Source organism: Schistocerca gregaria, chromosome 4 (assembly GCF_023897955.1).
Source record: "Schistocerca gregaria isolate iqSchGreg1 chromosome 4, iqSchGreg1.2, whole genome shotgun sequence".
NCBI classification, from domain to species: Eukaryota; Metazoa; Arthropoda; class Insecta; order Orthoptera; family Acrididae; genus Schistocerca; species Schistocerca gregaria.
In genome coordinates this window covers 578,186,215-578,258,303 of record NC_064923.1, presented here as the reverse complement: position 1 = coordinate 578,258,303, position 72,089 = coordinate 578,186,215, and the positions used below count along the sequence as shown (strand labels likewise).

The following is a 72,089-nucleotide window of genomic DNA, read 5'->3' as shown; positions in this document are numbered from 1 at the left end:
TTGGGTGAGATAAGTCACTTCTCCAATATCTTAATACAAATATCTCCCACACTCTCAGGTACAAATTTAGTTCTTGTGTCAATTCTCAATTCTATAAAACAAAATGATCAGACAGTTACAATTCAAAATCACACTATGTCTGCTTCTCGATGTCGAAGTCAGAACATGCAATAAAATTTCTGTGGATTGGCAGAATTCCGGCACTCGTTGAGTCTGAAAATTCTGAAAGTAGTCAGAGGCACAATCATACGGCGTGAGGAAGATGTCCTGCGTTCCATGACGTACTCTCTCTGCAACATGGGCAGCAGTGTCCAGGTTGTGTATCAATTTGGATAAAGGTCCAGAAATTAATCTCTAAAAATGAAGCATAAATATCGTGGTGCAATTTTTACTGATCACCCAGGATATGAAGTTCCCTACCAATTAGGACATATCAAATAATGTTCCGAGCCACAGACAAGGGACAAGTTAAAACAACCAATGATGTAATCTACATTTCTCATGTATTAAAATATATTTTTCTTTCAATGATCTTCATAGTTATATTTCAGAATACATTATCCTCCTGTATGAGATGAAATTCTATCATGATTAATGAAATTACATTCAAAATGGGAGCTTACAACAATTCCGCTAATTACAGTTGCACTCTGATCATGCTCTCCGCATTTGGTGCATCAAAAGCAAATAAGTACATAATACACGTAATGTCTAACATGGTATACACAGAGTTTTTATATCAGAATTCAGTGATTATCTCCATCGCAGTGGCAAGGAGTTTTTGATCCATATAGGTCACTAGCGCAGCTATGCCTAAACATTTGCACTGGGAGAGGAAAAGTAATAGAAAAAGTGTGACACTATAATGGGCAAGGTATTCATCTCCCAGATGTATAAACACGCCTACTATCTTTCGTTAATTTACCAGAACTCGTTCTATTGATGCTATTTTTTTCCGTCGGTGTAGTAAAGACTTCCTTCGAGACGAAGGAGGATCCCACAATCTGTAGCATCGTCTATAAAATCAACTGTGATCTTCATATACAGAGCCGAGACGAGTGTCTGAATCAGTGGTTCAGACGATGCTGCAACCGTGTAGGATGCGCCATAGGGAGATGTGTTCTTTGGATTTCGTTCCTTAGTTCGTGAGTCAAGTAATCACAGGAAGCGGCGACAAGGCAGCGGGGGAAATATGGAGGGGACTATGAGTTGTTTCAGGCTAGAGGGTCCTGTGAAAGTACAGAAAGGGCTTCAGCTTCAAAGGGTGCCGGACGAACAGAAGAAGAGGGTACAGACAGGAGCAATCAGTACTGAAGCCGTGAACTGTAGTAGCTATGTTGGAAAGGAACCAAAGCTCCAAGCGTTAATTGAAAGCACTGAATCTTAAATGTTTATAGGTGCGGAAAGCTCTCTAAAGGCGTAAACAAGTTTAGCTCAAATGTTTACAAGGTTCCTAACCTTGTTTAGAAAGGATGGATTAAATATAGTTTATGGTGGAGTTTTTATTGCTGTCAGAAACTTTTAAGTTTGTAGTGAAATTCAAGTAGAACGTTCCTCATAATAGTTGGCAACCAAGATAGTCCAGAAAGCAAACAGAAAGGCCATGGAACGTCAGGAACTGCTGCGGAAAATTACCTATATGCTTGTCAGAGCAATTGATGAAGTTCCATAGTCTATTCACAGAGTTTTTATATCAAGAGCTAGAGATATCAAAGCACATCCTAAAAGGGCAGAACAGATTTAATATGGATGACTGTTCTTCACGTAAAAAATTTCAGTTTTATGTTAACTGCTGAGGCCATTGCGACTTCTTGGTATGGGATCCGATAACGAATGTTGGACAATATTTTCTTTACATTTGTGGTACATAGCCTTGTTGGCATCAAAGAAGGAGGAGGGAGTAAGAAGAGGAAAATGGTACAGTGAGTTCAACAGCCCACTCCATCGCAATCTACCTTTACGCTGTTATACATATTAACACCTGGAATTGGCCTAATTTAAAGACGGAAGGAAAGTGATTGAGGCTTCCTCGTTATAAATAAAAACCGCCAGAGATGGCCAAGAACAACATTGCTTTAATAGCGGTGTTACAGCTGCAAAGTGGTACGCGCCCTGCAGGTGCGACAATTACAGAATTGCGTCGCTTTTCACCTGCGAAGAAGAATTCGTCATCATGGACGCTGATCTTGGCATACAGTGCTTAGGCATAGAGAAATTAACTACAGTGGCTGGATAATTTCTGCATAAGGATCCACCATAAAGCCTAAAAGAAGGGATACTGGAGAAGTATAAGGGGAGTAGGGGCTGTAGCAGGTGACATGATCCTGCTATGAGCACCTTCTGGATCAGTTACATCTGGCCATAGATTTGGTTCTGCACACTCCGAAGAGGCGTGAATAGGGACTGAGAGATAGAGCAGGTAGATTATTTGGAACAGCTAATGCCGACAATGCAATGCAGGCAAAAGATGCACAGATTCATGTAAAAGCAGTATCAGAGAGCAGCGGAACTGGGGCATACTATCCACTTGACAAACTCGGAACAAGGGTTGTTAAATAACAGTAGGGTATTGTGGGTGTTCATGGCAGAAGTGACAAGTTATTTATGGAACCGCGCGACCGCTACAGTCGCAGGTTCGAATCCTGCCTCGGTCATGGATGTGTCCTTAGGTTAGTTAGGTTTAAGTAGTTCTAAGTTCTAGGGGAATGATGACCTCAGATGTTAAGTCCGATAGTGCACAGAGCCATTTCACAAGTTATTTATAGCTGGTGACTGGTGCAATTAATCGAGATTTAAGCATATCGCAGGCCTGAATAAACATATTACATGTGGGTATTGCTGATAGTATGGTTGCAATGGTGATGCTCAAGTAGAACCAGTTGATTTATCCAAAGCCATAGAACATGAGATGCACGGATGGCTAACTCGTTCCTTGATACTGCTGTGTCAATTTCTCGTGGGTCTATTTCAGGCATGGGGGAAACTACCAGTTATGCTGGACTTTACTGTATTTTGAGAGGAAAATATTTTGGTACTGAGCTACCATCTGGCAACAGTGGCTGTCAGCGCCCATCGCACCTGAATCCATGTGCTAGTATGCTTGAGAGCAAGGAATACCTTTACCAGGTATGAGTGCCACATCTCCCGAAGACAAGAGAATGTAGGGTTCTTCGACACCTTACCGTACGAAGGAGATTCTTCTGGTTACACAATAAGAGAAGAGCCCTGCACTGGTTTCAGCACACAAGCTGCAGCGATGCCCAGAGAGGCAGATTGCTGTATGCCCTTCCATAGTGGTTCAAACTGTCACGATGTGTAATAGAGCTACTTGTACAGAGGACAGACACGGAAGGATGCCTGCTGTACAAACAGCAGCACCTTGTTTTCAGAAAGCAGGACCTTAACAAGTATGTTCAGTGTGTATGTCCAGTTGTAGATATCACCAATTGCTTAGCACGCTTAGAATTACTCGGACCGACGTTACGCCTTTCAGCAACAAAAACAGGGACCACTGCACTATATATAAGATACCGTACGCCTAACAACGACTTGTAAGCTACTCCGCAGATGACATAGGGAATAATAGCCAAAAAGGAACAATAAGGATGTGAGATAAAGAACAAAGTACTGAGACTAAAAAGGATGTAAGATGGGTGTATAGTTCGCCGATGATATTCAATCCTGAGTGAAAATGAAGAGGAATTAGAAGACGCGCTGAATGGGGTGAACAGTCTAATGGATATAGAAGAAGGAATCAGAGTAGATCGAAAGGAGTCTGAGCTAATAAGAAGGAAAATTTGGGGCCACGAAACAGAAGAAGTTGAGGAATTCTTCTACCAGGGAAGCCAAATAACCGACGACGGACGAAGCAAGGATGTAAACGGCAGATCAGCGTAGGCAAAGAGGGCACTCCTGGTCAACAGAAGAGTATTATCAAACATAGAGAAAATAAGTTCTTGAAATCTACATTAGGTCCAGAACATCGTGTAGCAGCGCATTATGGAAATGGGAAACCCGGAAAAGAAGAGAATGGAAGCATTTGTGATGTGGATCTACAAAAGGGTGTTGAAAAATAGGTGGGCTAATAAAATGAGGAACAAGGAGGTTCTGCAAAGATTGTGAGTGTAAAAGAAGATACATAAAACTGAGAAGAAGAAGGGGCAGGATAATAGAATATGCCTCACGACATCAGGGATACGATCCATAGTATCTGAAGGAGCTGTGGAGGGCAGAAACCGTACGATCAGAAAGAGACTGGAATACTTCCAACAAATAACTGAGAACGTAGATGACAAGTGTTACTCTGAGACGAGAGGAATTCTTGGCACGCCGTAACCAATCAATCAGAAGTCTGATTGCGTCAGTAAATGAAGGAACAAAAGTTACAGTCATTATGTTGGACTGCTTCTTCTGCTTCAACTGATTCTGTAGAAACAAGATGTCGGTGAGGTTTGGTCGTCAACTCTTAGTAGAGTTATTTCAACTGCCTTGAGAGCTTCCAGTCTTCATAGCAGTAAATTTTAATTAGATTTAAAGGAGATATTAAAATCCGTTTGAAGTAACCTGCTAGTTAGCAATATTCGTGACAAAATGCCTTTCATCTCAAATATTACTTCTTTGTTCCGTCTGACTAAGGTGGGCTGTCACTCGATACATATGTATGAGTATCCATTTCATGTTACACTGAACGCACTGCTCTGTTATATTGAGGACACAAGTGTTGTAGTGGTTGGGGTGTTTACTCTTAAGGTTAGTGGTAACACTCCAGCTTGTTCATCCTCACAGATCTCTTCATCTGTGCGTAACTACTGTAAGTTACATCCACTTGAATCTTACTAGTATATTCACGCTTTTGTCTTGTTACTTGGGCAGTCACCTCTGGAACTTTCCCGAACATATTTCAGAATATATTACACTTATTTCACTTGATCAAACACTTTGTCTGTCACTGATAGTGGATATAATAATTGCAGACGAGATTCAGTATCTCTAGTGGCTGCTCCTTTTATTGATTTCTCCTTACTTCTCATTTTTAGTACTGTGAGCTGACTGCTCATTTGAGAGCCTACTGGCTCGCTAGCGAAAGATAATGGTCCTTTTAAGAGGATTTGGGCACTACAAAATTGTTCCAGGTCCTTGGCAAAGTCACTGCGTCAGGTAAATGAGAGAGATATTCCGCTCCACTCTCTGCCGACAGGATTTGGGACGGTGGCCTTCTGTCGAAAAAAATTCTTTTCAGAGGCTTTTTCAGCAAGATAAGAGATCCCTAGCCAAGTGTCGCTTCACCGAGGTCCATCTGAACGTCCATTAGGAGGGTTCTACATAATGTTCAGCTTAAACTTCCAGAACCCAGCGCTCTAGCAGGTTCTTACTGTTATTTTTCCGCATGGCATGCGGTTCCTCAGCTGCGCTTACATGTCAGGCTTCAGATACGTCCTTTTGAATACTGTGCCATGCAGTGGTAGAGATTTTTCGTTCCTTCTCCCCCCCCCCCCCCCCTCCCCCACCCCTATTACCTCAGAGTGCTAGTGATCGAACATAGCAAAAAGCCACGGTTTTAAACATGTCTGTTTCTCAGCAACCGTATATTAGTTACAACACAGGAATTATACAGCCAGCTGGTTGCGAATAACTGTTTGGTACATTGATCTAGGTATCGACACCGCTAAGGATGTCTTCATCAGAATGAAATTTTGAGAAACGCAAAATTACATTGCGAGAAAGTAATGGTCAGAATTAAGAGCGGATATGCTCAAGTAAAAGAAAAATTAAATAAAACACGTTCTAACTTTTGGCACGTCTGCCTATCTAGGAACATCAGACTAAAGCAAGCCTTGCTGTAGCAGGAAAAGAACTCTTTACCTGAGTACTGGGGGCTGGAAGAGAGCTGAACTCTGAATAGCCGGCTATTACTGCCGCTGCCTTACGCATTGTGTGTGTTGTAAGATGAGCCATCATTGTAGTTTGCTATTTCACGAAGACTCCCTTCAGGAGTCAGTTACTCCATTTTAATATTTCGCAGCCAGGTATCTTCCTTTTAGTATTCACTTTAGCGCTCTCCGTGATGCTCGATCCTATTTTTCCGTATTCTTATTGTAATTTAATAATCAAGTGTACAGAAAGTTCTCGTATTCGTATATTACGTGCGTAATTTAGCATTTATCTTGCCTACTCCCCTGTGCTAAGATTACAGTTGACTATCAGAACCACCTCGGCCAAGTGTTTAATGTTTTTGTTTTATTTTTTATTGCAGTGGATGATTCTTGTACTTTACGATAGTAAAACTGATCGTTGTAGTGGCCACTTCCTTCTTTTATATAATAGGTGCTCCCTACTCTCATTAATATATGTATGTGCATTATCGTATTTCACTGGGCCAAACCCATAACATATATTCAGCAAGGTGTATCATTTGTGCGACATCATTGTTTCCTTTAATTTACTTGTATGTCCATTTGGGTTACTTACCTTCTCTGTAGGTCACCAGAGATCGGACCTTAACATGACAGAGGTGAACAAAACAACGCAAACGACATCGCACTGTGTCGTGTCAAGATTTTTCATATCAGCAGGTACCTTCTTTCATTGAAATTCTGCGATCAGGCTCATTGCTCTCTAGTTCGATTCCGTAGCTTTTTATTAGTAATCTGACCTAGCAGTTTAAATTTCCAAAATTTTTCTGTATCACCACAATCTTATGTTCGTTCTTAGCTATGTTGTGTATCGTCAACGTTTTTCTGCTGTATAAGGTTACACGCCTGAAAATTTCTTTCAGAAAAGATTTCGTAATACGTTAATTTGTATTAGAGATTTCTCTGTTTAAGTCTAAATTGTACGCACCTTTACTTCTACCATCGTCAGTTATTTTCCTGCCAAAGTAAGTCTCCGACAAAGTAACAAAGTGAATGGCCAACCTTAAGACTTGTATTTATTGATCTGATACTGTTATATCTCTTTTTTTCAGACTGCTGTACGCACGGATTGAGTAATATTTAGTGATAGGATTTAACCGTACCTCGCTCCCTTCTCCAGTCTTGCCTCTCTTCCCTGATCCTCTATCTCTGTAAAGTCACTCTGGTTTCTGTGAAACAATTCTGACACCCTTTCCATCCCTGCACGTTACCTTTACCACAGTTAGAATGTTGAAGGGCATTTTCCAGAACTACATGTTATTCACGTTCTTATTGTCATGAACTTTAATACAGACTTCCGGTAACGAGCTTAGACATTTCGACAGTTTCCTTGATAGTGTGTTGGTCCACATCTGCAATGCTTTACTGCAGCGATTTTACGTGAAATGAATTCGGCATGTACTTGGTATGTTCTGGAGGTGTGTGGCACGGTCTACGTGTGAGTGTGTGTGTATGTGTGTGTGTGTGTGTGTGTGTGTGTGTGAGACAGAGAGAGAGAGAGAGAGAGAGAGAGAGAGAGAGAGAGAGAGAGTGTTCGTGTGTGTGTGTGTGTGTGTGTGTGTATGGGTGGGTATGTGTGAGTGTGTGAGGCGGTGGGCGGCCCACACCTGTGGCCTGTGTCAGTGCAGCGCCCCCTCTGACCTCCCATCCCTCGCGCTGCTCATTCGGCCCACGCCACGCCTGTGATCTGCAGAGCGACAGTGACGTGACACGGCGCCCTGGAACACTTCCAGCTGGACTCCAGCCACAGCCTCCCGTCCCCGGCTGTCCCCTGATACGCACACATCGATCCAAGTGTCATGCATCGTGTTTTAGGGAGCATGCCCAAACTGTATGCAGCTGGTTCACCATACGGGCATCGCACACGCACAGACTCCCGTTGTTTACAGTTCCGCACACGCCACCTCTCTGGAAGGATTGAATGGGCAGTTGAGGTGTGCGAGCATGGAGGACACAGGCCACGGACGATTATTGTGCCGCAAGCATTTGTCTGTTGGGCTCGGTGAGTTGAGTGCAGATCCAAGCTCTCAGCGTGTGCTTTCTACTACACTAAAGGCCATTAAAATTGCTACACCACGAACATGAATGCTACAGAAGCGAAATTTAACCGACAAGAAGAAGATGCTGTGATATGCAAATGATTGGCTTTCAGAGCATTCACACAACGTTGGCGCCGGTGCTGACACGAGGTAAGTTTCCAACCGTTTTCTCATACACAAACAGCAGTTGACCGGCGTTGCCTGGTGAAACGATGTTGTGATGCCTCGTGAAAGGAGGAGAAAGTCTTACCATCACATTTCCAATTTTGATAAAGGTCGGACTGTAGCCAACCGCGATTGCGGTTTATCGTATCGCGACATTGCTGCTCGCGTTGGTTAGCAGAATACGGAATCGGTGGACTCAGGATGGTAATACGGAACACCGTGCTGGATCCCAACGGCCTCGTATCACTAGCAGTCGAGATAACAGGCTTCTTATCCTCGTGGCTGTAACGGATCGTGGAGCCACGTCTCGATCCCTAAGTCAACAGGTGGGGACGTTTGCAAGACAACAACCATCTGCACGAACAGTTCGACGACGTTTGCAGCAGCGTGGGCCATCACCTCGGAGACCATGGCTGCGGTTACCTTTGATTCTGCATCACAGACAGGAGCGCCTGCGATGGTGTACCCAACGACGAACCTGGGTGCACCAATGGCAAAACGTCATTTTTCGGATGTATCCAGGTTATGTTTACTGCATCATAATGGTCGCATCCTTGTTTGGCGACATCGCGGTGAACGCACATTGGAAGAGTGTATTCGTCGTTGCCATACTGGCGTATCACTTGGCGTGATAGTATGGGGTGCCATTGGCTCGGTCACCTCTTGTTCGCAGCACTCTGAACCGTGGACGTTACATTTGAGATGTGTTACGACCCGTGGCTCTAGCCTTCATTCGATCCCTGCGAAACCCTACATTTCAGCACGCAGGACCGCACGTTGTAGGTCCTGTACGGGACTTTCTGAAAGAAAATGCTTGACTGCTGCCCTGGCCAGCACATGCTCCAGATCTCTCACCAACTGAAAACGTCTGGCCATTGTGGCCGAGCAACTGGCTCGTCACAATACGTATGTCACTACTCTTGATGAACTGTGGTATCGTGTTGAAGCCAAGCACTGTTTGACTCAATGCCCAGGCGTATCAACACCGTTATTACGGCCAGAGGTGGTTGTTCTGGGTACTGATTTCTCAGAATCTATGCACCCAATTGCGTGAAAATGTAATCACATGTCAGTTCTAGTATAATATATTTGTTCAATGAATACCCGTTTAGCATCTGGATTGCTTCTTGGTGCAGAAAGTTTAATGGGAAATCGAAGATCTTCGTTTATTTCATACAGCCAGAAGAACATAATCTGCAGGGTATTTTGAGAAGTAAGTGGTGTTGCTTGGTAACTCATATAACTTTGCAACACAACTAAACGTCCTACAGTGGTTTCGTCCAATTATTTCCCCGTCATAATACAGATATGACAGATGCCCTACTTCAGAAGTACTGTCGTTAATCATTTCGAGTTGTAAAATGTTGATTTACTTTCTGCACATAGTAAGGAATTACAGCTTCCTTGCCCCAGAAATGAACACTTTGTATATACTTCATTTTTCTGTACGCACCCCAGGAGCTAAATAAGGAAACAAATTTGAAAAATACTATTTAAACGAATAGTGTAAGTTCATCTTATGTTTTCTCGTTTATTGATACATGGCTGGTCGCTGCTCGCTTGCTTCATTTTAGTATCTTGCAATGGAAGAAAGAAACTACAAAATGCACGGTAGCCGAGGAGACGAGGGAACGTATATGTTCATTCCGACGGAATGGAATTGCAAAAAGCTAGCTGAACATGTTTGTCAGTAATCGAATCATACGAAAGGTGTTTCTGCACTGAGCATGTCAGATTTGAAGAATAGTTCAGTTAAAAATAATACCACCTATTGTGATAATGGGGTTTTGCGATATAACAGAGGTTTTAATGTGATAGAGACCTGTTACGTAGTATATAACAGAGGAATAGTGCACGCATTATCAATAAAACACTGAATGACAAGAACTGGCATTTGTATTCCATGCATGCATTTAATTACAAATTTTACACTTTCTATTTTTTACATAGACTAAAGTAGCCGTGGTTTGTAAGTTTAGATGTGCTGAACACGAATATTAGGGTTAAAATTGTCTCCTAGCTCAAGACTACAAGTAAACAAGGTGTTTACGTTCCACAGGCACTCTTACGCGACATTATAAGAGCTACAGACAAGAGCATTTTGACACGTTTTCCTCTTCTGTAAATGAGTGAAGTAATCCCTTACAGTACAAATTAGTAATAGTAATTACACCATGATTCATGTACACACTATCCAGTCACGTCAGCATTGTCTAAGATTAGATTACATTAGATTAGATTCAGTTTTCGTTACATAGACCCAAAAATGAGATGATTTTCGTGGGTGTGAAACAAGCCAGAAAGTATAACATGTTAAACGTAAATCATCTGAATATAATACGCACTACTCTAATTATTTGTCAGGAGGTTGCCAAACGTTAATGTAAACTTCAATTGCTAATATTTACAGAATTAATACACTGTCAGAATGAAACATAGTTATGCACTTCTCATAAATTTATAACAAACTGAATAACTAATCTTGATTGTTGTGACAAACTGCTGTTAAAACTGAAATCTATCAGACATTTTTACTTAAGCTGGTCTAACAGTCCCTGTTAAGATATTTATCTAGAGAGGAGAAGGAGTTGCCTATCAATAGGTCATTCAAACTCTGTTTAAACAATGCTTTATCTGAAACGAAGTTTTTTATGGTTGCTGGCAATTTATTCAATATGTTTGTTCCTGAATATCTGGCCCCTTTCTGGACCAAGGTAAAATATTTGAGGTATATATATATATATATATATATATATATATATATATATATATATATATATATATATATAGATAGTTCTCTTTTCTGGCTTTGGTATTTTGTATTGGGCTATTGGTTGGAAACAGAGATATGTTCCTTGCAGCAAATTTCATTAAGGAATAAATATACTGAGTTGCAGTAGAAATCAGACCAGATTAAAGTTTCGATAGTCCAGGTCTGTGTGCCTTTGTGGTGCGTTAATTCACCTGTTACAAGTACGAGTTCCATTGGGATTAACTGTGAATTTATGTGAGTTGAAGTGTTGAAACTGAATAGTTGTGTTACTGTGCGTGACTATTCTTTCTGCAGTAAGAAACGTGATAAATTTTGTTACGTTGGTGCAGAAGATATAATTGGTTCGAGAAAAGGACCATTCACTAAAGGAGTGAGAGGAGCACTCGCCTTTTATTTCGAGTGTCGAACTGGAGAGCAAGATAGATTTTAGGCTTCACACTTGTGTTCCACCTCGTGTTTGTCGATACGAGATGTTTGGATGCACGGTAAAAAGGTATCTATTACGTCTGATGTGTATGCTATTTTGGTTGAACTTCCAAATCATGCACCGCATTGCCATTTTTGTATGGTACCTACCTAGAGACTATGTTTTGATATCAAGAGGAAGAGGAACATTCAGTACCCTGGCATTCCAGCAGTCGTTTGTCATGTGGCTCATGGCGAGGTATTGCCAGTTCCTTCTCCCTTACATGTACAACCATCAGGCAGTGATAGCAATGATCCTACAGTGAAATATAGGCCTACAGTAAAAAATGTGCAACCATGTGTCAGTGACACTGAGCCTACATATGCACAAACATCGTCATATGGAGAATCATGCAGAATCACGCAAGTGAACCATGTGGTTTCATGAAGGAGTTAAGTCTTCCAAAGTGTTCAGAAAAACTCATGGTCTCACGATTGCAGCAGTGATATCTCCTCGCTGACACAGTATATCTGTTTGTTTTTCGGGAGCTTCATGAAACACTTGAGTGTCACTTCAGTACTGAAGGGTACATTACATCTTTCAGTGACACTGACGATTTGTCTGAATACCTGAACTCTACATACAAACGGGTGTAGTGATGACTATTTGCAAATGGCTCAAAAACATGCCTGAAGGCAGTGGTCTTACACAGTAGTGATGAAAGGCCAGCCATCCCTGTCGCATATGCTGCTTTAGGTAAAGAAGCTTATACCATATTGAAATCCGTTGTAAACTGTGTTAAGTAAGCGAGAGTGGCTAATATATAGAGAACTCAAAATCACTGTGAGGCTGTTGGGTTCGCAAGAGGGTTACACTACGTATTGCTGCAGCTTGTGTGAATAGGACGGTCGCGCAAGAGGAAACCACTGCACACAGGGCGAATGGCCTCCGCGAGCAGGTGTGGTGCCTGGGTTTAAAATGTTGAAGAACCTCTAGTAAATCCAAACAAAATCGTTCTTCCATCATTGAACAAAGAGCTGAGACTCGTTAAGTCATCTGTTGAGACTGTGCACAGGAATGAAGCTGCATTTTAGTGTATCTCTGAGAGGTTTCCACAATTAAACACAGAGAAGATCACAAAGGGGTTATTTATCACTCCACTCATACGTAAACTTTTGAGGGACACACTGAGTCAACTATAACTCTTGATGATCTCCGTGCGTGTCATTGTTTTCGAAAAGTGCGTTGTTCTTGGGAAACAAGAGAGCTTAAAATTACAGGGAACTATTGGACGAACTCATTTGCAACAACATAACCTTGAAGAAGTACTATCTTTACTCACATGTCACAGAGCTGTGGTCCATTAGAACTGTGGTCCATTCACTGATGATCATGGCGAACAGTTCGACCAGGAAATATCTTTCATGGAGCAGCGCTGTACATAGGACGGTGGCCTACTGCTGAACGGTGGCCTACCGCTGAGTTGGGCGATTTCTGCTGGAGGCTACAGACAGATGTTCCGGACACACCTACAAGAGGAAGCAAGGAGACGAAAATCACAATTTACTTGCAACTCTGAGATAGGAGGCAATTTTAATCGTGATATTCGTATCCAGTGCATCGAAATCTGTAAAAACCGTCTACTTTGGTTTCTGAAAACAGTTCACTGTGGAACAGTGTTAACAGAAAGACAGCACTTTTCCACAGCAGTGGCGTCTCTTTAACATGTTAACAAATCCAGTAGGCGTACTGTTGTTGAAGAGTGAGGGAGTATTGCAAGAAACAGTCTGAGATCCCATCGGTGTGGTTCACGAGAAGGGGGCAAGAAGCACGGAAGAGTTACGTGGGAGGAGGTAGAAATACGGAGGTACTGTTATGATAAAAAAATGTTCCATGGAAGTACAGGGTGATAATAATTAAAGTTAAACTTTCAAAACGCTTTAGAAATAACACCACTGGTCAGAATGACGTCAAATTGCGACGGAATATTACCAGAGAAGGTGTAAAACGTGTGGCACAAGAAACAAATAGTGGGAAAATTTATGAATGGAAGGCGCTGTATGTGACAGAATAGGTAAATGAAAACACCTGTCTTGCAAACAACCCATTGAAGCTGGTATAAAGACGCTGGGTACACGGCTTATACTCCTTTCTCGTCTGCGACGTTCGCCATGACTGTATAAATCCAGGATCGCGCTCTGCTGGTAAAGCTGTGTTACAAGAATAATGCCTGTGCACACGTCGCTCTGCAGAAGTTCAGGACACTGAAGGATTTGAAAAAAAAAGGTGTTGTTCCGATGATTGCCTTGGGCCTGGAGAAAATGATTCGGAAGTTCGAAATGACGGGTTCCTTTGGTGTGCTACCTGTTGGAAGAAGATTTCATCCGAAGTCAGTGGAAGCAGTGGCCACAGCAATCCAGGAGGAGACGAGTGGTGGTGCCCAATCGTGCAATCATGTAGTGCTAGGAGAATTGTGCGAACACTTGACATAACCGTGAGCTTCTTGCAGACCTGCCAGCAAGAGAGACTTTTGCTTTAGAACTTCTTGCTCACATTGAAGTGGACAATGATTGCCATGGAAGGATCTTGTGCACAGACGAAGTCCACTTCCATCTGACAGGTAATGTCAATAAACAGAATTGTCGAATACTGTCAACGGAAAATCCACACGCTAAACAAACCAGTACCACTTCATCCTGCAAAGGTTTGGTTTGAGTGGTTTGGGGGAAGAGACCAAACAGCGAGGTCATCGGTCTCATCGGATTAGGGAAGGTCGGGGAAGGAAGTCGGCCGTGCCCTTTCAGAGGAACCATCCAGGCATCTGCCTGGAGCGATTTAGGGAAATCACGGAAAACCTAAATCACGATGGCCGGACGCGGGATTGAACCCTCGTCCTCCCGAATGCGAGTCTAGTGTGCTAACCACTGCGCCACCTCGCTCGGTGGTGCAGGTTTACTGCATACTTTATTATAGGGCCATATTTTTTCGAAGAGACAGGTGTTTCCGGTCCTGTTACCTGTACCGTCAACGGTAAGCGCTATGAGTGTCTTTTGCACAACCACGTCATTCCAGATACACGTCTTTATAGAATTAGGATTTATCATCATGTCACCGCTTCTAAGGCAACTGTTTCTCAATGGTAATTAGGCTTGAATTACCCAGGCTATGCTGAGCTGGCAGAATGTGTGAATCTGGATGAAGTACGTAAATGACCTGTGGATGGATGATTTCGTGGATGGAATTGTTGCTGTGAGCTCGGTCCGTTTCTAAATTTATGCAAAGCCACTCAGCAGATTAATTCTGAATAAATAGTTAACAGTTTATTCTACAGCTTGCTCAGATTAAAAATTTCTCCTTAAATTTTCTCTAACTTTTGTCAGTAAATAATGAGGAAAATTAGCACTTTTCTTTAATTGGCAGTTTTCAGATGGATTTATCAAACTAAAGTAGAGGAACTAATCAAAAATGGGAAAGTAATTGTTATTTGATTGCTCTTGGTACCTATCATTTCGAAATTCAGTCTTAGAAAACAGTTCTCAAATGATTCATCATTAAACCTTTGTCTTTTTATTCGTGTAAGTTCTTCACCTCCAGTTTTAACAAAAGTAATCGATTGAAAACTTCTGTCTTTGCTTTGCAGCTGTTACTGAAACTCGACTATTTTATTGCTACGAGAAAATACACTCCTGGAAATTGAAATAAGAACACCGTGAATTCATTGTCCCAGGAAGGGGAAACTTTATTGAAACATTCCTGGGGTCAGATACATCACATGATCACACTGACAGAACCACAGGCACATAGACACAGGCAACAGGGCATGCACAATGTCGGCACTAGTACAGTGTATATCCACCTTTCGCAGCAAAGCAGGCTGCTATTCTCCCATGGAGACGATCGTAGAGATGCTGGATGTAGTCCTGTGGAACGGCTTGCCATGCCATTTCTACCTGGCGCCTCAGTTGGACCAGCGTTCAGACCGCGTGAGACGACGCTTCATCCAGTCCCAAACATGCTCAATGGGGGACAGATCCGGAGATCTTGCTGCCCAGGGTAGTTGACTTACACCTTCTGGAGCACGTTGGGTGGCACAGGATACATGCGGACGTGCATTGTCCTGTTGGAACAGCAAGTTCCCTTGCCGGTCTAGGAATGGTAGAACGATGGGTTCGATGACGGTTTGGATGTACCGTGCACTATTCAGTGTCCCCTCGACGATCACCAGAGGTGTACTGCCAGTGTAGGAGATCGCTCCCCACACCATGATGCCGGGTGTTGGCCCTGTGTGCCTCGGTCGCATGCAGTCCTGATTGTGGCGCTCACCTGCACGGCGCCAAACACGCATACGACCATCATTGGCACCAAGGCAGAAGCGACTCTCATCGCTGAAGACGACACGTCTCCATTCGTCCCTTCATTCACGCTAGTCGCGTCACCACTGGAGGCGGGCTGCACGATGTTGGGGCGTGAGCGGAAGACGGCCTAACGGTGTGCGGGACCGTAGCCCAGCTTCATCGAGACGGTTGCGAATGGTCCTCGCCGATACCCCAGGAGCAACAGTGTCCCTAATTTGCTGGGAAGTGGTGGTGCGGTCCCCTACGGCACTGCGTAGGATACTACGGTCTTGACGTGCATCCGTGCGTCGCTGCTGTCCGGTCCCAGGTCGACGGGCACGTGCACCTTCCGCCGACCACTGGCGACAACATCGATGTACTGTGGAGACCTCACGCCCCACGTGTTGAGCAATTCGGCGGTACGTCCACCCGGCCTCCCGCATGCCCACTATACGCCCTCGCTCGAAGTCCGTCAACTGCACATACGATTCACGTCCACGCTGTCGCGGTATGCTACCAGTGTTAAAGACTGCGATGGAGCTCCGTATGCCACGGCAAACTGGCTGACACTGACGGCGGCGGTGCACAAATGCTGCGCAGCTAGCGCCATTCGACGGCCAACACCGCGGTTCCTGGTGTGTCCACTGTGCGGTGCGTGTGATCATTGCTTGTACAGCCCTCTCGCAGTGTCCTGAGCAAGTATGGTGGGTCTGACACACCGGTGTCAATGTGTTCTTTTTTCCATTTCCAGGAGTGCAGATCAACTTATGGGGACTGTAGTATGCTAAACAACTCATCTGTAAATCCCAGGAAGTCTGACAATACTTCTATTAAACTATGTTTTTGAAATCCTTCAAGGAGCATGAAGGTCCGCTAGTGCTTATTTCAGTCCAGTGGTTGGAATCTTTATTGTCACAGATGTGTTCAAAAAACATTATCAGTTCTTCTCTGTCGTTACCTAATGTATGGACATGTCTCGGAGTAAAATTCCTTCGGTATTCATGGAAGCTTTCCCTGACATGAAGACCGAAAAATTGTGCAGCGCTTTAGGAGAACGAGAAAGTAAAAGTGGTGAAGACTGAAGACCACTGATGAAGACTTTAATTACCCAATTACAGTCACAGCTAAAAGTTATCCCATCAAAGGCAGGGCTATCTGTGAAAGCACTCATGTGATCTAGAAGCTAAACTGCAGCCACTGGGATGACAATCAACAAGCGTCTGTCCACAGACTGTGACCTAGAGGCAACTAGACCACTAAGTTACCGAGCATGCTGACCAACAAAATATCGTTCATTTTAATGACAGCTTCATAGCCTGTGCTAATCAGATCCTTCTTAACAACAGCAACTTTTCTGCAATGTGCATATTCCAGTAACGGGATAATTTTTGCTTGCAAAAAACGGGGAAGAAAATTTTATTTCTTTTATTTTGTGCATATACCATGGAGTATGTGGGATCCCGGTTGTGGCGAGGAGCTTACATATTTAGAAGTCTAATTTTTGCGCCTGTCTGTGAATCATCATCTTCTCTGAATGTTGAGTAGCAATTATTCGTTGCATAACATTGTCTTCACTCCAGTCTTGATTTTTCATTGCTTGAAAGAGGCTTTAAGCTCCATGTTGGACTTTGAAAACTGTTAAAGAATCAAGTTAATAACACGAGGATAGAGATCTGTAAAGAGGGCTTTTGAATACTTTTCTAGTACTCCCTTTTGTAGACCATTAACTTGAATCTCCATTGTACGTCTGGGCAATTAATTTCTCACCACATTTATATCGGATCTTTTTCATAGAACCCTCCTCTCCCGCCTTGAACACATGTTCACATCGTGAGAGCTAGTCATGGTCGGCCGATATCAGTCACTTGTTGGTTTCCATTATAGCGAATACTTACTATGCTTTCAGCACACTTATTAAATGTTTAAGCTTCCGACTTGATTGCATAAGCATAATACACTTGTGCACAACTCGACAACAACAGTCAGCGCAAAACGTTGGAAACTGAAACAACGACATGGTCAGGTTTAGCAAGCATAAGGCAAGAGGAATAAGTGCACTTGCACTTAAACAGAGACTACAGCTGCCGAGACGGTTGAAACAAATGCTATGCCTCGGCGGCTGGCATGGTAGTACCAGACGACTCCGGACAGCGCAGAGAGAAATTACACTATTAGGAGCGTAATAATGAATTATAATGAAAGGAAAACAAACTATAATGAAACATTATACTAATACAAACGAAATAAAGTAATTTATTGTTTATCTTTAGATTCTATTAGGGTGCTGACACACAGCCTGCACACTCTAAGGAAACGCCAAGCTTACATATTAATTTCTAGTTGATGAAGCATTGCCTTTATGACGACACTTGACGAGAATGTTTTCAGAAAAGAACAAAAGAAACAATATTTGCGTAATGCGGAGAGAATATTCAGGTGCAGCTTTATCTTCGAAGGAAAAGAATTAAGTGTGCACTGGGAACTGCTTTGGGATTATTCAATGTTAAAAAGCCTATTCAGTCACTGAAACCTTACTTGATCGTTCAGGACTCATGAACGTAAGTCTCTAACGACCGGCACATTGAGCACATAGAACTGACAAAAAATTGGTGAGTTTTGGGTTGCTAACTCATCGTGCTAAGGGTGAAATTTCACTGAACCAGACAGGAAGCGACTCCGAAGTGATGCGTTGCCAACTGACGGCCCGTTTCCGAGTGCCTCAGTGTATTGAACTGGGCTGCTATTGATTCATTACCCAATAAGAGGTTGACTCTTGTTGGAAGTGTCGTTCCTTTTGTGTAGGTGTGTACGCATACGGCCTAAGAGACACTGCAGTTTCTGGATAATGAAGCTCAAATCGTTTTCAAGTGAAGGTACACTGACGAGAACAGGCTACGAGCTGGAAAACCAGCGAAATGGCACGTTTCCAACACACTGGACCCTTATTTGGTGAGTCCAAGGAACACATCTCCATCTGGCTAACAGACTCAGTTATAGACTTACGGACAAATCGGTAGAAGAAAGCAGTAGCCATCTTCATTCCTGTCCAGTTCCGACAGTCATGCTAAATCTCCAACGCTCTTGTTATTGATGGAATATCAACGCACAATCTCTTCCCCCTTGAACAGCTTAGATTGACGTTACGGTCGCCAGTCCAGATATGCAGCTCTCTCTGCAAGTTTGCCATACACAAGCCTCCTGATCTATACATGCCTACAGCGTCCTACCTCAATTTGAATCTGTTTTCTGTACAGGATGAGGGAACAGCTGACTTTTTGACTTACCGCGGGGATTTCAAAACTATCTGCATGGGTTGGACTACCCAGTAAATCACTCGCCGTTGGCTCATGGCCATTTAATAAAAGTTGTTGCACAACGGATAACTAACAGGACAAGGTTGACCACAGTAGACACGAGACATGGATGTTGCATTTCACAAAAGGTAACAAAAATAGATTGAACAGCTAAATATGAAATCAAACACTGGTCCACGTTAGTCTTTCTTTGTTACAAAGTTCTCTGTTAATGAACGTGAAGATCAAATTATTACATAATCTGTTCTGTCACGAGAAGTACCAATAATGTACATATTAGCAATTTTTTATGTCGGGGAGTACTAATCCAACGTCTGAATGTTCTTGCAAAAATGGATAACTTGGGTGCATGGGGTAAAAGCCTAAACTAAGGATGAATTATGGAAACATAACTTTGTCTGGACACACAGTGATTGTCTCAATCCATAACAGGAATAAAAAGAATCACATGCAAATGTCATTGTGGACCAAGTCCTTAATTAGTCTTCAGTCACACGAGGTGAAGTGCTGCAATGACGAAATGGACCCGATTCTGAAAATATAATTGCAAACGAACGGTAATTTTCCTATCTTGCTCTCCTAAGCTGAAGTTACTCAACAAATTCAACATTCAGTTGTATGGAAAGCAGACTGCAGTACATCAGTGCTCTATCGGATCTCCAAATATAGTATGTTCTCTCTGATTTGATAGTTCGAAACACTCTCCTTATAATGCCCAGAAGAATTACTCTCCACCACATCCTGAAAAGAAGTACGCTTTCCACTGAAACAGAGTACTTTCTCCTCTCAACGTGACTGCACAGTTTCCGTATGTCAATGAGGAAAGGTCTCCAAAACGCTGGCCAACGATATTTTTGCTAACAACAATTTCTCATTCTAGCGAAAGTTTTAGAACATTAACCAATCGTTATACACCCATGTCTGCACTTCATAAGCAATTTCAAGTTACTCTTCACGCCTCAGCTAAGTTCCCTCCTTCAGCCCATACACTTTTCGTTAGATCAGTTTTTCTCGGAATCTGGTGTCCTGAAAACTCCTACCATCCTTTTTTTCTATTTTAACCAATGAGAAGCCCCCTGACAACTTTCTGGGCCAGAGGCTGTTCACCATACGAGGAACAGTAGTGGAAAGTAGGCTGAACACTTCATGAGAATAGAAAACTCCCTGACCACCAAGCAGATATGTCGCTTCTCACGCTGTGCTAAATCTCTACCTTTCATTTTCCCTGTCATTGGTGTTCTTGGACTGGAACTCTTCGGCACCAAACAAGGTCCCTTTGAAGTTTGTTTTGGCTGGATGCTACTCCTTACAAAAACTGCAACTGCGAGTCACTGCGGGTGTTCGTCATGCTACGCTATACAGTTTAGCCCTGGACTCCATCGTTATGTGGAAAACTGTACGAATGTTACGTAGAGACGCCAGTACGTGTCCGCTGCCCACCGTGAGCTGTCAGCTCGTCTCATTCCTTCCTCTGACGGCAAGCTGCATTTCTCAGGGGGTTCGGCCCAAGTACGAAGTCACTAACCTGGACCGCTGGGCCATTGTGTCCAGCATGCCTCATCTAAATTACAGAGAATATTATATGCGAAACAGCCACTAGGAAAGAAAAGGGACTAAAATATAGATATCATAATCCTGCCAGTCGCTTATTTTACAAAGGACAAGTGTTAACTGGTATAATAACTGATATGAATAGAATATAGATTGTAATGATTTTAAGTCAGTTATAAATAACACGAGATGTGCCAGTCTGTTGCTGCAATGGATAAATAAGAACCTTGTTTCACCACTATAATGCACACCCCTCACTGCCTTCTACTATCAAATTAACGATCTGTTAATGCTTCAGGATGTTTCCCATCACCATGTCCATTCTTAAAGTCAGGTTTTGCCACATATCTATTTCCTCCCCGATTCAGCTTAGTACATCTTTATTAGTCACCTGATCTAGCCGTATAATCTTCAGCATTCTGCACCAGCACCATATGCCAAATATTCCAGTTTCCTTCTTGTCTGAACGGTTTGCCATCCACGTTACAGTCGTGAGACAAATATCTTCAGAACAGACTACCTAACACAGAAATCTGTGTTTGAGCTTAACAGAATTCTTTTTCTTGGAAACGCTTTTCTTCCTACTATCAGCCTGAACTTTATATCGTCTCTACTTCGGCCATCATCTGTTTTTTTCGCTGCCAAACTAGCAGAACTCATCTACTACTTTTAATTCATAATTGTGAAACGTAATTCCGTCGGAAGCATGCTTGCTCAACTTTTCTTGATGTTCATCTTATAAACGCCTTGTAAGATTGTTCCAAGTGCTATAGTATCCGTGAACAAATTACAGTGTCTTCAGCGATCCTTAAAGGTATTGTCTATTCTGCCTGAACTTTAATCTCCTTTCAAAACGTCGCCTTGGTGTCCTTTACTGCTTCATCAGATACAGCTTGAATAACATGGGGGCTGCCCCATTTCCATCTCAACTACTGTTTCCCCTTTCGTTTCAGTAGACTCGTATAACTGCTGTCTGGTTTATGTACAAGCTGTGGATAATCTGTTGTCCCCTGCATCTCATCCCCGCTACACTCTAATTTCAAAGTGTGTAACACAATCAACACAGTCAAAAGCTACAAATTCTCTAAACGTAGATTGGCCTTTCTTTATCACATTTTCCAAGTTACTACATCGTGTCAGTAATCCCTCACATGTTCCTAAATTTCACAAGATCATGAATGAAGCTGCTGAATGTCCACTTCAGTTCAATTTACCTTTCTCTGGAAACAATTTATGTCAATATTTTGCAACCATGTGCTATTAAACAGATAATTCGGTAATATCCGTCCCTGTTGGGAAATAATCTTCCTCGAACTGAGATCCTATATTCTTCATGAAGTGTGAACGTTTTCTGCCTGCCTCATATATGTCTTGCACGCCACATGAACCAACTTTGTAATAAGTCGTTCAAGCACCACTCTCAACAGTTTTCAGAAAATTTAGTTTTTGACTAAGCTCTTTCAATACTCTGTTAACTTTCTCTTGCAGTATCGTATCTCCCACATCATCACCCTATTCCGCTCTTCACTTTCGCTTCATTTGTATAGCCCTTCTTTATATTACTTGAACCTCTCAGCTTTCCCTTATTAACCTATTAATACCGTCTTGCCGTCTCAGCATGTTTCAGCAGCGTTGAATTTGTGGCCTATCGATTGCTCCTTAGATGTTTTGCACTTCCTGCCTATCTTATTTTTAAAGGATGCCATTCGTAATTACCAGCTAGTTTAACTACATTTTTATATTTCTTATTTTCGACCTCTGTGTTTATTATTTCTTGTGTTATTGTAATGTCCCTACGTAATGCAATATTATTGTAATATTCCGTCTGTGAGTATCAGCGATGACGCGCTACCTTAATTGAGATGACAACGGTTTTGGCTGTGACGACAAAGCTGTTTTCTATGAAAGAAAAGGCAGCTCGCTTTTTTGTGTAATTGGTGGAGAGAAGTAAAGCGGATTGGACTTTGTATTTTGTGAGGTCAGATAAGTTTCCATACAGAAGTAATTTTGAAGTGAAATGGAGATAACACTTGTAATCGCAGTTATCACGAATAGTAAAAATTCTCTTATGGAAATAAGGTAAATATCGTCTGTGAGCCTTTATTCGATGTTGGATCCCCGGAATTTCACAAAAACTGTTAGTGTAATTAACAAATCACTGCATAGTGATTTCTTCGGGAACTAACAATACTGAGCGAATCTGCTGCTATCACGGACCGAACGACGCGCAATATTTCAGCGTCGGCTTGTGTGTTCAACACGTTCCCTAAGCGACTAGTTTGTTAGTCAGAAGATACCACACTGCCACTGTTGCTCAAACTTCTCATTCTGAAAGTGTTTTCAGGATATCTTGTGGTGACTGTGAATATTTTTGCTGCCAAGAGAGACCAGTCTTCACCACGAGTCGTGGCAGTTTTCTCCGACGTTGCCTGACGTTCTCTGAGAACCAGAGAAACCAAAACCTCCGACCGCCAACTCGTCCTGTACCTAACCCGTCCTCTCCTTACAGCAGCCACGAAGAAAAAAAAATTACAGTGTTTTATCTGAGACAAGTCAAAAATTTTAGTATGTATTTATCTGGGAAAAAGAATCAAAAGAGAGTTTAAATACAGATTCTGTCTTATTTGTGTGAAAGTTAATGGTCAAGCAAAAAGTAAATTATTTAATTTTTTTTCTTTACAACGTTGCGGTCTCCTTTTATGATCAAAGGATTTCTACTCTGTCTTGTTTTTCTGTCTGTTTGATCCATAATTGCCTTCAGTATTTCACCTGTCAAAGATACCCAATCCCCTTCTTATGTATTCATTTCTCTGCTTCGCTCAACCGTTACACAATATTCTCTTTGGAACTCTAAGTAACCACTAATTTTTTAATTTTACCCATGCTCCACCTCCTTTATCCCCTAATTTCCACAGTTTTATTCTGCAGTTCATAGCTCATATATTTTGGTCAGAGTCCATCCGATGCACAGAACGTTTTGTAGTTTAGAATCTGGGTTCCATATCAGCATCATACCAGTATATAATCCATCTCAAAAATACCTGTATTTCAGCTCTCTTTCACATATATTACCTGCTCTAATCAACTTAAAAGTAAGTGTCTGCAATTCTTGATTTATTCCATATGCATAATCGTGCCAAGCGGTTTCCTCTTTCACTCCTTTCTATCCGAACCATATTCTACAATTTTATTTTGCTTCATTTTACTACTATTGGATTTCAGTAACCCACCACACCCGTTTTCGTTTGCATTAACCTTCTGAATGATGTTTCGTATATCATTTTACATTATTTGCGCCTGTTTTTTAGTTGTAACGCATTTGACTAGAAATCAAAACGTCCCCAGTCCCGGGGACGAGTCATCCATTCTGAATAACGATTATCAACTATGGCAGCCCAGAACTTCCGGGTTAGAAAGTCACCTTTGCTCTGCCAACGGGGGTCAAACAGGACAGAGAAGCAGAAAGATGGTCCTGGCACGACCTTGTCCTTGGGATGGGAAACTGCACCTAAAGGGCGGAAGAATCAGCCATGATAAGCAACATGAGAATTTAGAAGGTAATGGAAACTACCTCGTTTATGAAAAATAATGTGTATCCACACACATGTCGCCTGTAACTGAAAAAGTCTCACGATATTCTCTCCACTAACAGAAGATTCCGGACTAGTCCCTCTTTTGGTCTCTGGGAGGAGATACCCAAGGTGGGGGTGACTGTGAAGAAAATATTGAATAACCAACGAAGGGGTAATGCTCTACGAGTCACATCGTGCAATGTCAGAATTTTTAACGCGATAGTGAAGCTAGGAAATTACAGCGTTCAATTTAGATAAAGTGGGAGTCAGTAAAGTGTAACGGAAAGAAGACAAGGATTTCCGATCACATGAGTATAATTCAATATCAAAAGCAGCGGAAAATGTTAGAATTCCTTCGAATAGGGAAGTAGGGCAGAGAGTGAGTCACATGTTGACCAGTCTGGTGTGGCAGTTGAAGATAGTGAAAGTAAGCCGAAGTTTTAAATTTCGCGTTCAAGATATTTTTCAGCAGGAGAAGAGTAGAAATATACCACCGCCTGGCCAATGTACAGACTCCCGTATGGACGACATAGTAATAAACATGTTCTCAGTTTGAATATAATCAATTTTCTTGGGACCGAGAAGCCTAAGTCCACGAAACATCATGGTTTTATAAAGCATCTGTCGTGCGAAGCTCAGTTTTTAGTTTTCTTACACGATATACTGCGAACAGTGGATGAGGGACAATAGGAAATTCCATAGTTCTAGGTTTCCGAAAAGCGTTTGACACGGTGCCCCATTGTAAGCTGTTAGAGAAGGTTCGAATATATGAAACAGGTTCTCAGAAGCCAGGATATAGTCCTCGACGGCAAGTGTTCATCAGAGACAAGAATAGCGTCTGGAGTGCGCCGGGGAAGTGTGATATGACCGTTGTCATTCTTTATATATTAAATGATCTGGCGAACAGCCTTGGCACCAATCTGCAGAACGATTCTATAGCGTCCAATGTACATTGCGCGTAAGGACCAGTAACATAAGACACGTAAAAGTGGTGCTTATATGGAGATACATAGACAGTCGTTTTTCTGTCGTATTTGCGAGTGGAATAGGAAAGGGTGTGACCAGTAGTGGTACAGGACTGCCTCCGCTAAGAGCCGAAAGATGGATTCCAGGCTATCGATGAAGACATAAAATGTGAACAGTTCAGTGACTCGGCTGTTCTCATCAAAACCAACAGCAAATCAACATCTACAGCAACAGTTCAGGTATATATGCCGACGTCGCAAGCAGAAGATGAAGGGATTGAGATAGTATATGAGGATAGTTAACTGGTAATTCAGTACGCAAAACGAGAAGAAAATTAAATAGCCGTGAAGGATTGGAATGCGTGTTGTAAGGGAAGAAGTAGAGGAAACGCTTGAGGGAGTATATGGTCTTGGTGGTGGGAATCATAGAGGACAAAGACTATTATAATTCTGTGATTAATTTCATCTAGTAATAGAGAATACTAGAGAAGTCAGGAAGAATCAGTCAGCAAAGAAGAGGAATATGGAAGTACTAAGGGACGAAAAGATTTGCTTGATGTTCTCTGAGGCTATAGATATGACGCTAATAATGGCTCAGTAGATAGCTATTTGAAGAGGATTGGACATCTCTGAAAAAGATCAATCACAGAAGTTGGAAAGAAGGCCAGAGGCACAAGAAACCTAACTCCAATGAAATCGTGAGTAACAGAAGAAATACCTCAGTTTCTCCCCGAAAGAAAGAAGTACAAAAGTTTTCAGGGATATTCAGCAATAGAGAAATACAAGTCACTTAGGAACGAAACAAACGGGACGTGCAGGTAAGCTAGGGCGAAATGGCTTCGTGAAACATGATGTGAAAAAATCGAAAAAGGAATCATTGTCGGAAGGACTGACTCAGCATATAGAAAAATCATAACATTCTTTGGTGAAATTAGAAGTAAGGGCAGTAACATTAAAGAGTGCAATCGATGTTCCAATGTTAAAGGCAAAGGAGAGAGTGAATAGGTGGAAAGAGTACATCAGAGATCTCTGTGAGAGGGAGGAAATATCCGGTGTGATTGAGGATGTGTTATATGACGATCAGTTTGCCTTTAGGAGAAGTAGATACTCGAAGCAAGAGGGAAAAAATCAAAACAGATTCACAGGATTCGTCGCCGTGGAAAAAACGTCCGACAATGTAAACTACTGCAAGATGTTCGAAATATTGACGAAAATAAGCTATAGGGAAATACGGATGATAAACAATACGTACAAGGACAAAGAGGGAACAATAAAACTGGAACTAGAATTAAATATGGTCTAAGACAGTAATGTAGTCTTTCGCTCCTACTTTTCAATCTGTACATCAAAAAAAGCAATAACGAAAATAAAAGAAAGTGTCGAGAGTGGGATTAAAATTCAAGGTGAAAGGATATCAAACACAAGATTCGCTGATGACATTGATATCCTCAGTGTAGCTGAGGACGTATTAAAGGAAGCGTTGTATACAGTGAATATTCTAATGAGTACAGAATGTGGACTGAGGATATAATGACCTCTGCGTCATATGATTATGCGTTGTCGACTTACACTTCCAAGAGCTCAGGGTGGATTTATGTACCTTTTATTGCCTTTGTTAAATATCAATCTTACAAATTGAATGAAAAAAGAGTGAATAAAATCACAGAACAATAAACTTTCAGCTGCAAACCAGAAATATAATAACGCTTTTAAAATATTTCGGAACACTTTTCCAGAAAAAACAGCTATCTGTAAATATTACAACTTAGTTAATAAACACAACCATGATCACATTTAAGTTGTTAAATTGTATTTTTTTGGTAACAGGTTTCGATAGTCAATGAGATAACTATCAGATATACATTCTTTTGAGAATGTGGATCTAATAATGATCACATAGGAGATCGAATCAGGTCATCAAATAAATAAAAATTAACAAATTAAATGCTATCACAAGTGTGTTTATTAAACAATTTATATAATAGAGCCTTCCAGTCAAAAAATTAAAGGAGGGGAAGGTTCCTAGCCACCTGTGGTCTAGGGGTAGCGTCTTTGATTATTGATCGAAATGTCCTTTATCCAGTGTAACAAACCCACCACCGCTCAAATTTTAATAAATAATCAGCTTTGGTGGCCGAAGACTTCCGGCATAACAAATCACCGTCATTCTGCCAACGGCCTTGTCAAAGAGTGCAGAGAAACAGACAGAAGTTCAGGGTATCCTCTTGTACTTGGGGTGGGAAACTACTTCTAAAGGCGGGAGAATAAGCAATGATCAATGACATGAGGATGTAGAAAACAATGGAAACGATTGTGATATGCAATTGAAAAAGTGTCATGATGATCTCGCCATTTTCCAAAGGTTACGGAATAGACCAACATTCGGATCACCGGGAGGAGACTGCCAAGATGGAGGTGACCATGAGAGAAGGATTCAATAATCAACAGAAAGGATAAAGTTCTACAAGTCGGGGCGTGGTAGGGAAGCTGAAGAATCAGAAAAGGGAAATGCAAAGGCTTAATCTAGATACAGAAAAGGTCAGTGAAGTAAAATAGTAAGAATACCAAGATTTCTGGTCAGATCAGTATAGGGTAACAACAACAGCAGCAGAAATTGGTATAATGGAAGTAAGATTAGTTAGGAATAGGAAGGTAAAGCACAGAGAGTGTTACTGTGACCAGTTCGGTGATAGGGTTGTTCTTATCATAATCGACAATAAACCAACACCGATGGCGATAGTTCATGTATACATGCCGACGTCGCTACCTGAAGATAAAGAGTTGGAGAAAGTATATGAAGATATTGAACTGGTTACAGTACGTTAACACAGATGAAAATCGAATTGTAGTCAGAGACTGTAATGCAGCTGTAGAGGAAGGAGTAGAAACAAAGATTACAGGAAAATATGAGGTTGGGGCAAAGGAATGAGAGGGAAGAAAGACTTATAGAATACGGAGGTGTACTTGGTAAAAGCCGCTTGATACAGAAAGATTCAGTTAGACTACATCATGGTCCCAAATCATATACTGGATTGTAAGGCGTACCCAAGAGCAGATATAAACTCAGATCCCAAAGTATAGTGATGAAGAGTAGGCTGAAGCTTAAGAGATTAATCAGGAAGAATCAACATTGAAAGAAATGGGATACCGAAGAACTAAGGAATGACGAGATACGCTTGAAGTTATCTAAGGCTGTATATAGAGTAATAAGGGGTAGCTCTGTAGCCAGTACAGTTGAAGAGGAATGGATATCTCCAAAAAGGGCAATCACAGAAGCTGGAAAGAAAAATATTGATACTAAGAAGGTAACTGCCATGAAATCAGGGGTAACAGAAGAAACACCTCAGTTGATCGATGAAAGAAGGTAGTACAAAAAACCTTCAGGGAAATTCAGGAATATAGAAACACAAGTTACTGAGGAATAAAATGAACAGGAAGTGCAGGGAAGCTAAGATGAAATGGCTGCATGAAAAATGTGAAGAAATGGAAAAAGGAATGATGGTCGGAAGGACTGACTCGGCAAATTAGAAAATCAAAACAATCTTCGGCGAAATTTAAAGCAAGGGTGGTAACGTTAAGAGTGAAACGGGAATTCCACAGTTAAATGGAGAGTAGAGAGCGGACTGATGGAATGTATACATTGAATGTCTTTATTAGGGGGAAGATATGTCTGATGTGACAGAAGAAGAAACAGGATTCGTTTTAGAAGAGGTAGAGGATCCAGTATTAGAATTAGAATTTAAGACGGTTTTGGAGGACTTCAGATCAAATAAGACAGAGGGGATTGATAACAGTCCACCAAAATTTTTCAAATCGTTGGAAAGTGGCACTAAGACGACTATTCATGTTGGTATGTAGAATGTCTGAGTTGGCGATATACCATCTGACTTTCGGAAAAATATCATCCACACAAGGATGTATCAGATAAAGGTCAGTTTGGCTTCCGAATAGGTAAAGGCACCAGAGAGGCAATTCTGACGTTGAGGATGATAACGGAACCAAGACTAAACAAACAAAATCAAGGCTCGTTCATACGTTTTGTCGATCGGGAAAAAGCGCTCGACGATGTAACATGGTACAAGATGTTCGAAGTTCTGTGAAAAATAGGGATAAACTATAGAGAGAAACGAGTAATATACACTACGTGCAAGAACCAAGGGAATAATAAGAATGGACAACCAAGAGCTAAGTTCTCGGACTAAAATGGATGCAAGGCATGGATGCATTCTTTCGCTCCTACTGTTAAATCTCAACTTCGAAGAAGCAATGATATAAATGAAAGGTTCAAGAGTAGAATTCATATTCAAGGTGGAAGGATGTCAATGATTCGAATCGTTGATGACATTGCAATATTGAGGGAATGTGGTGTCCTGAGTGAGTTGGGTTGGGTTGTTTGGGTGAGGGGGGGGGAGGGGGGGAGAGACCAAATAGTGAGGTCATCGATTAGGGAAGGACGGGGAAGGAAGTCTGCCGTGCCCTTTCAAAGGAACCATCCTGGCATTAGCCTGGAGCGATTTAGGGAAATCATGGAAAAACTAAATCAGGATGGCAGGAGGTGGATTGAACCATCATCCTCCCGAACGCGAGTCCAGTGTGCTACCCACTGCGCCACCTTGCTCGGTGTCCTGAGTGAATTCTAGTACTACACCACTAAATAACTAATGTCGGACGGACTAAAGAGGACATCAAAAGCTGACTAGAATTGGTTAAAAGGGCATTCCTGGCCAAGAGAAGTCTAGTAGTATCAAACATAATCCTTAATTTGAGGAAGAAATGTCTTAGAATGTACGTTTGGAGCACAACATTGTATGGTTGTGAAACATGGACTGTGGGAAAAACGGAACAGAAAAGAATGGAAGCATATGAGATGTCGTGCTACACACGAGTGTTGCTAATTAGGTGGACTGGTAACGTAAGGAATGAGAAGATTCTGTGCAGAATTGATGAAGAACGGAATATGGGGAAAACACTGACGAGGAAAGTGGGCAGGATGATAGTACATGTGTTGAGGCATGGGAAATGACTTCCATGGTACCACAGGGATCTGTAGAGTGAAAAAATTGTAGAGGAAGTCAGAGATTGGAATACATACAGAAAATAAATGAGGACGTAGGTTGCAAGTGCTACTCTGAGATGAATTTTGGCACAGGAGTGGAATTCGTGGCGAGCCGTATCAAACGAATCAGAAGACAGATGATTAAAAAACACGGTTGCTATCGATGAGTCACCTCCAGCGATGGAGCTTCTGATTTTGCTGTTTCGCTGTGGATATTAACAATAAGAGCATTCCAGCGTCATTAAGTATATCCTGTTTTGAGACATCTTAGCGGTTAGTTGTTCCACGAAGATTTAAAGCAGCCGTTGAAAGAGAGCTACATGTGCATTGTGTTCTTGTACATGACTAGTCTTATGAACTGTATGAACTGAAAGATCGTAGTGATAAACTTTCTCCATCCTTCATTGAATTGTGCGAGTAAATGACAACGTTTTGTCATACTCGCAACATAAAGTCACGCGCTTTCGGTGGGGCCTAGGTATTATTTAGCAGCGCTGTGCGTGTTGCCTTGAATGAGCTGCTTCGAATTTTGTGCAATCTTAGGCTTCGGTAGGTCATTATGAACAAAATGTTAGTGGTGGTTTTCACTATAAATTTTTATATAGCCTTTATGTGCTACGATAGTCATAATTTCTTTTTTGATCCTTCGAAGCCTAAATTTTTTATATGTTAGCTTCCTTGATCTCGAATATGACCATACGTTATTCAGTTTGAGATGCCAGAAAAAGCTTCAACATTTATTGACACTCATTTAAATGTGCAAATTATTTAACAGCTATTACACTACAGCCCATTCATGGGATCTGCCTGTCCCAATGAAGGAAACAAGGCACCCTGATGTGGTTGATGAGACAAGTTTTTATTAATTTCGAGGATCATGGAAGGCATGACGTCAGAAAATTTATGTTTTATCAAATTACACAATAAATTGCAGACTACCATCGAATTTGTAGTATTAATGTTATTTATTACTTAAGGACTGGCATCGAAACTAAGCTCGTTACTTAATCATCTCCTAATCTATATCATAAGGTACATTATGACAGCCACATGACTGAATCATTCCATTCGAACACATCTTGTAAATTAGTGCACGGCTGAAACTCACTAATTTTGTGAAGCCAGGTGTCAACAACCTAGACAAAGCTTTCTAGTGAAGTTAAAGTCAGTGTTTCACCATGTCTGAGGCTCCACAAAAAATGTTTCTAAATAAAGTTGTTCAGTTTCAAGGGCAGCAGATGAACCGACCGCTGCTCAGTGTCCAACAGATGACGACCTTAGTGTGGCAATAACCAGCTCCACAACCGGTTGCTGCTCCGACGTTCCGCCAGTTTAATAGTAAAGTAGAGAACTGGTGCGTATCGTGCATTAATGGAAACACACTTCACTGCATACAAAATTAAAGGTAGAGCGCACTTTGTTTTTTTTCTTTTTTTCTATCGATGGTCAGAACTGACGTTTACCGTCTATGAGTCAAGCTGTTTCTTGACCCTCCTCCGGGAGATATCCGTAAACTTGACGAACATTATGAATCACAGATTCATGTCGCTATGGAGAGATTTAATTGTTTTCGTCTTAAGAAACACCCTAAACAATCATTAGAACAGTGGATTGCTGAACTTAGAGGGCGACCAAGACATTGCAGAGGTTCAAATGTTTTTGTGGATTAAGTTATAGTGATGTTATGTTACGTGATGCAATCAGGCAAAATGTTTCCTTCGCATGGATTCACTCTGCTATTCTAAAATTGACAGTTGTGCTTCCTTCTCTAGATTGTCGCACAGATGACAAACTAGTAGATATCGAAATAGATGACAGAGGTATAGAAAAACAATTAAAATCGCTCAAAAGAGGAAAGGTTGCTGGACCTGATGGGATACCAGTTCGATTATACACAGAGTGCGCGAAGGAACTTGCCCCCCTTCTTGCAGCGGTGTACCGTAGGTCTCTAGAAGAGCGTAGCGTTCCAAAGGATTGGAAAAGGCCACAGGTAATCCCACTTTTCAAGAAGGGACGTCGAAGAGATGTGCGGAACTATAGACCTATATCTCGAACGTCGATCAGTTGTAGAATTTTGGAACACGTATTATGTTCGACTATAATGACTTTGCTGGAGACTAGAAATCTACTCTGTAGGAATCAGCATGGGTTTCAAAAAAGACGATCGTGTGAAGCCCAGCTCGCGCTATTCGTCCACGAGACTCAGAGGGCCATAGACACGGGTTCCCAGTTCGATGTTGTGTTTCTTGACTTCCGCAAGGCGTTTGATACAGTTCCCCACAGTCGTTTAATGAACAAAGTAAGAGCATATGGACTACCAGACTAATTGTGTGATTGGATCGAAGAGTTCCTAGATAACAGGACTCAGCATGTCATTCTAAATGGAGAGAAGTATTCCGAAGTAAGAGTGATTTCAAGTGTGCCGCAGGGGAATGTCGTAGGATCGTTGCTATTCACAATATATATAAATGACCTTGTGGATAACATCGGAAGTTCATTGAGGCTTTTTGCGGATGATGCTGTAGCATATCGAGACGTTGTAACAATGGAAAATTGTACTGAAATGCAGGAGGATCTGTAACAAACTGAGGCATGGTGCAGGGAATGGCAATTGAATCTCAATGTATACAAGTGTAATGTGCTGCGAATACAAAGAAAGAAAGATCCTTTATCATTTAGTTACAGTATAGCAGGTCAGCAACTGGAAGCAGTTAATTCCATAAATTATCAGGGAGTAGTCATTAGGAGTGATTTAAAACGGAATGACCATATAAAATTAATCGTCGCTAAAGCAGATACCAGACTGAGATTCATTGGAAGAATCCTAAGGAAATGCAGTCCGAAAACAAAGGAAGTAGGTTACAGTACACTTGTTCGTCCACTGCTTGAATACTGCTCACCAGTATGGGATCCGTACCAGATAGGGTTGATAGAGGAGATAGAGAAGATCCAACGGAGAGCAGCGCGCTTCGTTACAGGATCATGTAGTAGTCGCGAAAGCGTTACGGAGATGATAGATAAACTCCAGTGGAAGACTCTGCAAGAGAGACGCTTAGTAGCTCGGTACGTGCTTTTGTTGAAGTTTTCAGAACGTACCTTCACCGAGGAGTCAAGCAGTATATTGCTCCCTCCTACGTATATCTCGCGAAGAGACCATGAGGATAAAATGAAAGAGATTAGAGCCAACACAGAGGCATACCGACAATCTTTCTTTCCACGAACAATACGAGACTCGAACAGAGGGGAGAACCGATAGAGGTACTCAAGGTACCCTCCGCCACACACCGTCAGGTGGCTTGCGGAGTATGGATGTAGATGTAGATGTAGCCTCCTTTGGAGCCGTTATGGTATCCCTAATCAACGTTTTGGTTTCGGAAATTCCAGAGTTTGAGCGTCTATTTGTGCTTTAAACGGGTGCCTCTAATTTGGAGATGCGTCTGTTCTCCTGTAGGAACATCAGAGTGAGCGACGTCAGGTCACTTACTCGTCGAAGGGACTCGTGCTGACCGAACTTAAGAATGTAGTGTATGAGTGGGAGCCTCTGACAGTCCATTTCTATCAGAGAAGTTAAAGTTTTACCTCGAACACAGTGAGCTCACCTTAGAAAAGGACCACCAGGCACTTAGCTGGGTACTTTCGTACTCCAGGAAAATGGGCAGGATTATGCGGTGGACTGTGAGTCTTCCAGTTTCAAGTCAAGCATATTACGGGCAGGTGAGCAGCATCGCAGATGTATTAAGCCGCATGTTTGAAGAAGATAACTGTGGGCATGATCAAGGTAAGGCCCAACATGTTGCTTGGATGTCTGGCGTCTTGACGGATATGCCATTCTTATTTGATCAAGAGCAAGCAGGAAAGAGACTCTATGATTGATTCAGTTAAGGAAAGGTTTTTTGGGCGGAAGGGGGGAGGGGGAAAGGTTTCCAGAATTGCCTCAAATAAAGTTACTTTCTGTTGTAAGAAGCTGGGCGTAAGGAATTTTAAGATTTGTTTACCTAAATACTTGGTACATCCGATATTTCATTAGTTCCATAATGTTTTGCGAGGCGGGTACTTTGGTATTCACAAATCTCTTACTATGATCTGAGAGCTTGTAACTTGGCCCGCCTTGTAGAAGGATGTTAGATGTTTGGTGTGCAAGAGTGAATTATTGAACATGCCATGTCCAACCCCAACTTACATAAGAGACGGCTGTCTCACGGATAAGTTCTTTATTGATTATATGGAGCCCCTCCCTCCTACTCGGGGTGAGAATCGTTATATCCTTGTGGTGATGGATGACTTCTCTAGGTTTACTTGGTTAATTACGACCCGTGGGGGACTGCCACCTTGTCTTTTTCTAATCTCTCCAAGATATTTACCATACTTGGTCCCTCAAACTGCGTGAGGAGTAACCGTGCTCCCACCTTTCTTTCTAAAAATTTTAAGAAGTTTTGTTTTGAGGACACTGTACAGCTTATGAGCACTACCCCTCGTTATTCTCTACCGTCATTCGCGGATAGGATGAACCGAAATCCTTAATCGGCATTAATTATATTTCATGCAAATCGCAGAAGAGATGGGACGCTACAATACCTCCGCCCAACACAATTCTCTGGTGGGTATTTTATGGTCCATAAATGAGACCCTTCCTGGGAAGGTAACTACTCAGGTTCTCGATCAAAATGGGAGAAGGGCCAGACGCAACTTCAAACCAGCACATTACAGGATGGCGGGTAGTCAATGGATACGTGAATTTGAGGCAAAGGTTGGTGATCACATTTATGTCGGGAACATCAGTATTGGAAAGAAAGACAAGGCTGGTGTCTTTAATAAGTTGAAAGCCCGTATTTTACGCCCAAGTGAGGTTTTAAGCTTCTTGCGTCCAGTCAGTCCCCTGGTATGTAATTTGGCTGTCGCGAAGAAGATTAGGGTCCATACTAGCCAGGTCAAGGAAAATCGATAAGCTCATCGTATTCCTTTCTTTTCTGGAAAGGAGAGGAGGGGTGTGTGTGTGGGGGGGGGGGGAGGAGGGGAGGAGAGGACTTCTGGCCATAGTGGCGGAGTTCGAGCCATGGCAGTTCGTTTCGTTTCGATCCATCACTTCGTTCATATCTTAGGGTCACTGCCGCGCCTTGGGGTTGGGTGTCTCTCTGGGACCGAGAGGTAAGCTAAGCAAGTGAGAGTTGGCGCAGCGAGGTGAGGCAATTGCACCGAAATTGGCAAGACTGACAGAGGGAAGTGTCCAATCTTGGGCATGCTGCACTATCCTGGTGATTGTGCCATAGTTAGGTGGCTCGTAGGCCGACAGGCAGAACTGGATTTGTATTAAAACCATATTGTATGACTGTTCGGAACTCTGCGGCCAACTATTGTAAATTCCTTCTTCTCCATTTGTATTGCCAGGGTGGTTTAAGCCAGCTTGAGACTATCTTAAATGGCTGCCTCCGCTAGCCTTGGCTCTAGCAATGTGTAATGTGAATTAAGTTTATATGTGAGCTATTTGTTTTAACTTAATGCATTTACTTGAATCGAAAATTTATAGATATCTTAGCTTGTTACGGTACTGCCCATGTGGACCGCCAAGTTTAAACTGTTGTTACATCGCTGGAAGGTGCTTCTGCCGTGTGTATATAGGTTGTTATTTATTCGTGAGCACACTGTTGGAACCGTGATAAACTGTGAGCTATTGAAACTTAATATGCCTCGTTTTAAGTACTGGATTTTCACATGTAGCTTGGTGGTGTAAATTTGTAACATAGGTAATTTTTTATCGCTAATTATATTTTTAAGATGTGTGTAATTTTTTGTGTTGTCAAGCCAGCAGATTGACTGTATTTTACAAAGCATGCAAGCCTGTTCACGTTATCGAGGGTGCAAAGTAGAAAGGCGCAGGCATTTCTGGCGATTGTTCAAACTGTGTTGTTACGAAGCATGATGGCCAGGTGCAAAATTTTGTAAAGTAAGTTAAACAACCTTACTATAGTTCATATTTGGCTTACCCCTCTGTGGAGTTAACGTGAGTTTTACCTCTTGTACGTCTGCTAATAAGTTTTTGTATCCTACATCTGCCTCCCATCCTAGTTTTTAATGTACAAGCTTTCGTGGTGCTAACATGCCTGATTTATTCACCCACGCTTGGCTGGATGAAAGGTTCGCCCTGGCTAATCTGCATATCTGCGATCTAGAAAGGACGCCTTGTTGTGATCACCCCTTCCGGAAGGAATCCGTCTGTATGTTTTAACTGTTCCAATTGGTCTACACAAGTAATTGGCAAGTAATGAAGTTGTTGTTGTTCATTGCGGTTGGAAACTTGCCTCGGGCCTGTAATATTCCATGTAATAAATGGAACCTATTTGTTTTTCATGTTCCAAGAAGTTGCTTACAGCACTGTTTGGTGTTCTTGTATCTAGTCTGTTACTGTATCGAATAATAGTTCAGGCACGTAGTCTTCCTTTAATTGTATATTGTTCTGACTCTAACTTCTCTAAGGCAATATTACTTACAAAATCAAAACAGCTATTAACTTGACCCAGTTAAATTTCTCACAGGGTGAAATTTTTCATTAATCTAATTGTGTTTGAGGTTCTGGTAGTGTGTACTAAATAAATCATTTTTTTTCCTTTTTCTTTCTTTGTAACAGAAATAATGTAAAGTACACATTTATTCCGAGGATTAGTCAACAAGTCAATCTTGGTTTCGATGTTATTAAACAGAATCCAATTATATATTCTTGAGATGTGTAGAGCAAATTGTGGATTAATTGATGGATTAAAGCAAGCTCTGTTAAACGGATTAATTTTTTAATTAAACTGTTTCCATCTGAATGGTTATGATAAACATGTATTTGTGTTTGAAATTAAATGGTCAGGTGTTGAAAAATCTTCAGCTTTTGTAGTCCCGTCTTCCTCAGTTGCCTGTTTTATTACGGTGTGTTGCTAGTTATTACTTTATGGGCCGTCTGACTACAACTGAATAAAACACAATTTTCAGGCCATACGCGTTTCGCCTTTATTTTCTGCGAGGCATCTTCAGTGGCCTGGTATATGTACGTATTTTGTCTAATTGGTTTACATTTTGGTCACTGTACCTACAGGTTAAAAGCAGTTCTGGTGGTTGGTTTTTGCTATTATGTAGTAATATTTTTGAACTGTACTTACAGGTTGTGTGGACGATTTATTACATAATACCCTCCTGTTCCAATTTTAGTGTTGTACTTCTTCTTATAAGTGCAAATTTGCGGTTTTTGACACATTCCACAGAACTAGGAATAGAACACTTGTTTGGATGAATTTTTTTGGTCTGTGATGCCAACTGTTAGAGGTTACTGCCAAAGATCGAATGTTATTGCCAACTTTCGAGTGTAATTATTGAAGTATCTGTGGTCTGTTTGTGTGTACATGTGTGTGTGTGTGTGTGTGTGTGTGTGTGTGTGTGTGTGTATGTGTGTGTGTGTGTGTGTGTGTCTGTGAGTGTGTGCGTGTCCAGAAGGTGAACAGGCAGTTTTTTCTCTCTGGTTGTGTGAGACACACGATTTTTGTCATATCATTTCCTTTAGTAACTGTAGTATGGAGCCTGTGCTGATGTGTGTTTGTTCATTTCTCAGTTGTTTGTTTTCAGCGATGGCTTTCTGAATGTGGAAGTTTTCTTGCATTTGTATAAGATGTTTGTCTTGATTGCTTATTCTCATTATTTTCATTTCTTGTTACATATTACTAGGATGGTGGTTACTGCATCACAACTTCGACATTCAAGTTTATATACTCCTGATTGCTGGAATTCGCCCTCTTGGTAGCTGGTTGGCTTATGTGTGATTGGAGGATTTGCCCAGTCTTATATACTATTTGGAAGCCCTGTCTCTTTAGGATGTTTGCAACTCGGTGTGTTAATTTATATGTGTAAGTCATGGTGTACAATCTGGTTCTTTTCTGTGTGGTGTTGTCATTGTGTGTGTTTACTGATTGTGTTTGTAAGTTTGCAGCTTGTGAGTTTTCTTGTATCCTGGAAATGTTGTGTTTGTCTTGTATTTGCGTTTTTATTTTTCTGATTTGATACACACATCTGTACCAATATACGATTTTGATATATTCATTAGTGGTTATCTTCTGAAATATCTCATTTTATGGATGACTGATGAAAATGTTTGCTAATGTTCCTGATATTGGGGATAACATTATTTGTCTGGTAGATGCGCCAAGTGAAAAAATGGGTATACTCCACATAGAAGCCAACAAAACTCATCAGACCGTAATATTCACACTTGCAAATGAAAATCATATAAATTTTTTTGAGATTACAATCAAAAAAGAAACGGCCAACATGCATTTAATATCTTTAGAAAACTAGCAGCCACCGAAACAATAATACATTCCACGTCTAACCATCCCCACAACCAGAAATGTCCAGCACTAAGACATGTTTCCAGAATGAGATTTTCACTCTGCAGCGGAGTGTGCGCTGATATGAAACTTCCTGGCAGATTAAAACTGTGTGCCCGACCGAGACTCGAACTCGGGACCTTTGCCTTTCGCGGGCAAGTGCTCTACCAACTGAGCTACCGAAGCACGACTCACGTCCGGTACTCACAGCTTTACTTCTGCCAGTATCCGTCTCCTACCTTCCAAACTTTACAGAAGCTCTTCTGCGAAACTTGCAGAACTAGCACTCCTGAAAGAAAGGATATTGCGGAGACATGGCTTAGCCACAGCCTGGGGATGTTTCCAGAATGAGATTTTCACTCTGCAGCGGAGTGTGCGCTGATATGAAACTTCCTGGCAGATTAAAACTGTGTGCCCGACCGAGACTCGAACTCGGGACCTTTGCCTTTCGCGGGCAAGTGCTCTACCAACTGAGCTACCGAAGCACGACTCACGTCCGGTACTCACAGCTTTACTTCTGCCAGTATCCGTCTCCTACCTTCCAAACTTTACAGAAGCTCTTCTGCGAAACTTGCAGAACTAGCACTCCTGAAAGAAAGGATATTGAGGAGACATGGCTTAGCCACAGCCTGGGGATGTTTCCAGAATGAGATTTTCACTCTGCAGCGGAGTGTGCGCTGATATGAAACTTCCTGGCAGATTAAAACTGTGTGCCCGACCGAGACTCGAACTCGGGACCTTTGCCTTTCGCGGGCAAGTGCTCTACCAACTGAGCTACCGAAGCACGACTCACGTCCGGTACTCACAGCTTTACTTCTGCCAGTATCCGTCTCCTACCTTCCAAACTTTACAGAAGCTCTTCTGCGAAACTTGCAGAACTAGCACTCCTGAAAGAAAGGATATTGCGGAGACATGGCTTAGCCACAGCCTGGGGATGTTTCCAGAATGAGATTTTCACTCTGCAGCGGAGTGTGCGCTGATATGAAACTTCCTGGCAGATTAAAACTGTGTGCCCGACCGAGACTCGAACTCGGGACCTTTGCCTTTCGCGGGCAAGTGCTCTACCAACTGAGCTACCGAAGCACGACTCACGTCCGGTACTCACAGCTTTACTTCTGCCAGTATCCGTCTCTTACCTTCCAAACTTTACAGAAGCTTTTCTGCGAAACTTGCAGAACTAGCACTCCTGAAAGAAAGGATATTGCGGAGACATGGCTTAGCCACAGCCTGGGGATGTTTCCAGAATGAGATTTTCACTCTGCAGCGGAGTGTGCGCTGATATGAAACTTCCTGGCAGATTAAAACTGTGTGCCCGACCGAGACTCGAACTCGGGACCTTTGCCTTTCGCGGGCAAGTGCTCTACCAACTGAGCTACCGAAGCACGACTCACGTCCGGTACTCACAGCTTTACTTCTGCCAGTATCCGTCTCCTACCTTCCAAACTTTACAGAAGCTCTTCTGCGAAACTTGCAGAACTAGCACTCCTGAAAGAAAGGATATTGCGGAGACATGGCTTAGCCACAGCCTGGGGATGTTTCCAGAATGAGATTTTCACTCTGCAGCGGAGTGTGCGCTGATATGAAACTTCCTGGCAGATTAAAACTGTGTGCCCGACCGAGACTCGAACTCGGGACCTTTGCCTTTCGCGGGCAAGTGCTCTACCAACTGAGCTACCGAAGCACGACTCACGTCCGGTACTCACAGCTTTACTTCTGCCAGTATCCGTCTCCTACCTTCCAAACTTTACAGAAGCTCTTCTGCGAAACTTGCAGAACTAGCACTCCTGAAAGAACGAATATTGCGGAGACATGGCTTAGCCACAGCCTGGGGATGTTTCCAGAATGAGATTTTCACTCTGCAGCGGAGTGTGCGCTGATATGAAACTTCCTGGCAGATTAAAACTGTGTGCCCGACCGAGACTCGAACTCGGGACCTTTGCCTTTCACGGGCAAGTGCTCTACCAACTGAGCTACCGAAGCACGACTCACGTAGGAGACGGATACTGGCAGAAGTAAAGCTGTGAGTACCGGACGTGAGTCGTGCTTCGGTAGCTCAGTTGGTAGAGCACTTGCCCGCGAAAGGCAAAGGCCCCGAGTTCGAGTCTCGGTCGGGCACACAGTTTTAATCTGCCAGGAAGTTTCATATCAGCGCACACTCCGCTGCAGAGTGAAAATCTCATTCTGGAAATATCCCCAGGCTGTGGCTAAGCCATGTCTCCGCAATATCCTTTCTTTCAGGAGTGCTAGTTCTGCAAGTTTCGCAGAAGAGCTTCTGTAAAGTTTGGAAGGTAGGAGACGTATACTGGCAGAAATAAAGCTGTGAGTACTGGACGTGAGTCGTGCTTCGGTAGCTCAGTTGGTAGAGCACTTGCCCGCGAAAGGCAAAGGTCCCGAGTTCGAGTCTCGGTCGGGCACACAGTTTTAATCTGCCAGGAAGTTTCATATCAGCGCACACTCCGCTGCAGAGTGAAAATCTCATTCTGGAAACATCCCAGGCTGTGGCTAAGCCATGTCTCCGCAATATCCTTTCTTTCAGGAGTGCTAGTTCTGCAAGTTTCGCAGAAGAGCTTCTGTAAAGTTTGGAAGGTAGGAGACGGATACTGGCAGAAGTAAAGCTGTGAGTACCGGACGTGAGTCGTGCTTCGGTAGCTCAGTTGGTAGAGCACTTGCCCGCGAAAGGCAAAGATCCCGAGTTCGAGTCTCGGTCGGGCACACAGTTTTAATCTGCCAGGAAGTTTCATATCAGCGCACACTCCGCTGCAGAGTGAAAATCTCATTCTGGAAACATCCCCAGGCTGTGGCTAAGCCATGTCTCCGCAATATCCTTTCTTTCAGGAGTGCTAGTTCTGCAAGTTTCGCAGAAGAGCTTCTGTAAAGTTTGGAAGGTAGGAGACGGATACTGGCAGAAGTAAAGCTGTGAGTACCGGACGTGAGTCGTGCTTCGGTAGCTCAGTTGGTAGAGCACTTGCCCGCGAAAGGCAAAGGTCCCGAGTTCGAGTCTCGGTCGGGCACACAGTTTTAATCTGCCAGGAAGTTTCATATCAGCGCACACTCCGCTGCAGAGTGAAAATCTCATTCTGGAAACATCCCCAGGCTGTGGCTAAGCCATGTCTCCGCAATATCCTTTCTTTCAGGAGTGCTAGTTCTGCAAGTTTCGCAGAAGAGCTTCTGTAAAGTTTGGAAGGTAGGAGACGGATACTGGCAGAAGTAAAGCTGTGAGTACCTGACGTGAGTCGTGCTTCGGTAGCTCAGTTGGTAGAGCACTTGCCCGCGAAAGGCAAAGGTCCCGAGTTCGAGTCTCGGTCGGGCACACAGTTTTAATCTGCCAGGAAGTTTCACTAAGACATGTGTTACGTAGATTAAATAAACAGAATCCTACTCAACAAGAGAAACTATGAAAAAGAAATGCATACAACCATACGAATAGCTATGACCAATGGTAGTGACACACATGTAGGACACAGGTTGGATCATAAAATAATAACACAAATACAGAACAAACAAAACATTTCCAGATTATTAGAGAATTCACAAGCAGCAAACTTACAAACACTCAATAAACATACGCAATGACAACACAGGAAAGATCCAGATATTACACTGTAACTTACATACATAAATTAACACACATAGTTGCAAGCATCATAAACGGACAGGGCTTCTAAATGAGATATAAGACCTGCAGACCCTCCAATCACACCTAAACCAACAAGCTAGCAAGAGGGACAAATTCCCACAACCAGGAAAATATAAACATGAGTGTCAAAATTGCGATACAGTATATATAGGCATGACATGAAGGAATTTTAAAACACGATAACAAGAACATATCAGGTATTGGAAGTACAAAGCAAACCATTCCACATTTGCAGAACATTTAAAGCACCATAACCATCATCCTGCAAATATGGAACAATAAATTAAAATAATGAGAATAACCAACCATGTCAAACATTTTATACAAATGCCAGGAAACTTCCATATTCAGAAAGAAGTTGGTGGAAAAAAAAGATGTGACAAATGAACCAACACACATTAGCCCAGGCTCCCTACTATACTTAATAAAAGAAATGATAAGATAAAAATCGAGTCTCTCAACAACCAAGCAAAAAACATTAACAACAACTCTCCTTCCTCCCTTTGCCTTCTGGACACACACACAGTCCACAAAAGAAATCTCTCCCTCACCTTCGCCTTCTGGATACACGCACATGCACACGCACACGTACACACAGACACACACACCCACACACACACACACACGCACACACACACACACACATACAGCCCACCAACGGAAAGAAACTCTCCCCTCACCCCTTTTGCATTCTGGCACACACACACACACACACACACACACAACACACACATACACAAAATACACACACAAATGTATACACAAACAGATGACAGATACTTCAATAATTATACTCGAAAGTTGGCAATAACGTTTGATCTTTGGCAATAACATCTGACAATCTCCCACACAAACCAAAACGTTGCATCAAAACAAGTGTTCAGATCCTAGTTCTGAAAAATGTGGGAAACAACGGCAATTTGGCATTGATAAGAAGAGGAACAACACAAAAATGTAACAGGAGCGTAATATGTAGTAAAACGTCTATGCTACCTGTAAGGACAGTTCAAAAATATTGATACATAATAGCAAAAACCAATCAACAGAACTGTTTATAGCCTACAGGTACATTGACCAAAATGTAAACTAAGTAGGAAAAATATGTACACAATCCAGCCCGCTGAAGATACCATGCCGAAAATTAAGTCGAAACGCGTATGGCATGAAAATTGTGTTTCAGTCAGTTGTAGTCAGACGGTCCATATACCAGTTGAACATGGAGTCACGTCTTTCTAACCGAGTGTTTTCCTAGAAATTCCTTGTTGAATAATTTGCCAATTTCACATTAAAATAAGCTATTCGTTCTGTTACAATGCCAATGTTCTCGTAGATCAACAATATATTTTACACTTGGAGCAACATTTTATTTAAAAGTAGAAGAACTGACACCATTGAGACCACAGACTTAGTAAGCATCTGTTTCAAAATTCCCCAATTATGCTACATATCACCTTGTTGGAGGATTCCATGGTAGTCAGACAACTTTGGGTCGAAATACTGGTATTTCACGATTCCACTATTCAAATAACATATCCTGGTCAGCTAAGTATGTTGCAGGTAATGCTAAGAGTCCTGGGCTGTCGCAGCTGTAGAGGTGAGCATGATGCTTTGAGATTGTACTACTGCACATCTGGATGTGCTAAATTTCAAATAGTTAGCACTGACGTATTTATAGAGTGTAATCACCTACAAAACGCCATAATCCGTGGCACCTTAGATACAATTTCAGATCAATGATACGACACTGTTGAAGACCTAGACACGTCAATGCGTTGTCCTCGAAGTGTTCGAATCTGGTATAACGCACATGCGTTATTTCGCCATTGACACGAAAACAGCCATAATTCATCCACGAGTAAAGGCTCACTGCGCAGCTCACAGTTCATTCAGTATTAATCACTGTCTTCCTGCAGTTCACATTTATACAGTGCATATAGTAATTCATTCTTGCCTTTACGCGCCAAAAACCAGGTATCCAGTAATATCGTCACGTACGCTTCCCGCGTGTCTTATTTGACATCATTCTGTCACTCTACTATTCACTTCTGACAGTCGAAAGCGTGCTTTATTATGACAAAGATTCATCAGGATACAACGAATCATTAAGGTTCTTGTTATATTTGAATGCTCTGACAATAATTGATAAACGTAATGAATAAATCAAAAAATTATTTATTGTGCTATTTATAGTCTTTACACACGATCCTTAAAATTTGTAACATATAATTCTGTGCCTCTACAGACACCAAGGCGGACTTCTTCATCCTAGGTGGAAAACTTTACAATCAATCACACCCATCTCTACAGGCAATTTCTCAAGAGAATCCCCTGGGGCCTGGTTGCTCGTTGTCGATTTTTAAAAAAGTTCTTCTTCCGTCGATAATGCTGTCTGTAATATTGAGGAATACACAAACTAACCATATTGACACACGTCTCTTATTATATTGTAAAACATATGTAGTGCGTGTTCCATATGTTTCGCATGAACAATACTTCCGAATAACATAAACAGAAAGGGCAGAAAAGATATTAATAGATCGAGGGGAATGAAATCGATGAAGATGCGAAGGTAACAGCATACATAGTTTACATATACTGAAACTGCTATGACTCAATATGTGGTGTGAAGTACACCTGGTGTTAACGCCAAATTTCCTGCTTGTATAGTGACTTATGACAGGGTGAGCCACGGCCCTGCATCAGCTCCGTCTTTCCAGTCGCGCTGCTGTGTTCCCACTTATCACGTGGTGGGAGGAACTCTGGTAGTTGTGACCCGAAAATACTGGTGCGAACATCAGTGACAACAGCTGGTGATTATAATGCAATCCGGGTTTAGTGCCAGATGTAGCTCCACCCTTCTGTTTCCACTTATTTATCAAGAATATTTGTGCTGCTGTTTCTATGTTATGACTGTTTGAAAGACCAACCTCTGATTACGGAAGGACGAGAAAGGAAATCAACCGTGCCCTAGTCAAAGGAGTTATTTCCGCATTTGTCATAAGTCAGTTAGGGAGATCACGGAAAATATAAATCTGGCTGGTTGGACAGGAATCTGAACCGAATGAATATACTGTATGAATTAGATTCTGTGAATAGGATTGAGTAGGGCTGTACTTAGTGTGTGTGTGTGTGTGTGTGTGTGTGTGTGTGTGTGTGTGTGTGTGTGCGTACGTGCGCGCGCTCGTCTGTTTGTGCAGAAGTTATGACATATGTGGATGAGGTTCCTACATACATTATTAAAAAACACATATTTGATATCACGCAATACACATTATCTCCTTTCCCGTGCCAGATTGCATACGTACCGAGTTGAGTTACCTATACCGTTGCATAATATGTTCAAACGATAAATAAGTGTTATTCTTTCTATTTCAGTCTTCCAATGTCTACCTGTATTACTTTGTCGTTTATTTCTAACAGGATGAAACAGAGCCCAGAGCCCTGTAGTTACATCTCGATTATTCCCCTTCATCAGTTATATAAATCCCGCCAATCCCTAAGTAGTATGGCTTCTCAGCAACCCGGAACACCGCGCGACCGCTACGGTCGCAGGTTCGAATCCTGCATCGGGTATGGATTTGTGTGATTGCCTTAGGTTAGTTACGTTTAAGTAGTTCTATGTTCTAGGGGCCGGATGACATCAGCTGTTAAGTCCCATAGTGCTCTGAGCCATTTGAACCACTTTAACCCGGCACACGTCGAGCCACTAACCGCCCAAACAGAAATGACCCAGACTAGAATGAATTCTCGTGAGCAGCAATGTTGTTAGTTACTGACAATCTTTAGCAGTGTTATACACATCTGAAATTGTGACTTTTTTTCGGTTTAGTTTCATGGCGTCTAGAAGAATACGCGTTACGCCAGACCTCAAACAGTTGCAGTGAGGTTTTTCACAGAAAGCCATTGCTGCTGAGCACCATGTTGGACGAGCTACTATTTATAACCAAACTTCAAGAGATGAATCGATGATCCAACGTGTAGAGAAAAGTAAGATGACAATGTTGAAGAAGAGAACGTGGGAGAACATGATCATATCTGACGCTGTGGGAGTTAAAGCTGCAGATATCTTTCTGTAGTACGTAAAGCAACAATCACAAATATTACCTCTAAAGTCGTTGTGTAATAAAGCAAACTGCCGACGCTTATCATCACTGTGACAACTAAAAATTCGGGTAATGTTTCATAGGGAGTGACTACAGTATGTGTATCCACTCAACGGCAAAGTTTTCTTCGAAAATGAATGTATCTTTGGATTTAATAAAGTATAGTCCCTAGGTTTCAACTGCTATATCTGTAAACTACTTTGACCCTTGGGAGCAAGGCACTACTGAAGGCTACTACAGACATTGTAACGCATGTTGTCAACTGGAAGTGCTCCACAACGACTTCGCAAAGCAGAAAGGCGTCACATACTCCTGCATGTGACTGTGTTCCTCAAAACTACCAATAAGTCCTATAAACACACATTTGTACACAAATACTTGCTGCGTCATACTATAATCTGTCCCACTATGGCCGTCTGTTTATTGACCTTACAGGAATTGTCCTACACAGTAACCACTCTTGTCTACACACCCTTCAGCTCACTTCTTGAAAGCATCACTGACTCTTGCGAACACATTTGAATGTCTTCAGTTTTGGTCACATGTGAAACGTCCCTTTCCGGTAGTGTTGTTGATTGGTGTGGAGTACACCAATGGCTCTAAATCTGTCCACTGCCAGATATCCTAAGACATTAAACTCAGGGGAACGGGGAATCCATTCTATGGGAGTACCTCGACCAATACTTCGGTTTATGTGAGGTACCGTCGTACAACATGTAAAAAATAGTGTGGTGCCGTGTTGTGCATATACCTTTACCGTTCCGCGAAGATTACGTACGTAAATAGCGCTGGTAGTATCTCGCTCGGAAATAGGCGATATGATTCCATGAGTCTGTCACGCAAAGTTCCTTTCGTATGTGCATACTAAGTGTCTCTAATATCTTGAGCCTAGGAGTTTAATTTCACTCTTATAGGTGGAAGAAGAAGGACTGTGGAAGTGACACATAATCTAAAAGACCAGGCATTAGTGACGAATTTTTGGGGTTAATTCGCAACAGCTGAATAAGCATTTCTCGGCTAGAGCTACGGAGTGACTAGAATATCGATGGGAAGATGGTGAAGTAAACAATAACTATAAAGAATGTGTATGTTAAATCCACGTTTGCAACACGGGTTACTTTGTGTTGTAACCTCAAAAGAACAATTATTTACTTGTGCAGCTGTAGGGGAACTAATTACATTGTCATTAGTATTTTTTTTGTTTATTTTTCCGTTGCTAATTATTTGTAATCTTCGCTTATTATTTCTTTACTAGATTTATACCTTACAATAAGTGTAAATTAATTGAAAGTGTCTTTACACCATAGTTTTTATCTTATCTGATATACAACTGGGGGAAAATGCGGCTGGACAACGGCTTGTATCAAGTATTTACATACAGTTCATAGACAGATCGGACGCACAGGTACAGCGTTCTTTAACAACTCGTGAAGAGGTAGAATAGCGGTCCAGTCCTATCCCCCTTTAATTTCCTCATTGTGTATTCCGAAAGCGGGAGCGACGAAATTCCACCGCGTCAGTGGCTTGCATTCTACAATCCCACCGTAGTTTATTTCGCTCTGTCCACCCGAAACACCTTTCCTGGCAGAAACAACAGTTTTAATTAGCCAAAATGCCTGTGGCAAACTGTTGTAGACAATTAGTTTTAATTATAACTGGTATGGCAAGTTTCATTAACTTATTTGTCCTATTATGATGAGCCTCATTTTTTTAAACAAATTGTAAGTTATGGAAACACATATGCAATAAAAATGAGTGAAAGATTGTAGCAATTGCATTTTACGGCACTAAACTCTTGTTCCTTGACCCATAACTTGTTTTTGTAGTTTTTTCATTATTTTACTTTCTTGCTAGTTCACCCTATCTGTCTACATATTTTTTTCTCATGTTTACTTCTCTTTTGATGGTCTCCCACTCTCTCTGCCTTCCGGTAGTGTGTCTGTATGTTTGTTTGTGTGTGTGTGTGTGTGTGTGTGTGTGTGTGTGTGTGTGTGTGTATGTGTGCGTTCGCATATGCACATGATCTGACGCCATCCTGCTCTAACTGCGACTACGCACTTTAGTGCAAAAATAGTTTACATCCGGCTTTGAAATATCATTTTCTTACTGTAACGCACGCTGTGCGTTTTCAACTATGCTTTTAGATACTGCCTCTCGCTTTTTCTGAACATATTCGTCCATACATTAGCTCTTCCACGGTGTGCCTATAACACTTTTAAATATGTAACAAGGCTATGTGTTTCTGCCTCGAGCAAACGCAATTTGTCTTTTCTTCCTAACCATACATGTGTCGGGGAACTTTCTCCATCTTCCATTTTTTTTCTATTTATTGTCTGTTGAAAAGTATGCAAGGCATTTATGCACTAGGATATTTACCAGTGTTTTGACATTATGGTATTTACAGTACTGTATATATGTACATATTCCTTATTATGCATACTGATATTCGAATGTTTGATATTTGTATCACAGCTACGTTATTGTTTTCCAGTATGTCATTTGCAATTAATAAGCGTTTATCAGTGTTTTATTTCGTAATTTCTCAATTGTTAGACGTAGTATGATATTTACGGCTTCTTTTCTTTTCCATTCACTAATATCGTTATATTATATTGTTTTGTTAGCAAAGAGTTGCTGTTTTACTCTTTGTTACCGTTTTTTAGAGTACGACGTTATTACACGACTACTGCAGAAATGGGTGCTGATTGCGGTTAGGCTTTATAAAATGTTTATTGGGGAGAGAGAGCAGACTCTTAATGTAAATGTGTGTAATTACTTTTTGTGGACCTCACCTTTTTTTGCTTCTACAGCGTGTTTGAGTAGAATTTCTTACCACACACCATTTCACTGTAGGTGTGAAGTTCATTTGTTCCGCCGGTTTGTTCTGCGTCTCCTAGCCGGGAATTTTGAATTTAGGAGTGACGTAGCCTGTTAATCTTAAGCGCACTTCTGTGTTCATTGTATCTGATATTGAAATTTCAGCTTGTTTATACAATACAGACTGAGTTGCCTTCTTGTCTGTGTCAGTATTAGGTGGCCTCAGTTTCCTTGGTATAGAGTTGCCTGTTGTATAAGCAGTTTTCAGTCCTTATTTTTGAATATATTGCCTACTCTGTGAGATGCTTTCTTCATGTAGGTGAATGTGTGTCATTTCTTTGTTGTTGTGAATGCTTCCTTTTCAGGTGTGTTGTGTATGTTTGTGTTATGTGCGTCTGTGTTCTGTAAATTTGCATATTTTACGACCACGATTCTTACACCATGCTACATGGTTGCAGGTGACAGACTATTCCTTGTAGACAAATTCAGTATTTCTCGTTGATACAACAACGAATCGTTAAACTTCATTCACGGTGTGTGAGGGACATTCCAAACCACGACAGCGTATTGTATCACGTCTCCAAGTAGACCAGTCATTCTCTGCTAATGTTATACAATCTACTGGTGCATACACTCCATGAATTCTGACAGTTCTGCATTGTCTGCCTCGCTGTAAATCGACCAGTGTCCTTTTTTTCCAAGGAAACTTATTCTTGAATAGACTACTGTAAAGCGCTGTCATTTAAGATGTCGTTGAAACTGAATCATCCATACTCTTAAAATCTGTAAATCCCTCCGAAAGTTCTAATTCGAAATTGTTGCTCTTGCCAAAAATTTGTTTCACGGCTACCAACTTATCAATTCATATTTGAGATGGCTGCATTACGTTTAAGAAAGTGTGAAGCCATGGTTATAGTACTCGAACACATGTGTCACACGGTATCAGTTGAATAGGAGAAGAGACACAGAGGTTAACCAACAGTCGTTCTTCACGGGCACCATTCGCGAAAGTGTGGTGGTACCGGATGGAGTGACTGCAATGGACGATTTATCTGCCATAACACACCGTAAGGAGCCCTATGGCGTATCATGTTGATGTTTATGTGCCCAGAACTGGAACTGGTCGGTTACAGGCCTCAGAACGTTGCAGCTAGCAGACAAGGCACTTGGTCTTCGCTAGGATGCAAAGTGGCGACGGAGATGTGGTGGCGCGCTTCGCTCATTGGCTGTGGATTAACTTGTGTCTGAGATACGCCGAGGACAGGAGTAATTATAAAGCGGAATGCGGAACTCAGACATAACTGCTCCCCAGGCAATTACTTGCGAAAGACAACGGGGCAATACCTGCGGAGCTGGTAATATAGCCCACCTTACTTGATTTGTCTGACAGTAATGATCCAGTTCTCATGACGGACGAACAGCGATCAACGTAAAAGTTGTCCATAAAGTCTCTGTATAAATAAAAAGCTGTTACGCAGAAGAATAAAAACACAGAAATCGAGAAATTTGGTGCACAGTGAGACATACAGGGTGAGCCAGGAGGAAAGGTACATGCTTAGAGGGGTGATTGTATTAGTGATTCTGGACAAAAACTTCATATGGACATATGCCCCATTCCGAATTGTTTCCGAGATAGAATACATTTAATATCACTTTTGTACGTTTTCCTTGAACAACTCGAAAACCACCCCCTCCAGGGGAAGTGTGTCACAGTGCAAAATTAAACAATATTAAATCTCCTACAACAAAGGTGCTATGCAGTTTTTATATTTAGAAGTAATGGTTTGTGCGAAGAGAGCGCGAGAATGTTGATAAACTCACTCGATGTGCATGCGCTGTTGCTTATGTAGTTTTTGTAGGCCAATTTGATGTAACATATTGAAATACCAAAGTGAGACGAACCCTTAGATACAGACACTTGTTGTCTATGAAGTCGGGAAATTACCGTAGGGGCGCGGGGTACTGATGCAATTGACATATATTTTAGCAACTTTCATCCTGCCAAAGACAAAGTGTGAGTTATAATGACGCACAAAAAGTTGCTGTTTAATTGTGCCCAGCAAATGAGCTCCTCGCTTTGCAGTACACAAAACAGTAATAAATAATTACAATTGCTATTGTAGAGCTCGACCACACAAATAATTCCCCTTTAATCTTAATTAATGGTACGTCGGTTGCAGTTGGTTGACTTAAGGGATGACGTAAAGTTAGGAAACTTATGTTTCTGAGTCCGGGAAGCTCGTTACAAGCTGAAACTATAACCGCTCTCGTCTTTTACTTGCAAACTATCTGTCTTGTCCTTCACTAGTGCATAAACAGAGCTCCATGCTATAGTTATCCGCTAGCTCAGCAGTAAAGAACACATCCTTCAAAGGGAAGACTGTTGCAGTGGTTGCTTGAAATCTCGCTGTAACCAGGATTTTTACTTCTTCCTTGACAATGCTGTAATCAGATCGATCTACTATCAGTAAAGAAATCTTAAAAAAACTTCTCTTTCATACTTGTTTTTGCTAGCTTGATTCAATGCCCTGTAGATATAAAAGTGAAAGACATTCAGATTTACACACTTGTTGCGCAGCTTTTTCTACTTCTGCTGAGACATTCTAGGGTTTTATGAAGAAACAATGTCAATGCCAGGTTAGGAGCACAGAACAGTTTGTTAAAAGGGCTCAGATATATGTCTGACAGCACGGCTACGTTTCCACAATTTTATGGTGGTTCTGTAACGCTACTTCAGTATCATCAAGGATTGCACATAGCCACAGGCGCATTTTATGCCAAAGGTGTTTAATGCCTTGTTAATTCATGACGATTTGAGGACGTTTGTGTTACGAGCACTTTAGTTTTGTTATATAAGACCTGTGCTGAAAGGTTACCATGGTAAGTTGCAGTTCTCAGTGTACACTTCTTAGCGTTTTTGCCTTTCTTTACTAAACACAGCAGATAAATGTATGGAAGAAGTTAATCATCAACAGTGTATGTAAATGTTTTTTTATGTTTAAATTACCACTAACCGTCACAAGCTTTGTCAACTATTTTATTATTTATTTAGCGACATGTTTCGAGGGTTACACCTCATCTTCAGGCTAAAAGGCATTACAAAAACTACTTTACAATAAGGCCACACTGATGTTACATAGTCTTTTCGTAAATGCTGTGTTTATCTTATATAGTACTACAGAACTGTTTGTGATCGTGTTTCCAAGTTACTGCCATGTTAGTCACAATTTGTGAACAGTGTCCAAGAGAGCCACGGAAATGGAAACACCGCAACTCATCACAACGAGTCTGCCACGCCAGAAGAACAAAGATGACACGAAAATAGCTACGACAGCAGGTGAAGAGTTGGGCCATTCGAATAATTCACACTGTCTGTAATTTGTGAGTTACAGTCGATGAGCCTGGATATCATTTATAGCTATGTTTCAGATCAAAGTTTTAGTTACAGAAATGCAAGTAGCTTTCGTTGGGTTGTGCTTCAGACATTTCGGCTGCAAGTCAGTGCACTAACGGCTGGCTTTGTACCATCTTCGAAAGGTGAGCACCCCAACTGACAGGCAATTCAGTACATTGGAAGAGCGAAAACATTACTCTTGTCGTTAGTCCTATGGAGAACTGGCAACACTGTAGAATACGTTTGGCAACTATATGATCGTCGATTTAGTTCCTGGTGTGGCTTAGAACTGACCTGCTGAATGAGCTTGATATTTCGTTGTCGTTTCCGATAAATAATCTGAACGACTCCGACTGAGCTGTCATATTTACTATTTGATTCTAGGAGGGTCATTCCAGACAGAATCAATAACTAGTTTCATATTTTAACACTACTAATTATCTCTGTTAATCAAGGGCATCAGAGTGTGATCGGGTTACTGGCAACACTGGCTCGCCAGCTGAATAAATGAGAACGCTGCGTTAGCCCTAGCTTCTATTTCTTCAAGAAACAGTAATTTTTTTTGTTTTGTATTTTGCATCGTCTCTGACGGAGCTGTAAGCATCCAGATAGACAACCACTGAGCCAATCGTAGCTTCGCCCTCTTATGAATCATCGTAGAAGAAGACGAACAATAGGGATTGTTTTCCAGCCAAACTCTTGCAGAGTGTAGACGGGCGTTGTCGTACAGTAGCAACAATACTGTCAGCTTCCTAGGTAGCTTATTGTATGTTGCGATTACAAGTTGCCTCAGTTGTTGTAACGGTTGCCAACTGCTGTGGATTCACCTCTTTAATGCAGTTATTAACAATAAAACATCTTATTTGTGCCACAAGATGCATAAATTTGTATTTGAAGCATATAAATTGGAGTTAATAAGCAATGGTCCGAATCTCCGTTATTTCCTTAAGTGTTTTTTTTTCTCCCCTGTCTGTCTCTTAAGAGAACTTTATCTGAGGAACGGGTAGAGGGATGTACTTGATTTTTTTTTCAGTTACTGATGTCTCCTGCCCCTCGGCGGTATAAGAAATTTAAGGCTCTAATTCAGAGCAATAAAATAGACGGCCGTCTGCAAAGTTCCCATTTTCTTAAGAACGGGTAGAGGTTTCAAGTTGAAATTTATGTAAAATACTAAAGTCTACGATTACTTGTGGGTGTAAATAATTTAAACTTCCAAGTTAATGCAGTCGAAACGTACGGCTGCTACTGTCACATATTTTGATACTCGCAAACTCATGAACCAAATCCTATAGACAAAAAGAGGTAGCCGTCCTCGTTCTGCTAGTCTAGCGGTAATCCACGTGAATGCAAAATGAGAGATCGTGAGATCGAATATCGATCGGATCACCGATTTCTGGAATATCGTTTTACAGTGGCGTTCACCTCTCAGTGTTATGAGGAGACCACGTTGAATTGTAGGTGCCCTTTGCCTGGCTGGATAACTGTCTTAGTTTACGGGACACTGCTAGTCTCCGAAGTGTTGCTGAAATCATTCTTTATTTTCTAATGAATATCGTATCAGATTTTTTTTAAAAAATAGAGATTTTTATATGTTTATTACCTGCAACATTTTACTTATGTAGCACGTGTTCATTTTTTGCTGTGTACAAGGAGGACAATATTCTTTATTTCAAGAATTTGCTTACTTTATTGAAGATACTTCTGTTAAGGAAATAGGAGCAATAATGGCGAAAAGCCACATCGATTAAGGTGCTTACGGCGAGCGGCAACAATTGCACAAGGGAAGGAAAGAGACCCGTAAACAAACAAAAAAGGCTAATAAAAATCAAAAAAGTAGAGTCCAATCGAAAGATGTTTACCAGGGCATTGTGACAAACGGAATTATTATAGATATTATTATTATCATTGACTTTAAGCATTAGGAAACTTGGGCGGAATCTTCAGAATGTGAGTCCTACTCACAGTTTTACAGGTTTTTAGGTAATGTTTGCCATGATGCATTACATACACCAATTCTCTTCACTTGTATGCAGCATGAGAAAAGGTCGCTATGCCCTTACCTATGTAATTATGTCAGATGAAATGTTGCTTAAAAGAGTTAAGATAAGAGTGTGGTTGATATGCGGCCTTAGCTTTAACACGGCGTTGTATTTATGACCAACTATAAATATATGCATCAGCACAGAATCACATGTAGAAAGCAACAGTACCAACAGTAATTTCCACATCCTACCATGTTGCCAGTTTATGCAACTGGCTATTGTGTGATCTTCTTGCAATGGTTCGAAATTCCGGTTCCATGTGGAACATTCTTATTTACAAGCTGTTTTACGACACCTTCATGAACCAGTCCACTGTGTAGGCTGGTGAACTGTTGGAATGATAATAGCTATAAATCCTTAAGATCTGGGTTCGATTCACACATGATATAATCATTTTTAACAAGCAAAAGCAGACCCTCTTCACCTCTGGCACCGGAAGTTGACATACGTAGATTATGCACCTTGGTTCCAATTCTACATTAAACATGAAGTCGTTTCCCTATCTACTTCAGAAGCTTCGTTTTATTTTGAGGCATGACATAGGCAATAGTAAGTTCAAGTAGATATAATATCTCGAGTCTGCTTTCTTGTACGAGTTTATTGTTATTTTCTCATTAATGTGTGAGTCATAATTTATACGTTGAACAGGAACTTATTTCTTATTGTAAATATTGATACTTGACTGGGATTCGAACTTAGATGTCTCCTCACGCTGAGTCGGTCGCCTTTGAGACGATGAAGCAATATCGTTTAATTTTTTCCCGGAGATTCCGAAGTCGTCGGGATCGGGAAGAAGAACGCATGTCTCGATACGAATCCAGGGCGATCACAAAAGCTTCAATCCAGTCATTTCAAGAAGTATTATGGGCACACTAAGCTACAGGTGACAAAAAGTTACCATTTTTAACTCCTCTCCATGCGCTTTCAACACTAACCATTAGAACCAGTTTCGACTCTCAGTCAAACACAGACCTTTTCGTCGTATCACTTTAGGTTCAAACACGCCACTCTTAGGTACTGCTAAAACATACCTCGATAGTCAAAGCTACTTCAACGATGAAGATATTTTCAGGTTTCGACTCTCAGTCAGTACAGAAATAACGTAACGTTATTTACTGTTCAGACACGTGCATATCTCGCTGCTAGTGAAATACACTCCTGGAAATGGAAAAAAGAACACATAGACACCGGTGTCTCAGACCTACCATACTTGCTCCGGACACTGCGAGAGGGCTGTACAAGCAATGATCACACGCACGGCACAGCGGACACACCAGGAACCGAGGTGTTGGCCGTCGAATGGCGCTAGCTGCGCAGCATTTGTGCACCGCCGCCGTCAGTGTCAGCCAGTTTGCCGTGGCATGCGGAGCTCCATCGCAGTCTTTAACACTGGTAGCATCCCGCGACAGCGTGGACGTGAACCGTATGTGCAGTTGACGGACTTTGAGCGAGGGCGTATAGTGGGCATGCGGAAGGCCGGGTGGACGTACCACCGAATTGCTCAACACGTGTGGCGTGAGGTCTCCACAGTACATCGATGTTGTCGCCAGTGGTCGGCGGAAGGTGCACGTGCCCGTCGACCTGGGACCGGACCGCAGCGACGCACGGATGCACACCAAGACCGTAGGATCCTACGCAGTGCCGTAGGGGACCGCACTGCCACTTCCCAGCAAATTAGGGACACTGTTGCTCCTGGGGTATCGGCGAGGACCATTCGCAACCGTCTCCATGAAGCTGGGCTACGGTCCCGCACACCGTAAGGCCGTCTTCCGCTCACACCCCAACATCGTGCAGCTCGCCTCCAGTGGTGTCGCGACAGGCGTGAATGGAGGGACTAATGGAGACGTGTCGTCTTCAGCGATGAGAGTAGCTTCTGCCTTGGTGCCAATGATGGTCGTATGCGTGTTTGGCGGCGTGCAGGTGAGCGCCACATTCAGGACTGCATACGACCGAGGTACACAGGGCCAACACCCGGCATCATGGTGTGGCGAGCGATCTCCTACACTGGCCGTACACCTGTGGTGATCGTCGAGGGGACACTGAATAGTGCACGGTACATCCAAACCGTCATCGAACCCATCGTTCTACCATTCCTAGACGGGCAAGGGAACTTGCTGTTCCAACAGGACAATGCACGTCCGCATGTATCCCGTGCCACCCAACGTGCTCTATAAGGTGTACGTCAACTACCCTGGCCAGCAAGATCTCCGGATCTGTCCCCCATTGAATATGTTTTGGACTGGATGAAGCGTCGTCTCACGCGGTCTGCACGTCCAGCACGAATGCTGGTCCAACTGAGGCGCCAGGTGGAAATGGCATGGCAAGCCGTTCCACAGGACTACATCCAGCATCTCTACGATCGTCTCCATGGGAGAATAGCAGCCTGCATTGCTGCGAAATGTGGATATACACTGTACTAGAGACGACATTGTGCATGCTCTGTTGCCTGTGTCTATGTGGCTGTGGTTCTGTCAGTGTGATCATGTGATGTATCTGACCCCAGGAATGTGTCAATAAAGTTTCCCCTTCCAGAGACAATGAATTCACGGCAATCTTATTTCAATTTCCAGGAGTGTAAATCAATTTTTAAAGTCTGTTCATTACTAGTCAAGGATTCTCGGTAGGTCGGAAAATTTTAATCTCGTAATTTCACCTTCAATCAGCCCGCTTTTGGTGAAAAATTTCTATATTTCACTGTGTGTAGGTAATCAGATCCCAACACAACTGAAAACTTTATGCCATGTCATTTCTAGTTACAACCTGAACACAGTGTTACTTGTAATCGAAATGATATTTAACAGCTTTCCTGGTTCTTTAACGGGAAGAATAGTTGACTGGAGTGCCGGGACCCAGTCCAGGGCCAAAATTTCCGAAATGTAATTTCAAGATGAAACTTCCCTTTTGACATGTCACTTACAGTAGTAATTTTCAGTTTACAAACGTAAATATCGAGTCATTTCTAAAATAATGTGTTCCGTGATATCTGCGTTAACGTGATATTAATTAGCTGGAATGATAGCCGTACAGAACGGTTATCTCTTGTGGCCTCTTGTAGTAACAATTTTGCACAGTCAAACGAATCCCGAGGAGACAGTTGCGTTATGCGAGTTTCATAAAAATCCGGTGAAATGCAATTCAGGTCGTTTTGATACTACTCAGCATGACAGTATGTGTTGTATGAGAAAGTATTGGAAAACGCCATAAGGCTATTCGGAAATGATGCGGTTGTCTACTAGAAGACATCAACCGCAGAAGAGAATAACGATTAGCAAATGGACCTATAGAGGATTGATGACTGGTGCAAGGACAGGCAGTTGACCCTGAACGTAAGTAAACGTAATGCATTGCAAAGCAGAGGAAATTCATTACTGCACATCTACACTATTGACAAAGTACTGGAAACAGCATCTACTCTAAAATATTTATGAGTTATTATCCAGAGCGACTTTAAGTGGACGGACCACGTAAAACAAGCAGTAGGAAAACCAGTTGATAGACTCAGATTCATAGGGAAACACAAACAAGTGTAACTCATCCACATAGGAAACTGGCTTAGAGCTTGTTCGACTGATTCTTCTTGTTGTTCATCAGTCTAAGATCCTTATCAAGTAGGAGCAATAGATGAGAGAGAGACGATCCAACGAAGAAGGGGCGTTTCAGGATGGGGTAGGCGGTGTGCCTGCATTGAAGTGATGCTCAACAAACTCCAGTGACAGAGGCTACAAGAAAAGTATGAATATGTTTTGGGAAGAATTGGGTAACAGATAATTCCTCCCACATACGTCATGAGAAGTGAACATTACAAGGCAGTTTCAGAAAATGGAACTGATACAGAGATTTTTTTTCAGTCATCAGTCTTCTTGCCAGATTTGATGAAGTCTGCCACGAGATCCTCTTATGTGTCAACCTCTCCATTTCAGAGTAGCACTTACAACCCACATCCGTAATTATTTGCCAGATGTACCTGAATGTCTATCTTCTTCTACTTCTTTATCATCTACAGCTCCATCTAGAACCATGGAAGGTGTTAGCTGACATGTTGTTAGATGTCCTATCTTCCTGTTCCTTCCTCTTATCAACGTTTTCCATGTATTCTTTTCCTCAACGATTCTGTGGAGAACTCGTCATTCCTCACCTGATCATACGTAACTATCAACATTCTTCTGTAGCACCACATCTCAACTTCTTTGATGATCCTATGCTCAGGTTTTCGCACAGTCCATGTCTAACTGCCATGCACTGCTTTCTTGAAAATGTACATTGCTATAATAATAAAATAAAAATTCTCTCCATTCTCATTTCTGATACTTGTAATTACCTTTGTCCATCTTTTACTCTCAATCCATTTTCTCTACTGAATAAAACGTTCTCGGCTTTCCAGCTGCATCAATTGAAATAACATGCTCAAGCTCTCGATGGCCATCCCCGCCATCGTCGTCAGGAGTTCACTGACTGCTGAGGCAGTTTTTTTTCCTTTATTGTGATTTCATTCCCCTGCCCCATATGGGCAGGGGAAGGCTGTCAGCGGCACAATCCATCGCTCTTCAGCCGAGTGACACTACAACTAAAGCAAGAATAAAATTATACATACATAAGGAGATACAAAAGGGGAACATAAAACAGAGTAAGACGAGAAAATGGAGGTAAAATGTACACTGACATGGAGACGTTCAGGGGGGACAGTTAAAAAAAGTCACCAGAAAGTAAAAAAACACAATTGGGGATTCTTAAAACACAGAGAAGACGCTAAATGCGTAGGCACAGGTTAAAAGTCGGCCACAGTAGTGAAAACACTCTGGACCAACATACTTAAAACGCACTTGGAGCACACATGACGAACAATAAAACTGCCAGGTGGGACCTGACGAGGGAAAAGGTCAGAGAGTATGGAAAAGGAGGGGAGAGCAAGGGGCAGCTGGGGAAGCGGCAGGATGAAGAGAGGTGGGGCATCAGTGGGTTCACGAAGAGGCAGGAGACATGTGGGGCAGGAGAGGAAGAGGGAAGACAGGGCGTGAGGGAGCGCAGAGACACTGGAAGGAGGCACAAGAGATGGAGGGGGAGTAGGAGGGGGGAAGCCGCTCAGGAGGAGGGAGGGGGAGGAATGGGAGCCCAGAGGAGGAGGCAGGAAGAAGGGGTTAGAGTTAGTAGGAAGCATAGATGTCAGGGCAAATCTCATCATCCGGGAGGGATAGACGGTGGAAGTGGTGTTGGGAAAGGAGATGGAGGGTGTGGAGATGGAGAGAGGGTGGGACACAACGGTAATGGCGCTACAACTGGTTGGGGGTAGAGAGGATGGGAGAAACCAGGGGGTGAGGGGGATCAAAGCGGCGGACAATATAGAGCGTGCGGATGTGTTCAACGAAAAGGAGAATGTGGGGGAAGGGGATGAGGTCGTAGAGGATGCGTGTGGGGGACGGAAGGCGGATGTGGAAGGCGAGGCGGAGCTCATGGCGTTCGAGGAATCGGAGGGCTTGATAGAACCGGGGAGGGGCGGAAATCCAAGCGACGCTGGCATAGCAGAGGATGGGGCGGATCAAGGATTTGTAGGTGTGAAGGGCCGGGCAGTTACGGTCTCTCGCTTATATAGGCATGATGACATCATCAGCAGCCATTCAGATCGATCCAATGTTGCTCGCGCGTGTAAGTCTACGCGGGCAGCTCGTGGCAGCACCGGTGACGTCAGATGGCGCCACGTTTGAAACTGCCGCTCCCGCGTCGCGCATCTGTCTCTGCATTCTTTCTATGTCCAATGCCCGTCCCCATGCCCAATGCCCGACCCTGGTCTCCGTTGAAATTGTTTCTGTTCAAGCTAATCTCGGCCGCTTCCTTTATAACGGATGCCCAATACGTAGAAGCATGAGCCGGCACTTTTGTATTTTCGAACTGCGTCTTATGTCCGTTTTCTAGGCAGTGCTCCGCTATGGCCGACTTGTCAAGCTCTCTTTGTTTTATATGGCACTTGTGCTCAGTACAACGCTCCGCATGCGAATTGTCTGTGCAATGTACATGCTGCCACATTCACAGGGTACACCATACACATTGGACTCTCGGAGAGCAATGTCGTCCTTAACAGGGCGCAACATGTCTCGTATCTTGGGGGCGGGCCGGAACACTGGTCTTAGCCCATGTTTCTGCAGCAGTCGTCCTAGCTTACTGCTAGTTGCTCCACAGTATGGCAGGAATACAGTCCGTTTGGCCTCTTCTTCTGATTCACCAGCTGTTTTTCGTCGGCTGCCCTTGAAAGCGTTTGCGATGTCTCTTTTGCTATATCCATTTCCCCCGAAAACACGTTTTATGTTCTGCAATTCAGACTGTAGGTGGTCGTCGTCAGAGATAATCTTGGCTCTATGAACCAACGTGTTAAGGACAGCTTTCTTGTTTACAGGGTGGTGGAAACTATTGGCGTTCGAGTACCGATCAGTGTATGTAGGTTTCTGGTACACTGAGTGACCAGGCTTGCCTCTTGCCTTCCGCTCAACCAAAACATTCAAGAATGGTAGATTGCCGCGCTTTTCCATCTCGACAGAAAATTTAATGTTGGGATGGATACCATTCATATGATCGACGAACTGCTGTAGTGTATCTTCACCATGTGGCCATATAAGGAAGGTGCCGTCAACGTATGATAGAAAGCAAGATGGCCGTAATGTCGCAGTTTGCAGAGCCTGCTCCTCAAAGTGCTTCGTGAAGAAATTTGCAATTGCTGGAGACAGTAGTGATCCCATGGCTCTGCCGTCAGTCATCTCATAATATTCGTCGCAGTACAAGTTTGTAGGTAGGCGAACTGATTGCACTAACAATGGTCCTCAGGGAAACACTTTCCTTGTGTATCTTTGGTAATCCATAAAGCCTGGGAGGACACATTTTCTGTACTCAATAAAATGTTAAGTTTATTCAAAAGGTCCTGTCATTCTTCTTCTTATTCACTGAGGACGGAGACGTCATCAGGTAATCTTAACATTGATATCCTTTCGCCTTGAATTTTAATCCTAGTCTTGAACTTTTCATTTATTTTTGTTATTACTTCTTCGATGTACAGATTGAACAGTCAGGACGAAAGACTACATCTCTGTCTTATACACATTTCATCCTGACAAATTCATTATTGATCTTATAGTCCTAGAGTTCTGTATTGGTTCTTCTACATATGGTTTATTGCACAACTTTCTCAATGTTTACCTTTCATTTCCTCATAGTTTCGAACAACTTATGTTGTTGCATGCTCTTTCGAAGTCAACAAATAAAAATAAATTCCTTTGTTTTCTCTTAACTCTGGCTTAAATTATCGACCGAAACATCAGGACTGCCTCACTTGTAACTTTACCTTTCCTGAAGCCAAGCTGATCATCAATTAACAGATCTTCAATTACGTTTTATGTCTTATCTACATTAATTTTGTCATTAACTTGGATCCTAGAACTTTTAAGCTGATTGTGTGATAATTCTCACACTAGTCAAGTGTTACAAACTTTGGAGTTTTGTGGATAATATTTTTTCCGAAAGTCTTGTGGTAAATCGCCATTCTCATACATTCTACATAGCAATGTGAATAATTGTTTTGATTGCCCTTGTCCCAATGTTTCTAGAAATTGTAAAGGGATGTTTTCTTTGGTTGTAAGACATTCAGAACTCTTCTAAATTCTGATTGTAGTACTGAACCCCCATAGTAGTCGGCTAATGGGGGAATGAGTGAGTTTTGTTTGAGCTACTATGGTAGCAGGGTATTCGGGTATAATTGCATTTTGTTTGCGTGGGTTGCATTATTTAAGGGGAAAACCCTCTTTTCCCACCACCACCTGGACAATGGTGGGAAAAGACTAAGTCTGTGCTGAGCTGCTGAAGAGGAGGGAAACAGGGTAGTTTATTTTCTTTATTTTCTGTACTACACTGTTGGAAAGTTGTGGGAAAACCTCTGCCCTTTCCTTCTCCTCTCTTTGCCCACCTGCAGAAAAGGTGGAAAATCTGCAGTCTGTGCTGAGCTATTGTATCGGAAGGTGCAAATATTATCTTTGCAGTCAACTGCAACTTCTAATTAAAAAATACCATGCATGAAGGTAAGTTGACGTGTTAGAAAATTTTCTCTCAATTGGCGAGAAAATGCTTTGTGTGCGCTCACCTTGTATGCAAGACCAACTGAGCATAATGCTACCACCAGAAGCAACTACTCTCCACCCACCCCCACCAAAACCATCTTCCTCTTCCCACACCCTCCTCACAACTTTTAGAAAAATTGGTAGGGGATGTCGTTGAACAGAGCTGATGGATACCATAGCCAGAAATTCACTTACATAGAAGTGGACATAATAATAAATGACAATAACATGTTAATTCTTTACCAGTTTCAATTTGTATACCAGTTAATAGTGGCTGGATCTCTGTTTCATTTAATGGGAAAAGCCCAAAATTCTCTGCAGTTTGCTTACTTTTTGAAGGTCTTGTAAAATACATCAAATATAAAACTAATTAATTCTGCAAATAGAATTTGGTCATTAAATCATCGTAAAGTGCTCACCACATGTAATTACAATGGTCACTTCCATGTGTGAAAAAACATTTCTGCAGCAGCTGTAGCATTAACACCGGATGCACGCTTTGTAGTAGCTGCACCATCAGCAAGGCTGTGCTGCACTGCATGCAATGAAACTGCAGCCTGGGACCAATCTGCACATCGATACCATTGTTGGGTCCTCACCATTGGTGCGATGTACTGGGCTAATGCCACATCAGCAGCCAATGGAGTGTGCTAACTCCCCTCAACAAACAGGTACTGACATCCCAGTGATACATAGCTAACTTCCTGCCTGTCTCTGCCTCCCTCTCTCTATCTCTCTCCCTCTATACATGTGTCTCAAGCGGCTACTTCATGTTTCTGTGTGAACCAAAGTGTGAGAACACAAACAGACCAAGATGTTTCCTCCAACCCTCCCGTCCCTCATGGAGACATGGTGTTGGTAGTCAGTATATCCCTGTGTTCCCATGTTTTCTTTCAGTGCTATGGAAACCTGTAGTGGATGGAACGAAGGTATTCCACAAGAACTAGATAGAATCTCTCATGTTCCACCAGAAACAGCACTGACCCTTACTTTGTCCTGAACAAGGTAGGGGATACCTGGAAAACTCCAACCCTGCCGAAAATGCTGGGCTTTTCGTGTATTGGAAAATTCCAGTTGCGCTATAACTCCACTCAATCAGATTGATCGACTAATTAATTAGATCTATGCTCTCTGTGTGGAGCTGTTTCTCCTTGCTTCCTATTGGTGGATACTAGGACTGGTATATGTGAAGAGATATTCTGGGATATGAGCCCACAACCGCAAGGTTTTCCAACTCTATTATTTCCCTTTCCAGATTTTTATCTTACCTCCTATAAGGTATGGTACTGACATGGCTAAGTCACTTGGCAGGAAGTCCATAACATAGGAGATTGCTGAGAATTTCAAATTTTAGGTCATTTGCACCATGTCCTTACACAATTTGTGGTAGGTACTGGACAAATGTGTCCTCACAACACCACTATCAGAATAAATAAATTAATAAATTGGGAAATTGGGGTTGCATTTGGGTTTTTAAAGCACTACAGGATTGCTAAGTTGGTTCTCTTCACAACATGTGGCAGGAGAGGAAGACTCTACTACATGATAGGATTGAGATAACTACTAATACCACTGCAAGACAGAGTCCACTGCAATGTATTGATAAGAACTAAACAGAACTTACTATAAATTTGTGGCTGGTTTCTCAGTGTGTCTTTACCTGGTATACAGGTGCGTGGCAGAGTTAGTAACTGGAATGAATTGACATTTCCAACTGAGGTTGCCAGTTGCTGCTGAGACCCCTCATCTTGACAGTCAGTGTGTGAGCATGTAGTTGACCTAATGGTGTCACTAATACTCAGTTTGTATTGTGCAGCTTTCACAATTGTGCATGTTGCAAGTACTTGACTTTTATGTGGAGATTTTTGAAGTTTCAATCTACAACTGCATCTACATCTACATCGTTATTCTGCAATTCACACTTATGTGCCTGGCAGAGGGTTCATCAAATCATTTTCATAAGACTTCTCTACCACTCCACTCTCAAATGGCGCATGGGTAAAAGGAACACCTAAGTCTTTCTGTTCGAGATCTGATTTCTCTATTTTACTATGATGATCCTTTCTTTTCATGTAGGTGGGTGTCATCAAAATATTTTCGCATTTGGAAGAGAAAGTTGGTGACTGAAATCTCGTAAATAGTTCTCGCTGCAAAGAAAACTGCCCTTGTTTCAGTGACTGCCACTCCAACTCACTTATCACATCAGTGACACTCTTACCCCTATTCCGTGATAACACGAAACGAGCTGCCCTTCTTTGCACTTTTTCGATGTTCTCCGCCAATCCTACGTGCTAAGCATCCCATACCGTGTGACAATATTCCAGCAGAAGACGAACAAGTGCAATTTATTCTGTCTCTTAAGTGGGTATGTTACATCTTCTAAGTGTTCTGCCAACAAAGTGCATTCTTTGTTTCGCTTTCCCCACAATATTATCTGTATGGTCGTTCCTATTTAAGTTGCTCGCTATTGTAATTCCTAGGTATTTAGTCGAATTAACAGCGCTTAGATTTGAAGCTATTTACCGTATGCCCAAATTAATTGGTTTTCTTTCAGTATCCATTCGGATGACCTCGCACATTCCTCTGTTTAATGCCAATTGCCACTTTCACCCCACACAGAAATTCTCTCTAGAGTATTTTGTGACTGGAATTAGTTGTCTGATAATTTTACTACACAAAATGGTTCAAATGGCTCTGAGCACTATGGGACATAACATCTGTCGTCATCAGTCCCCTAGAACTTAGAACTACTTAAACCTAACTAACCTAAGGACATCAGACATATCCATGCCCGAGGCAGGATTCGAACCTGCGACCGTAGCAGTCCCGCGGTTCCGCACTGCGCGCCTAGAACCACTAGACCACCGTAGCCGGCTTTTACTACAGAGTTAATTACAACGTCATCTGCAAACAATCTAAGGGGCCTGCTCAGATTATCACCCAGATCATTTATATAAATCAGAAACAACAGAGAGCCTATGAGATTACTTTGCAGAATGCAGGATATCGCTTCTGTTCGACGCAATAATTTACTATCTATCACTATGAACTGTGACCTCTCTGAGAGGAAATCACCAATCCAGTCACACAACTGAGACGATACTCCACATACACTACTGGCCATTAAAATTGCCACATTAAGAGGAAATGCAGATGATAAACGGGTATTCACTAGACTAATATACTATACTAAAACTGACATGTGATTACATTTTCACGCAGTTTGGGTGCATAGATTCTGAGAAATCAGTACCCAGAACAACCACCTCTGGCCATAATAGCGGCCTTGATACGCCTTGGCTTTGAGTGAAACACAGCTTGGATGGCGTATACAGGTACAGCTGCCCATGAAGCGTCAACACCATACCACCATTCATCAAGAGTGGTGACTGGCATATTGTAACAAGCCAGTGGCTAAGCCACTATTAACCAGACATTTTCAATTGACGAGAGATGAGAAGAATGTACTGGCCAGGGCAGCAATCGAACATTTTCTGTATCCATAAAGGCCCATACAGGACCTGCAACATGCGGTCATTCGTTATCCTGCTGAAATGTAGGTTTTCGCAGGGATCCAATGAAGGGTAGAGCTACAGGTAATAACACATCTGAAATTTATCTTCCACTGTTCAAGGTGACATCAGTGCGAACAAGAGGTTACCGAGACGTGCAATCAGTGGCACCCCATACCATCATGAGCGTGATACACCAGTATGGCGATGACAAATACATGCTTCCCTTGTGCGTTCACCGCGATGTCGCCAAACACGGATGCGACCATCATGATGCTGTAAACAGAACCGGGTTTCATCCGAAAAAATGATGTTTTGCCATTTATGGATCCAGGTTTGTCGTTGAGTACACCATCGCAGGCACTCCTGTCTGTGATGCAGCGTGAAGGGTAACCGCAGCCATGGTCTCCTAGCTGAAAGTCCATGCAGCTGCAAACGTTGTCGAACTGTTCGTGCAGATGGTTGTTGTCTTGCAAACGTCCCCATCTGCTGACTCAGGGATCGAGACGTGGCTGCACGATCCATTTCAGCCATGCGGATAAGATGCCTGTCATCTCGACTGCTAGTCATAAGAGGCCGTTGGGATCCAGCACAGTGTCCCGTATTACCCTCCTGAGCCCACCGATTCCATATTCTGCTAACAGTCATTGGATCTTGACCAAAGCGAGCACCAATGTCGCGATACAATAAACCATAATCGCGATAGGCTACTATCCGACTTTTATCAAAGTCTGAAACGTGATGGTAGCCATTTCTCCTCCTTACACGAGGCATCACAACAACGTTTCATCAGGCAACGCCGATCAACTGCTGTTTATGTACGAGAAATCGATTGGAAACTTTCCTCATGTCAGCACTTTGTAGGTGTCGCCACCGACGCCAACCTTATGTGAATCCTCTGAAAAGCTCAACATTTGCATACCACAGCATCGTATTCCTGTCGGTTAAATTTCGCATCTGTAGCACGTCATGTTCGTGGTGTAGCACTTTTAATGGCCAGTAGTGTGCACGCAATTTGATTTATAGTCGGTTGTGAGGAACGGTATCAAAACCTTCTGGAAATCTAGGAATATGGAATCGATCTGAGATTCCTTGTCGGCAGCACTGGTTACTCCATGGGAATAAAGAGCTAGCTTCTGAATCTGTGTTGGTTATGTATCAATAAGTCATTTTCTTCAAGGTAATTAATAATGTTCGAGTATATTATATGCTCGAAAATCTTACTGGAAATTGAGGTCAGTGATATATAATTCAATAGGTTACTCCTATTTCCTTTCTTGAATATTTGGGAGACCTGTGCTTTTTTTCTAGTCTTTAGGAACAGAGCGATTGTATATGATTTCTAAAAAAGGCGCTATTGCGTCTGCATACTCTGAAACTTGATTTTTTGCATTGGACGATTATTCCTTCCCAAGTAAATTGTCTGGGTGAATGCTCAGCAGGTGTGGTAACAGTCTCCCCAACCTCTGAATGTCTGGAATGGATGGTGTGTGGCTGCCAGGAGATGTGCATACTGCTGGTGGCATGACCAACAAGTGGCGATCACGGTTGGAAGTTTCAGCGGTCTTTGACATATTGCCATGACAGCTACTGCTATGGAATAGGTCTTACTTTAAGTGTGTTATGTGTAGTGCTTCTTCACGCATTGCAGTCAACTCTGTCTTGCAGTGATTCTTCTTATTTCCTCCATCCTGTCATGCAGCAGACCCTTCCTCCTCCTTCCAAATGTAGTTGAGAGACCCCACCTAAGAATTTTATAGTGCAGCAATACCCAATTGCAATATAGATTTCCTGATTTATCAGTGTAATGTTTGTGATAGTGGTATTACGAGCACACGTCTGTCCACCCCACCACCTCGCACAAACTTTTTCAGGAAATGGTGCAAATGAGCTGACATTTAAAATTCTCAGCTATTGCTAATGTAATGGAATACTTACAAAGCGACCTAATAATGATAGTGTCCACTATTGGAAGGTAGAGAAAAATCTGGAAGGAAAAATAGCAGTGTTAGGAAACCCAGCGGTTCTGGGATCGAAGCTCACAATTTCCCACTACATATACTAGTCCTCGTATCTACCAATAGGAACCAAGAAAAACTGCCCCGCACACAGGGTATCAATTCAATTAATCAGTTAATCAATCTGATAGTGTGGAAGAGAGCACAAAACGAATATTTCCAAAACACCACTGCCCGGAAATTTCAGAATGGCTGGAGGTCATTAACCCTCAAGCCAATTAGGACATCCTGTACGACCAATTTCGAATAGTATGAACAGTGCTTCCATGAAGTAGCTGGATTCCAGCACGACAAATTGAAAAAAAATCTCCACAGTCAAAACTTAGTCAATAGAGTTCTACATCTTCATTTACAAGGTAACTCTGCAATTCACACTTACGTGCCTGGCAGAGGGTTCATCCAATCATTTTAAAGACATAAATTGTGAAGATACTAGGTTAATTTCTTTCGCCATTAAAAATCTCTGTACGAATGTGCCAGTCAAAACAGCGTGTGACATAGTAGAAAAAAATTTATGACTCTTTAAAAAAGACCTTTCTTACGAAGTAATTATTGATTTTATGAATTTGCTTCAAATTCTGGTTAAATATTATTATTTTGAGTTCAGTGGACGGTTATATCAACAACTCGTTCGCAGGAATCCTAGAGGATGTTTTTTAAAAATTCCCTAAAAGAAAAAGTTTTTAAACGTTTTATCAGCTGCTCCTTTAGGCGTTATTTCATTTTCTAGATATATTGACGATATTTTGATTATTTATAGTGGACCAAACCACAGGACTGATCATCTATTCAAAATTTTCTACGAACTTCACGAAAAAATTACTTTCAGTTGCGAGCTTGGAAACGAATTCCGGCAATTACACTACTTAGACCTATTATGACAATAGTGAATAACAAAATTTGCTTTAATATCTCCCGCAAAGACGTTTCCACTGATCAAATTGCACATTTTACTTCAACATAGCCGTTGCCCCATAAAAAGCCTATTTTCGTTCAGCTGCCCATAGAGCAATTTCTATTCTCTTTTCCAATGAAAATATTGAAGCAGAAGTAAATTTGATAAAAAAACTATTGCTGTTAATAATGGCTGTGAACCAACAAAGTAAGTAACTTTTTCAATAATGAAACGAAGAATAGAACCATCACTCTGGGCGTTTCCATTAGTAACCGAAATGAAAAGAAAATTTTTATTTCTGTACCATCTCTTGAACCTGTCTCATACAGAATACATCATATTCTGCAATAAAATATGATGACAAAGTAGGTTTTCCCACCAATAATTCTCTAAAATACAATCTTATTCACAATCTGAATTCAGCACGGTCTTAGTTGAAAAATCAAGGAGTTTATAAAATCCTCTGCGACTCTTATCCGGCCTATTACATAAGACAAACAGGGCAAGCTATATGTGTAAGATTTAGAAAAGGGTACTAAGATTCATAACTAATCCTCTTCCACCCACTTGTTAATCGCAGACCACAAACCCGAGGAAGTGAAAGTTGTCAATATCCTGCACTCCGAGGCAAAAAGTCTCCGAATCGAATCCTTGAAGAATCAGAATTTTTCTAACACCTGTCGTTTAAAGGCGGCTTACTCTTAACAAACAATTGCAGTTGCGAAATAAAAAATTCTTTCTAGGTTTAGAGCCGTTACTTTGAATTGCCTGATTTTCGGAATTTGCCTCACAGTAACGCCGGGAATATCGCTTTCCCTTATTCACCTGTCATTCTAAGTCTTCTTTTTTAAATAAAACTAACGGTAAAAAAGCAGATTGACTATTTCTGCAAAGTTTCGTATTTGCCTGTTATCTGGCTACTGTATATTAAGGTATACTTACAGCTATGTAATTTTGCTCTCAACGTAGATGTTTATAAGATTGGTGTTTTGTTACTGGACGGCACTACTGATCCTCGTGTCCATCTCATGGCGGCGTCACCTTACATGCCGTTTAGTCTGACGCCTCTTGCGCTGTACATGTGCCCGTCTTAGGCGGCTATAGCTGTAAAATTATTTTGTGACAACTGTATGTCTTTTTTATTATGACCTACATTCTAAGTTCACTGCACAAATACATGTCATTTGACGATAGCACTGCTGCTGAAACTTTAAATGTTGTCATGTGAGTTCATGTAAGTACTAGTTTCTGGTTATTATTTGAGAATTTTCACATATGTAGCTATCAGATGTATATTACCTGTACCTTATATGTTTTCTAGGTAGCTTTTACTATTCTGATGAGCGTAGTCTGAGATCTATCGAGACTTCATTAAACAGATTTTTTTAAAATTATTGTGCAACGGCTTGGCTGACTGTTACAATTTTCTGTAATCCTTATGTATATAATTCAACTGCGCGTGTGTATGTCGCTGAACTCCTCGTAAACGGCTGGACCGATTTTAATGAATTTTTTTGCATGCGCTTGGGTGCCACCCTGGATGGTTTAGATTCAAAAATCAGCCCGGCAGATGGCGCTGCAGTCGGTATCTACGTTATTTATCTATACTGCAACTAAACGGCTGGATCGACTTGAATGAATTTTTGTGTATGCATTCAAGTGGAGGCCTGGAAAATTTACATTCTTCAATCAGCACGGTAGGTGGCGTTGCATTTTTGTGTGCAATACTGAGCGTATTATATTCAGATAGAAGTTAAGTGCATTGGATTTCGTTTATTTTTCGACATTTTAATTTGAGTGTATCATATTATGTGTGTTTCGTTATTTTGACATTTCAGTTTTTTTGTACGATGCCTTTTGGTATTTCAGATGTCGCATTTCACTGAATATTAAGTGCATTATATTCACATATAAGTTACATACGTAAAACAATGTCACGTCTTCGTGGACGAGGAGGAAATATTGGTCGACGGACTCGGAATTCACAGTTATTCCAGAACTGTCGGTTAAATAGTTCGGCAGAAGATCAATTGACGGACAATGAAAATTTAAGAAACCAGGCTGCAGTCAGACGTGCTAATGAAAGTCAAGAGCAACGCAACGAACGCCTTTGAGGTAATGCATTGAGACGAAGACCGGCCCGTCAATGAGGCACCCACACACTCGGAACACGTGAGCAACAGCGTTTGCAAAGTGTATCGTGCATTGACACGTGCATCACTTCTTCGCCTTGCGTTTGAATATGAGTCGGACATCGACTATTCGTCACATTCACAAATTATAATCTGTGCTATGAACAAACAATACCAACACTGTCATGCCCTCAAATGCAAAGGTGAATAGGCCGGTTTCTGCCACGCACCTGGAAAAGTTGTATTTCCACCATTGAATTCGCCCCCAGAACCATAGAAAACACTATTGGCTCGAACTACATCTCAGACTGGAATGTTTTTGCGCAAAATTTGCAAATTTAATTCGTGTTTTCAAGTGACATCATTTGGAACAACAAATATCGTTCAGAACGAGGATGGTCGCAATTTTCAATCAACGTTTAAGATTCACGGCCAAGTGTATCATGAAATTGGTTCGTTATTGCCGATGCCTGATACCGATTCAAAATTTCTGCAAATCTACTTCATGAGTGATGAGGAGCAGCAAATAAACGCACGCTGCCAGACAACCATATCGAGCATATGGAGTAGTGAGATATTGTGGGTATTTTAGAATCGTTTTTACAGAATCACAACCAGTTGGTCCAGTACTTCAATACCGTTTCAAACAGACAGAAAACCGACAACTACAAAATCGTCATCAATGCAGACAAAGTACCATCTTGGCAGCACGCGGGAAAATATAATGCACCGACCATTAATGAAGTAGCGGTTGTTACGGTTGGAGACGCATTTGAACGTCGAGATACACGAATCTAACGCAGAGATAACACAGTGCATACGACTGAAGACAGTCATCGCTCTTACGACGCTTTGCAATATCCATTGATATTTTGGGAAGGAGAAGATGGATATCATTTAAACATCAAACAAAGAAATCCAGCGAGAGGTACAATCTACACATGTCATTACCTAATATTTAATTTTTATGCACGATTAATTTCCTTTTGTCTTAATTATATT

The 72,089-nt window shown here is 41.9% G+C and overlaps 11 non-coding genes across 11 annotated transcripts; 4 read left to right on the top strand and 7 right to left on the bottom strand.

The window, feature by feature from the left end:
• Positions 1–38,556: 38,556 nt before the first annotated feature.
• Trnas-cga (transfer RNA serine (anticodon CGA)) lies at positions 38,557–38,631 on the bottom strand. Its single transcript has one exon. It is a non-coding gene; the product is annotated as a tRNA-Ser (tRNA).
• A 224-nt stretch (positions 38,632–38,855) lies between these two features.
• On the bottom strand, positions 38,856–38,930 carry Trnas-cga (transfer RNA serine (anticodon CGA)). Its single transcript has one exon. It is a non-coding gene; the product is annotated as a tRNA-Ser (tRNA).
• A 224-nt stretch (positions 38,931–39,154) lies between these two features.
• On the bottom strand, positions 39,155–39,229 carry Trnas-cga (transfer RNA serine (anticodon CGA)). The gene has a single exon. It is a non-coding gene; the product is annotated as a tRNA-Ser (tRNA).
• Positions 39,230–39,453: 224 nt separating this feature from the next.
• Positions 39,454–39,528, bottom strand: Trnas-cga (transfer RNA serine (anticodon CGA)). The gene has a single exon. It is a non-coding gene; the product is annotated as a tRNA-Ser (tRNA).
• A 224-nt stretch (positions 39,529–39,752) lies between these two features.
• Positions 39,753–39,827, bottom strand: Trnas-cga (transfer RNA serine (anticodon CGA)). The gene has a single exon. It is a non-coding gene; the product is annotated as a tRNA-Ser (tRNA).
• Positions 39,828–40,051: 224 nt separating this feature from the next.
• Trnas-cga (transfer RNA serine (anticodon CGA)) lies at positions 40,052–40,126 on the bottom strand. Its single transcript has one exon. It is a non-coding gene; the product is annotated as a tRNA-Ser (tRNA).
• A 224-nt stretch (positions 40,127–40,350) lies between these two features.
• Positions 40,351–40,425, bottom strand: Trnas-uga (transfer RNA serine (anticodon UGA)). The gene has a single exon. It is a non-coding gene; the product is annotated as a tRNA-Ser (tRNA).
• Positions 40,426–40,485: 60 nt separating this feature from the next.
• On the top strand, positions 40,486–40,560 carry Trnas-cga (transfer RNA serine (anticodon CGA)). Its single transcript has one exon. It is a non-coding gene; the product is annotated as a tRNA-Ser (tRNA).
• A 224-nt stretch (positions 40,561–40,784) lies between these two features.
• Positions 40,785–40,859, top strand: Trnas-cga (transfer RNA serine (anticodon CGA)). Its single transcript has one exon. It is a non-coding gene; the product is annotated as a tRNA-Ser (tRNA).
• Positions 40,860–41,381: 522 nt separating this feature from the next.
• Trnas-cga (transfer RNA serine (anticodon CGA)) lies at positions 41,382–41,456 on the top strand. Its single transcript has one exon. It is a non-coding gene; the product is annotated as a tRNA-Ser (tRNA).
• A 224-nt stretch (positions 41,457–41,680) lies between these two features.
• Trnas-cga (transfer RNA serine (anticodon CGA)) lies at positions 41,681–41,755 on the top strand. The gene has a single exon. It is a non-coding gene; the product is annotated as a tRNA-Ser (tRNA).
• Positions 41,756–72,089: the final 30,334 nt, after the last annotated feature.